The sequence below is a fragment of the Gouania willdenowi genome, chromosome 22 (assembly GCF_900634775.1).
Source record: "Gouania willdenowi chromosome 22, fGouWil2.1, whole genome shotgun sequence".
NCBI classification, from domain to species: domain Eukaryota; kingdom Metazoa; phylum Chordata; class Actinopteri; order Blenniiformes; family Gobiesocidae; genus Gouania; species Gouania willdenowi.
The window spans coordinates 2,898,501-2,970,589 of record NC_041065.1 but is presented as its reverse complement, the minus strand read 5'-3'; the positions used below and the strand labels follow the sequence as shown (position 1 = coordinate 2,970,589).

Genomic DNA, 72,089 nt, shown 5'->3' with positions numbered 1-72,089 from the left:
TGGATTGTTTTTGGTTCATAGAACTTTTTAAAGTAGGATTTTCTTAACATGAGTGTGTTACCTCAAAAACAAACGGAAATCACTAGATTGATATGCTGCCTTGTTATGTAGCAAGTGTAGCTAATGCTAATGCTACACCACTTTAGTTAAACAAAGTAAAAAGACTGTGACTAAAATAACTTGTCTGCCTTTTTGTTTGATGTGAATTGTACTTGGAACCAGTTTGATAAATTGCTTACATGCAATTAAAAAAAATGCTTGAAAACGTGTCTGTTGCATGCTGCTTGTGTGTGTTGAGTTATATATTCATACAGAGGTGTGTTTACTTAGATAGGCTTGTGAACGTTAGCCTTGTGTTTACCACAGAATGTTGTGGAGCGCACATGTGCGTAGGGAACCCTTAATTTCACCGGAAAGTTAAGAAACCCCACAGCACCTGAAATAGAAAATGTCTGGTGTGCAAGAGACCCAGTGGATTGATTTACATAATCCATGTTCTTGTGCAGAAAAAAGAATGTTTCAATGGTCGATGCCTTCATAATTTACTGCTCCATCCTCCTGGCCTGCAGCGCTGATCCTGCAGCTGCTGCTTTAGCAGGAATGGAAGAACAAACTCGATTATGGAAGCTATTGATAATATCAAACTAATTTTACCAAGGTTTGACTTCTTTGTCCGTGCATTCCTTTCAGTTAAAAACTCTTGTGTGTTCATATAAAACCAAAGGGAACGTAGCAGTTGCAAGCTTTGAAAAACCAGCAGGTTGTTGATTTCATGTTCAACTGCTGACATCTGCTCTTACTTTGGTTACAAGTTGTCAATAACTGTCAACCCTTGTTCTTTAGCAATTTTATTTAGCTGCTGCATTTCCCACTTCTCAGTGTTTGAAGTCATCAATAGTTTGTATTTCTCGCGTCCATTTACCATGCACGTATTTTGGTTACTGTGATCCCACAATGCAGACTTTGGATTGGCCTATAGGTCTGTTGTAAAACTCTGTATCATAGCGCCATCTGGTGGCTGTTGACAGCTGTATAAACAATGTTCCTGTCTGTTTTGTGGTTGTTTTACATGTCTGTGTTTCTCTCAAAGATTTCCAAGAGATATTTGGTCGTTTGTTTGCTGCTTCATTACAGAAAAGGCTCTAACAGAAAGGGCTTGTGTCCATTCTTCAGTATTTAATATTTATACAGCACCAGTAATTATTAAGGAACGTGTTTGTGAGGCAGCTTCATCAGTTGTTTTGTAGCAGAGAAGTTGGAACATCTGCAGCAGAGATGATGATGCAACTAGTGACCCGGTGGACACACAAATGTCTATCCGATCCAGGGGCCACAATACGAGAATTCTCATCAGTTTTTAAAATTGGACCTTAAGTAGAATCTGGTATCTAACAACAGTATTGAAAATCAAACCAATTTGAACATTATTATTGTGTGTTTTTGTAATACTTTTCTGTGTTTTTACTGTCATTTTACGTATTTTTTACTCATTTTGTGTGTTTTTGGTATCATTAGTCATTTTTGTTTCTTATTGTATAATTTAGTACAGTTTTTGGCCAAACACAGAAAACTGAATGAATTGGGGACATTTGTTATTTTCTTCCCTATTTTTTTAAAAAACAAATGTTTATATATTTGATCTAAAAAAAATCAGTTTTAAGAATGACTATAAAACTTATATTTAAATTTTTTTGGTGTGAAAAATAGATCCACCTGGAGGCCAATCCAAACAAATACAACAGAATTATCACAGGCCACCATTCAAAGCCTTTGGATGCTATGGGTATGAGGTCCTGAGGTGGACCAGTACGAGTACATCAGTGTCGTATCAAACCGATCCTTTATTTCACATACAAGCTTAAAGCTGCAGATGGACGAGGCTGCTTTTACTGCCATTACTCCAGTTTTAACTAAACTACACTAAAGACAGACAACTGGTGGCCCAGGATCCACATGTGGCCCTCAGACTAATTTTGTGCGAACCACAAAAAAATGACTCCAAAAACACACAAAACGAGAAAAAAATGCACAAAATGACTACAAAATTCAAAAGATGAAAAACTACAGAAAAGTAACAGAAATATAAAAACAACAATAACAACACAAAATAAGAGAAAAAAATGTGTCCAAAAATCTTTCCAAACGTCCCCATGTTTCACACTGGTTTGTTTCTAGTCTATCTGTACAGCTCTAGATCATTAACTGTGTGATGGAGGATTTTAGATTCTTTGTGCAGAGCAAACCAATTCACAGCTGAGGAAGTAGGTCACCTTTAAGAATCTATTTCTGCCAGCAAAGATGGAAACTGTTGCCAATAGTGACCGTTCACATTACCAATCCTCCAAGCATTAGCATTAGCACGCAGCAGTGTGCTCTGTTACTGAGTGAGTCAGCCACTACACATGAAGAGAAAGAAAATAGTAAAATAAGTTTTGGATGTTAATCTAATGGAAATCAAACCTGCACCATGCAGGTCAGATGTTCACTCCAATAAGTGGTTGAAATGTATTTAACATAAAATGTGTTTACTGTATTACTAATTAACAAAATATGTGCACCGTTAATAAAAACTAAATGAATTCAAACCTTAAAGGACAATCCATGGGGAGCACTGAAGATGCTTGTTTGAAGAGAGTATGGGATGACGATTGTAAAGTTGTGCATGCTAAACTAACATCAACTTATCGCAAAATTTAGCAACAAACCACGTTTAAAAAACATATGTGAATTTGTTTGTTACTTTTAATCAGATTTACAGCAATAATAGTGAAAATATTTACTTTTCACATAGAAATATGCCATTGTTAAATCTAAATGTTAAATATTAAATCTAAATCTAAATGTTACAAATAAATATAAATGTTACAATTAAATATAAATGTTACAATTAAATATAAATGTTAAATCTAAATATTAAATGTTGAATATTAAATGTTGAATCTAAATATTAAGTGTTGAATCTAAATATTAAACGTTAAATCTAAATGTTAAATATTAAATCTAAATGTTATAATTAAATCTAAAAGTAAAATCTAAATGTTAAAAGTTACAATTAAATCTAAATATTAAATGTCAAATCTAAATGTTAAATTTAAATTGTAAATGTTGAATCTAAATGTCAAATCTAAATCTAAATGTTGAATCTCTAAATCTTAATGTTCAATCTCAATGTCACGGGGAAAACTAAATATTTTGCTAATATGCAAATTCAAATTTAAGTACCAAAATAAAAGCTCACTGACACGAATACTAAAAAAAATCACATAGGTTTTTTAAACGTGTTTTGTTGCTAAATGTTGCTGTTTATTTAAGCATGCGCCCCCTTACAATCGTCACCCCATGCACTGAATACGTGGCAGAGACAAAAGGATGAACAGGGAACAAACAATCGTTTGAATTTGAATGAAAATCGTCAGCAGGATGACCCTTCTGGATGATAAAGGGATTTGACAACAAAGGGGTCGTGGGAGAAGGAAGTTAGGAATGAATGTTCAAACCTTACAGAGAATAACAACGCATCTACTATATTGTATTTTACTGTTACGGGGCATATGCAAGGAAATGTCGAGTACTTTTTGATAAAAAATATCAGTGAATGCATTCAAACATCCTTCTACAGTAGGTGGGACACTCAAAATTGGTTTTCGTGGGGTCCGCAGTTTGCTGGTGTCAGCTGAGTCGGCGCTGCTCCGCAGCGGCGGCGTAGGCCTCGTCAAAGTGCTGCATGCCGGCGTCACAAATGCTAAGCCAGCCAGGTCTATCAGCAGCAGTGATTTCGAGGCCAACAGGTGGGATTCTGCTTTTCTTGAGAGTGGCATTCAGGGGGTCTTTGTGTTGCTTTTTCTGTCCACCAGCACTTCTCTTGCCCTCGCTGAGAGGACGCGCTAAGGAAGGAGGTTGGCATCCGGATGACATGGCCAACCCAGCACGGGCCTCTGTGTGAGGTACCTTGTGCCACCATCGCAGGCCAAGGATTCTCTGAAGTCACCTGATGTAGAAGGTCTCCAGACCTTTCACATGCCGATGATAGAGCACCCATGCCTCGCAGCCATATAGCAGGGTGGAGAGACATACGGCCTTGTAGCCAGCTATCTTTGTGCAGATGATCAGGTCGCGGTTGAGGAAGACACGACCCGCCAGTCTGCCGAAGGCCGCCGAGGCGAGGCTTATACGGTGCTCCACATCGTCGCTGATGTCGCAGTCGGTGTTGATGACGAAGCCAAGATAGGTGAAGTGCGTTCTTGAGGTCCGCACCGTTGATGTGGAAGGCGTGCTCTGCGGCAGGAGCAGGTCCAGAATGCTGTGGAAGCACCTATGTCTTCTCAGTGTTGATGAGGAGTCCGGCACACCTGTAGGTGTCAGAGGATGGTGAGGTTTCTCTGCAGTCCGCCACTTCTCCTGCAGCAACCGTGTGACAAAAATAATTTCAGTTGTGATCCTCTCGCGGCGAAACCCGCACTGCGATTCGGGGAAGACGACATCTACCACCTCTTGGAGAAGGCGAAATATCATGATGCGGGTGAGGACTTTGCCCGCCACCGACAGCAGCAAAATTCCTCGACTGTTCCCCCAGTTCGCTTTGTCTCCCTTCCGCTTGTAGATGGTGACAATGCTGGCGTCCTTCACTGTTGTGGGAGGAGGCTGGCTTTCCACTCCCGGAAGATGAAACAGTGAATGCGGTGCAGCAGGCAGACCCCATAGCTTCAAGACTTTGGTCGGGATGCCATCAGCCTTGTTGTTTTTCAGGCCGGCAACAGCCTTCTGAACCTCGGAGAGCGAGGGCGGGGTGTCCAGAGATGGGAGGGCGGGTAGTTCTGGTAGCTGCTGAATGATGGATGTCATTGGCTCTGTTCAGCAGCTCACCGAGATGTTCCAACCAGCGCCTAAGAATTCCAGCACGATCTTTGTGGAGTGCAGTGCTGTACGTGCTTCGGACTGGATGCAGAGATCCCTGCTGTGGTTTATAGATCGTCTTGATTGCCAAGTAGAACTGCTGGGATTTGTTGGTGTCCGGAAAGCTCTGGATCTCAAGAGCATTTTTCATCCAACAGTCGTTCTGCATCGAGTTTGCGTTGGGCATGTGCACAAAGGTCGGTCCAGCGGGACCGAAGGGCAGCTGAGAACAGGTGGCAGAGTACAGCTTTGTGGGCATCGTTCTTCTCTCGCAGAAGTTGGTGTATTTCCTCGGCACTCTCATCAAACCAGTCCTGGTGATGTTTCTGGGTGGTTCCGAGAGCGGACTGTGCTGCTTTACAGACGGCCGTGCTGATGACGTCCCATTCGTTGGTCAGTTGCGCGGTGGTGACCGGGGTTTGCGGTTCGACCGGCGCGATGGGTGCATGGTTCTCTGCTGTGACGCTTCAGTTCTGCCATAACGTTTGGGTCACAGGACGCACAGAGGTTCAGTCGAGGGTTTGGCTTCTTCTTTCGTACAGGTGGTCGGATGTGCAGACGGAGGATACGTTGTATGAGACAATGGTCGGTCCAGCACTCTGCCCCTCTCATGGCTCTCTTGACATGGACATCCTGGAGGTTGGATTTGCGTATGATGACATAATCCAGCAAATGCCAGTGCTTGGACCGCGGATTCATCCACGATGTCTTGTGCATTGTCCAGAGCTGGAACATGAATCAGAGCATTAAGGAAAGAGCAAAGGCTTTGTGTGATTTTTGTGGTTATTTTATCAGAATTTTCTTATTTTGTGTATTTCTATTGTTGTCTTGTGTGTTATTGGAGTCATTTAGTGTTTTTTGTTGCCATTTTGTGTGTTTTGTTGCTATTTTGTGTAGTTTAGGAGTCATTTTTAGCTTTTTAGTCATCGTTTAGTGTGTTTTTGGAGTCATTTTGTGTTTTTTTCTGTTGTTTTGTGAGTTATTGTCTTCATTAAGTGTGTTTTATTGCCATGTTTTGTTGCTTTGGGGTCATTTTTAGCATTTATTGTGTTGTTTTGTGTGCTTTTGGAGTCATTTTGTCTTTTTTTCTATTATTTTATGTTTTTAAAGTAATTTATTGTGCTTCGTTGCTATTTTGTACGGTTATATGTGGGGTTGCTGTGTGCGCTACGTGAGGGAACTGTTCTTGAAAAATAAAGAGAGTAAAACACAATAAACAAAGTCATATAAAAAACGAATTCTGTATTGCAGTTTTTATGTTCATTTTGTGTGTTTCTAGATTTATTTTTTGTGTTTGGCCGCATGTGACCCCTGGGCCACCAGTTTCCCATTTCTGCCTAGTTATAGTGCTGGATCCTGACATCATCTTTTATTTTTGCGCTGTGGGATTCATTTTAGGACAAGTTTATTCATTCATGACTGAGTTAAAAATTGCTTTAATGAACAATTGTGTGATTAACGAAAGATACAAATATTACCCACAAAAAACAGATGAAAACAAGGAGTCATGGGGATTATTTCACCGTGTGTTCATTTAGGTAAAGGAGTTTACAGGTTGATCTGGATACACCGTGTCTTTTTTCATTTGTGACCTGCACTTTGTATGGCATACATCTCAACTGGTGGCCCTGTGGCAGAAATAACCAATCAGGTGCCTCCATGTCTGATCCTGCCCACTATTGGGGTCTGTTTGGTTTTGTTCAGAGCCGTTTAGAGAGTTGCGACAACTCGGTCTCGACAATGGTTTGTTTTTTTACAGCAATGGTTGTTCATGAAGCCTCACATGCCGTTTCATCCAACAATGTGGAATTAGAGAAAACAATTTTAAAATAAAAATGAAATCATTTTAAAACTTGATTTATGTTGTTGTAGTAAATTAAATGAAATAATTAAATATACCAAACGAGGTATGGATTCTGGAGTATGAGCTAACATGATAAAGTTAATGTAAGAAAAACAACAAGAAAAAAAGCCATTTTTGTGATATTGCTATGAATTTATACTGCATATTTGAGATTTATAAACAAAAATGTAACTTATGCACTGAGTGTTTTAAGCTTTATTCTTTTAGCTGTAAATATCATGTAAAAACTCAGCTAATTATGATCATGGCAGAGGGAAAGGGAAGTTAGAAGCCCCCAGTGAGACTGAAAGCACACAGAAGTTTAAAATAGGCCAACAATGTTGAAAACAAATTGTACTAGACTAAATGGGAAACTATACCTAATACTAAGTACTGGTCTGCCGAAAATGTGCCTGCAGTATAACTTGAGTTTACTTCACATGCACAACTCAGTTTTATCTACGCACATAGGTTAAATATCTGATTTTTTTTCTTTTTTTTTTTTTTTAAATCAAACAATAAACTTTTCAATTGTGCTATTTAATGATTTTTTTTTTTTTAGATTGCTCCTGCTGACTTTGGCTAACCATTTCTTTTTACCCTCTCTGGTTCAGTTGGGAAGCCAGACATTATCCATTCTTTTTCCGAAGCGATTGGAGCATCCCCATGCAGTACAGCCAACCATGGTGGAGACTACATGCAAAGACAACACGAAAAGCACAGACAAACTGCATGACAAGCTATTGATTTGTTAGACATTTATTTAATGAATTCATCTTGGTACATAAGTGCATAGTAAAAATCTAATGTCTATTTTCATATATGTATAAACATAATAAATATGATTTCATTGTGTCCTGTCTGGATGTGGTGTTTTTTAATGACCCCTTTTTTTTAAGGAAAATTAATGAAAATTCAAAGCAATACATACTGTAACCACTTGCTTTAAAACTACCAACGATGCTCGGCAATCTTCTCCCGCACTTGCACGCAGCAGCAGGCAACCATAGTTCCTCTACAAGTAGCATGGATACTCACACAAAAGAAACAGTCATTTACCGATGAAAGAATGCATAATTGCCACTGTCGATGAGGCGGTAATGAACAACTAAGTGAAACAACAGGTTATATCTTGATGGATGTTTTAGCCTCGGACGTTTTCAGTTTACTTATTTCTTGCACTATTTAACCAGCAGGTGCTGTGATTATTATTTAATTAAACTTGAAGCTGAAAAGATAATAATTCATTTTTGTTTTCAAAGTGAACAGTGTTTTATTTGGTCAGTAGCACAATGGGGGGATCTCTGAAAATCTCAGAAATGTGGGAATCAAATGTGTTTCCATGATTTTATGAATCAAATGAGCACATGTTGATATTGTACTTGGTCACTTTCTTGTATCAAATCGTCCCTTGTAGGTTCCAAATGCATCTGGGGAAACTTGGAAGTATACTTTAGTGGGAACACTCATTATCCTGATCATACTAATAGTATATAGTAGACAGTATATACTCATTGAGTTTGTAGTGGATAGTACGGCATGTGACATTGTTTGAAATGTCACACTAACATTCTATACACTACAAATTCAATGAGTATATACAGTATATCTATAAAAGCAAGGAATCTCTCTCTCTCTGTGTGTGTGTGTGTGTGTGTGTGTGTGTGTGTGTGTGTGTGTGTGTGTGTGTGTGCGTGTGTGTGTGTGTGTGTGTGTGTGTGTGTGTGTTGATTCTCCACCTTTGAAGTGAGAAAGTGACCAAGTATAATATCAACATGTGCTCATTTGATCCATAAAACTCACGTAGACACATTTTATTCACACATTTCACACAGTTTCAGACTCTCCATTGTGTTACTGACTAAACTTCCTGTTAACTTCAAAACAAGAGCCCTATTTGCAAAAGTCTTAAAAGACTAATAGAAGACAAGAAGAGATGCTTTTATTTTGAAAAAGGATGATTTATTTTTAGCTTGAAACCAGTCCCAGGACTATTTTATGACACAGACTTACTGTCAATGTTTGTGGGGGCGTGGCTTTGGGCGGGGCACTGGTGGGATGGGGAGGAGGGGGTGGAGCTTAGAGGGGGTCACATTCAATTATTGCTAGATCCTCAACATTACCAAAGATAGCGCTACCTTCCTGTTTATAACCGCTGCGGTGAAACCATTTTTCACTCACTTTACGCTCCAAAGATTCAACAGGAGAGCCTTGATCAGCCAATGACTGGTGGGTGGGCGGGCTTTAACTGCACTTACATTGTGACAGTGGGAGGAGACGTGTAGAAGGAAAGTGTAACGCTTGCAGGAATTCATCAGTTTGAACATTCCACAGTGTAAGCAGTGGGGGTGGGAGCATCTGGAAAACTTCTAAAAGCTGAGGGGAGGGAGAGGAGGAGCACCACATGACATCTGGAGTCGTATTTCTAAACATTCTCAGTCATATACGTCAGGGAAGGAGCTTCATTCATGTAGAGCAGTGGTGAACGAGAGAAGTCAAAGGGCTAACAGAGAGGAAGTCTGACCAAAGAGTTCAGCCACTTCCTGCCTGAACAGCAGCTCAGGAAGTGGAGGCAGAAGAAGAAGAAGAAGGCCTGACACACACATGTGTATTTTCCCTTTGCCTTTCACTTTTTCCTTTTTTCAGTCCTGCTTCAATCTAAAGAAGCCAGAAAGAGGGTGGGGGGTTAGACAGGAGGCGGGGTTTTCAATGGAGCTGAGACAGACTGAGCAGTTCAACAGTCAGTCTGTGGAGATATGATGGAAGCCAGCACTCTTTCCCAGGATGCAGGGTGAGTTTTACGGCGTGGAGGGAATGTTGTGGGTATAAAAAGAACAAAGTGTAGTGTGAAGAGGACACGGCGCGTTAGTCCATCATCATCATCATCATCATTAGATCTAGAGCAGGAAGAACAGATGTGATGACTCACTGACTGATATATAGGTCACAGGCTTCTCACAATGTTCCAATATCCTGATGTTGTGTTGTTTCATCCTCACCACAATCTGCAGGAAAAGCAACAGTTGTCCGTCCTGTTTAGTTTAAGACTTTTTTTGTAAACTTGATTGTAATCTTCACTTGTGTTAGTTTTGTGATGTTCTTTATGAAAAGAAGCTCCATGTGTTCCATTTCCAATCCCTCCCACAGACACATCTCAGTGATCGTATGAGCTGATTCCTCGCTTTTTGAACGGTCGTTAAATGTTGATGCATTTTGTCTCTAAAACATGACAGACCCACTCTGTCACAGTGAGGCGTGATGGTAACATCATGGAAAGCTTGAAGCCAAATCAGAACTCTGACATCTGTCTGCCTCTGGAACTACTTACCGTACCTTTAATTACCTTTCATTAGACTAATAGGGACTTATAAGATTATTCCACTTATTTACAAAATACAATTTACAAGATTCTTTTTCAAATGTGTCATATACAATTCAATTCAATTCAACTTTATTTATATAGCTCAAAATACAACAAAGTCATCTCAAAGAGCTTAACAAAATAAAGTCCATAGTAAAAAGAAAGAACCCAACAAGATCCACACGAACAAGCATTTAGCGACAGTGGGAAGAATTTCTATTAAAGGAAGAAATCTCCAGTGGAACCAGGTTCAGAAGTGGCAGCCATCAGCTTTGACTGGTGGGGGTTAGTGAACAGAAGGACAAACAGATTAGGATAGAAGGATAGACCATCAGAGTGTTCCAGACAAATCCATCATTATGTTCTATAGTTGTTTTTTCATAGTATTCTGAGCAAAATCTTGTAGTTAGACAAATGGAGTATTGTCAATATATATGTATATATTGTGTATTATGAAGTTTGCCTCCAATTGGTGGATCTATCACTTGGTACCAGGGGCAGACTGGCAGGGGAAAGTTGCTCGGCAGTCATTGACAGACCGGCCCACTTCATATACGATGTGGGGATCCAGCCAGCCGGCAACACAAGTTGCTGCATTTGATGTTGCTTTGGACCATAATCATATATTCATCATTAACTTGAACCCTTAAGTAGCATACAGTATTATAATTACAGCAGTACAGTGATTTTACAGCATGTAGTGATATTAATGCAAACAAGTCATTAATACAATAAAATGTGTCTGACCCCCCACCCCCAACCAAGCTCCAGTATCCATTATATTTTAAGATAGATGTACAAGAAATCTAAAATACCCACTTGTCAACCACTTACTAAATATAATTATGTGATTATAATCTGGTAGGTCGACCTTTATTAACATTAAAATGCTGTGAACATTCCTACTAGGGCTGGTGATATGGACCAAAACTTATATCTCAATATATTTTCTCAAAATGGTGATTTATGATATAAATCTAGATAATTTTATTTAAAATCAAGTCTGACCAGAAAAACAATTATGGGTTAAATTTGCTGGTGCAAAATGCCACGCATACACATTTATTAACAAACAGCTGATCAATATCTGCCACTTTTGGCTTTTTCTCCTATAAGGGACAGCACGTGTGAGTGAGTTCTGTAGTGTGGCTTGTTATGTTGAAGGTCTGGGTTAGAATGCCCTCATTGATCATCTAACTGAGCTTTACATTCTGTTCTGAGAAGTAAAAGCAGCGACTCTTAGAACAAGTATTTATAGATATACAGTATATCGATATGTGCAATATTGTAGTTTTCTATATCGCCAAAATAGAAAACTCGATACATCTTGAATTTTGATGTATTGCCCAGCCCTAAATTATAAAACGGCCTAAATTAAAACATAAATGTGTATATGAAGCACATGTGTTTATTTAATATACTTACAGTTTATATACAAGTCAACACATTGCATATTTACTGTTAGTTTCATGTTGCTTGTCTTTAAATTAGACATTAATTTATTACATATTTTATTTTAATTTCTCATGCTCACTCGTGTGGTTCTCTGGTATTCACTAATGACTTATTAGACACATTTATTACACACTTTACATTATTTAACACTTTATAAACAGTGTATATTTGTGGAGCTTGTGATTGGCTGATATTTCATGGTGAATCAGTTATTAATTTAACAGAACGTGTAACTGTGTCACATCCTGATGGTCTTTATGAAGATAAACATTTTACAACGTATTTACACCAGTTCTTTGTTTTTTTCATCAGAACGTCTTCATTCATCATCTCTGTTCTGAGTTGTTTCTGGGTTTTTTGCTGCTGTCGGCACTAATCTCACGAGAACTGTCACTCAGGCCATTTCAGGTGGCAGTTCTCGCGAGGCTAGTGACAGCATTCAGTTTAGTAAGGCATCTTTTAATTATTATTACATTAAAATATGGGATATTTATGGAAAAATACTAGTACAGGATTATGGCGGAAAGAGGGGTAAAATACGGGAGTCTCCCAGCTAAAGTTTGGCACTTGACAGGTATATTCCCCTTTCTTTTTCTCTTTCTCGTGGCCCGACCCAGCGGCCCACTGGGGAATTCCCTGGTGTCCTCGTACGCCAGTCCGCCCATGCCTGGTACCAGCGACAACTGGTGGTTTCTAGCGATATTGCACGAGATACAAGTATAAGAAAGTTACAGATCTTATTTGCCAAATGTGTTCCAAAAGTCATTTGTACAGCGACAGCCAATAGAATATTTAATGACACAAGCACACGGATGTCAATACAAACACACAAAATGAATTGCGCATAGACAACTTCTTTTACACACATGGGAACTAGTCTGTTTATTAATGTGCATTGTTTCTTTTAAATAATCAATAAATTAAAATTAAAATGCTGGACTGGGAGCACTAGGAGACTTTCACAGGCAGAGGGACTGTAGATCTGAGAGTCCACATAGGCTGGGCAGGCTCTTGTCACTGTTTTGTAAGTCAGAATAAGAGTTTTGAATTTAATTGGAGCTGAAAGCCAGTGAAGAAAAATGAAAAGTGGGGTGACATCCTGGTTGGGTTGATTGAAGAGCAGACGTGCTGCTGCATTCTGGATCATTTGCAGAGGTTTAAATATTTAAAAATGAGGTACTAAAAAAAAGCAGCACCAGGTACCACAGAGGAGGTACTTTTTCCCAGTGGAAATGCGCAAAAAGAGAGTAGAGCCGATAGCAGGAGTGGAAACGCGCCATTAGGCAAAGCGTATGGGACAAATCCCTGAGAATGTTCTCCCACCATATCATGCACTCTACGTCATCGCTCATACTTCCTGTGTTTGATCCACTATGAGAGCGTTCCTAGTCGCTCTAGACTTCAGGGCTATCAGAGCAAACAATCCTAGAGCGTTTTACCCACTCTAGGATCCATTGGTGTGAACGTACCCTTAGTTACTAATGGTAGCACCAGTGAAGGGCTGAAAGGTAGGAGGAGAGAGTAAGGAGTTGAACACCATAAATACAGGTGCTGGTCATAAAATTAGAATATAATGAAAAAGTGAAACTTGTATAATGTATACATTCATTTCACACAGACTGACATATTTCAAGTGTTTATTTCTTTTAATGTTGATGATTATAACCAGTGTTGTGCTAGTTACAGAAAAAAAGTAACTAGTTACCATTACTAGTTACTTCATTCACAAAGTATCTCAGTTACTATTTTAATTACTTACATCAAAAGTAATGCGTTACTGAAAAAAGTTACTTTTGAGTTACTTAGAATTAAGGAATGTATTATTTATTTTGGGTCATTTGTGTCCATACAGCTTCATATTAGTGCTGTAATAATATAATAATCCACTGTTGATCAACTGCTATAAAACAACCATAAATGATGTGCATATAAAGCATAAAACAGCTGCTCCAAAATTAAAACAGTAATTTTTCAGCTTTAGCACAGTAATGTAAAGTAAGCTGTGCATATTCCAGGTGCACATTCTGCTGTTGAAAATGAATGTGGAAAAACTAATTCACAGCATTTTTCTCAGCTACACAATGCTAAACATATCAGGCTAATGAGCTGCTGTTAGCAGTGACTCAGCAGCAGCGACAGGCTGCATATTTACAACAACATACCGTGCAATAGTTTGGCTGATCTGTCCCTGGATAACAGTCACAGTCTGTTAAAATCCAGTCGCAGTGTTAGCTTAGCTTCACTGATGCATCTTTTGGAGACAAAAATAATGCGCGTATTTCCACTCTGAGAAGCTCGTCCTGCTCTCGCAGTGACTCACCATGATTGGCGCACGTGAAGTAAACAGAAACATGCTGACAATGTTTCTTCTTGTACTGTTTTACCGTGTTTGGCACGGCATCCCGCAAAAATATGTAACGCCACTGTAAACAGGAAATACACTGCAGCTAGCAAAGTAACGGACAAACACACCATATTGTAACGGTAACAGCGTTATTTCTTTAGAAATATATTGCGTTACAGTACTAGTTACTGTCAAAAGTGACACTGATTATAACTGACAACTAATGAAAACTCCAAATTGAGTATCTCAGAAAATTAGAATATTGTGGAGAGGTTCAATATTGAAGACAGCTAATTAACTCAAAACACCTGCAAAGGCCTTTAAATGGTCTCACAGTCTAGTTCTGTAGGTCTACACAATCATGGGGAAGACTGCTGAGCTGACAGTTGTCTAAAAGATGACCATTGACACCTTGGACAAGGAGGAGAAGACACAAAAGGTCATGGCTAAAGAGGCTGGATGTTCACAGAGCTCTGTGTCCAAACACATTAATAGAAAGACAAAGGGAAGGAAAAGATGTGGTAGAAAAAAGTGTAGAAGCAATAGTGATAACCACGCCCCCTGGAGAGGATTGTGAAAAAAACCCATTTAAAAATGTTGGGGAGATTCACAAAGAGCGACTGTAGCTGGAGCCAGTGCTTCAAGAACCACCACGTACAGACGTATGGAAGACATGGTTTCAGCTGTCACATTCCTTGTGTCAAGCCACTCTTGAACTAGAGGCAGCGTCAGAAGCGTCTAGTCTGGGCTAAAGACAAAAAGGACTGGACTGCTGCTGAGTGGTCCAAAATGATGTTCTCTGATGAAAGTACATTTAGTCCTTTGAAGATCAAGGTCCCAAAGTCTGGAGGAAGAGAGGAGAGACACAGAATCCATGTTGGTTGAGGTCGAGTGTAAAGTTTCCACAGTCAGTGATGGTTTGGGGTGCCATGTCATGTGCTGGTGTTGGTCCACTGTGTTTCCTTAGGTCAAAGGTCAACGCAGACGTCTACCAGGAAGTTTTAGAGCACTTCATGCTTCCTGCTGCTGACCAACTTTATGGAGATGCAGATTTCATTTTCCAACAGGACTTGTCACCTGCACACAGTGCCAAAGCTACCAGTACCTGGTTTAAGGACCATGGTATCCCTGTTCTTGATTGGCCAGCAAACTCACCAGACCTTAACCCCATAGAACATCTATGAGGTATTGTGAAGAGGAGGATGTGAGACACCAGACCCAACAATGCAGAAGAGCTGAAGGTCACTATCAGAGCATCCTGGGCTCTCATAACACCTGAGCAGAGCCACAGACTGATCCACTCCATGTCACGCTGCATTGTTGCTGTAAATCAGGCAAAAAGAGCCTCAACTAATTATTGAGTGATGTACATGATCATAGTTTTCATCTTCATACTTTCAGCTGGCCAACATTTCTACAAATTATTATTTTGTAACAGTCTTAAGTAATTCTCTAATTTTCTGAGATACTGAATTTGGGGTTTTCATTAGTTGTCAGTTATAATCATCAACATTAAAAGAAATAAACATTTCAAATATATCAGTCTGTGTGTAATGAATTAATATAATATACAAGTTTCCCTTTATGAATGGAATTACTGAAATAAATCAACTTTTTCATGATATTCTAATTATATGACCAGCACCTGTAGTTTTCTTGTGTCAGAAGCAGCACAGATGTTGTTCTGATAAAAGTCGAGAAGAGCAAACAGAAATGTGTGTCTTTTCTGATTAAGAGGAAGTTGTGAGGAAATGAACAGAAAAATACATCATTCTACTCACGCAACAGCCACAATGTTTACCAAACACTTCTAACTGTTAGCTGTAGACTGTGGGAAGTTACTGAAGGTTTATTAAAGAGGAAGTATGAGGTCATAACGGCCCATTAGGCATTGCTGAAGCTTAGTGTTTTATTGCATTAGTATTTACAGTTTGTGTTTGAAAATAGTATTAAAAAGTGGAAGAAGTTGCAAAACAACATTATCACATGATTCCCCATTGATTACAGCGATCCCTGACCTTTGACTTTTGTCATCTACAGCCACACCAGTCCTGTGACAGGAGCACTCCATAGCACATCTGTGTCATCATCACCTCCTCCTTCACTTCCCTCCAACCCTCCAACGCGACCATGTCGACCCAAACCCCCGCCGCCTTCAGCCAAGCCCTCCCAGCACGCTTCCCGTCCCACTCTCTCTCCATCTCTCCCTCCTCCTCTCTCTCCATCTCTCCCTCCTCCTCTCTCTCCATCTCTCCCTCTATCTCTCTCTCCATCTCTCCCTCCTCCTCTCTCTCCATCTCTCCCTCCTCCTCTCTCTCCATCTCTCCCTCCTCCTCTCTCTCCATCTCTCCCTCTATCTCTCCCTCCTCCTCTCCCTCTTTCTCTTGCTCCATCTCTCCCTCCTCCTCTCCCTCCATCTCTCCCTCCATCTCTCCCTCCTCCTCTCACTCCTACTCCAATCACTCCTCCTATTTCTCCCACGCTTTCCACCCCCTCCTCTGATGTTTCTCCTTCTTTCTCCCCTTCTATTATTCCTCCTCCATCATCTCCAACAATCTCCTCCTCCTCCTCTGCTCAAGTCGACCCATTAAACGTTCCGGCTCCTCAGTCACTGAGTTTGGCTGACAAACTGGTTGGGAGCACATCTGTGTGGCAGCCTAAAGGACTGAGCCAGGACCAGATCACCAGTATAATGGAGAGCGAGTCAGCTGGGGTGAGATCAATGAGACACAATAATAACAATGTTGTAACTACCAATGATTTTTTTCCTTCAAATACATCCTTACCGTCATCACTGTTTGTCTGATGAGAGACCTATCCTCATCTGGACAGTGAACATACATGAAGGTTGTGTTCGAAATGTCACACTACACTGTACTACACACTACAAACTGTCTACTATATACTATTAGTATGATTAGGATGAAGTACGCTTCCAAGTTTCCAGCGTTAAAACCCTTGTTCACACTGAGGCTAAATATCTCTGTTGATTCTCCACCTGAAAGTTGAAAGTTCTGAAAACATTTTAATTGAGAAAGTGACCAAGTAGAATATCAATTTGTGCTCATTTGATCCATAAAACTCATGTTTAAACATTTCATTCTCACATTTCACAGATTTGCAGAGACCCTCCATTGTGCTGCTGACTAAACTTCCTGTTAACTTCAAAATAAGAGCCCTATATACAAAAGAGTTTAAAAAAAACTAATGGAAGACAAGAAGAGATGCTTTTGCTTTAAAAGCCGGTCCCAGGACAATTTTACATTCCGCTCGCATTGCATCATGGGTCGGTTGAGTATGGCTGCATCCGAATAGTCCCTCCTATCTCCTTTCCTATCTAATTTTCCTTAACCCCATGGCGTCATGGGGTATTATTTAAAGTTGTTCAAGGCATATTATTGCATCGGTAACTTGCATGATCTGCGTCTCTTTTCAGTCTTCGTAAGTTTACGTGAACGCTCGGCTTTGGTAAAGGATGCATCAGCGTTTCCTAGGCTAAAATAGGTTATAAAGGAAGCATTGAGCCTCTTTTCCTTAGCTTTAAGAGCATTGGAACACTCTTTATCATGGTCGCCCCTTAAACACTTTCGGGGGAGAAGGAAAAGTAAATAGGACAGGAGATAGGAGGGAATATTCAGACGCACCCATTGACTAGTGTGCCCACCGTGCAAATGTCCCCATACTGTATATTCAAGTATTTCTCACCCACTTCATCTTTTCATACTATCTAATGTCAATGCCCTATAAACGCATTGTGACGTGAATTAGTATGAGTTGTACGTTAGGATGACATTTCCAACACAGGCATAATGTTATTCCAATAATCTTGATACTTACGTGCATAAGTAGGGACTTTGTTTCTGTTTGGTTTCCATTTCATTGTCTTTAATGATTTTTCTTTAAATGACTTTACTGTATTTACAATAAAACTTCCCAGAATTGTACCAAAACATGGGGAATGGGGTTAACTGAGTCAACTATTGTCATCTATGTTATATTTACTGTATGTGATTCAGATGACTTACGTAAGTCGGGAGGTTTATGCTGAAATCACATGTGGTTACGGGCTGAGAAATTTTGAATCACTTGTCAACACTCAGCTTCCCGTTTTACAGGAAAAATAGCATTGAAAATTTGTGATGAGGTCCCAAAACATGGAAGTGAGGGTTTTATGTGTCCAGCTCAAGGCCTGGGGGCCAAAATTTTTCCAAAATCCTAGAAATTCCCTCAAATTATTCCACACAATTTCCCCAAATTAAATCAAAATTGGTCAGAAAATGTAAGATCCTTCAGGGTATATCTGTCGGTGAAGTGGAAGGTGGAAGTGCAGACTATGGCACATGAATGATAAAAGTGCTTGTTTTACCATCAATAATCTGCCCGCCACTTGGGATTAAACTGGTCCGTATTCGGCCCCTGAACTAAAAGTTTGACACCCCTGGTTTTGAGATATTTACATTTCATTTAAAGCCAAATACTACCGACCAGGGTTGGGGTCCATTATAATCAGTGACATGCCGTGACCACTAGGGTTGGGTAGGCACTTTGCAAATCGAGACCACCAATGACAATTTCATATGTTTCTGCTGGCAAGTGTAAATTCAATTCAAATCAACTTTATTTGTATTAAGCAATTTACAACAAAGTCATCTCAATGTGCTTATCAAAATATAAAATTCATAATAAGAAAGAAAAAACCCAACAAGATCCACATGAACAAGCATTTAGCCATCTAACAAAATCAACATCATAAACACCATTAAAGAAACATAAACAATTATTTAATATAGCCTCCATACTCTCCCAACAAGATACATCTCATGACACGACAGCACATCTGTTGTTTGTGTTGGAAACACAGAAACATGGAGAAAATGACAACAACAACAACTCAGAACAGCCTCAGTGAGGAGCATCCACAAAGTCAATCCTTCCTTTTGTTCCATCCACTGTAGAAAGTACCAACAATGTTCTGACCTTATCTTTGCTGAAGCTCTGGTAACTCAGGTGTTGGTCTCCATCTTTTAAAAGCTGTCATTTTTCCTCAAAACAAAGTTTCTCTATCATCTCTAGTGCTGTCATCCTGACTGTAGTGTTATCCCGCCCACTAGCTAGAGAACGTAGCAGCAGTGGTCACATGGGATCAATTCACTAATGTACTGTGAACTTACGTATAGCATTTAGCATAACGTGGTTACGTGCAAAGGGAGCGTAGAGAGCTGCCTTTGGACGTAAATGATTTTCATCGTGGGGACCTGACTATGCATGCGCAAACACATAAAAACACGCTAACGGGAACAGAGGCAGAGCAGCAACGTGCTTTTGGGAGGGGGCGTGGCCTCCTCCTGCCTTACAGCGCTGTTTAGTAATTCGGGCTATGAAAGGCACAAAATGCTGACACTTTCAAACTTATAGGTACTGTAGGCTATTGGAAATGGAAAAATAAATAATTTATAATTATATCATAATTAAAACAAATAATCAAAATATCAATTCACCCTTGGGTAGGCACTGTCTACCTTGCCTACCCTGACTGCACGTCACTGATTATATTGTAATCACGAAATTGATAATTCATTACAATTAAGGCGTAATTATGATTGTAATTGTAAAAATATGTTGCTGTCATAATCATAATTAAATTGTAATTGAGTTTAGATAATTGACTTTGTAATTGTAATTGTCATGAAAATTCCATAAATAATATAAATTATAATTTAAAGCAAAACTGGGCTCGGACACCCACATTAAAAATATTAAAATCTATATTTTCATTGATTAGGAAGCCTATCAAGATAACCAATAGATAGGAAATAAATGAGATGATAGATATTTGTTTTTATTCTATTTTACAGCTGATTTAGGACCCGTTATCATTAGAGATGCTAACAGAAAGCTAACACAAGAGAAAGGTTAACTTTTATTAGGTTATTTATTTCAGGTTCTGTAATTGCGATTAATTGTAATTGTAATTGACTTTCTGAGGATATAAACTAATTGTAATAGAATAGTAATTGGAAAAAATGTTGGTAACTGTAATCGTAATTGAATAATGTTAATTGAAGATGGAATTGTAACTGAAAAATGTAATTGAACCAAACCCTGCTGATGACCAGTGAACCACCCTCAAGTTTTTCATGAAATCCTACGCAGCAAGTGTGATTATGTAGCGCGAGATTGTTAATGAAATTATGAAGAAAATTTGACATTGTTGTCCATTTGCTTCACTTGCTAGACATTGCATGTGAGGTACGGCGTCCCTACATAAGTACTATTGATTCTATTGATTGACTTTTGACATTGTACAGTATCAACAACATGTGGTTTTCCTCATGCTTCAGTGATGTGGTTTAGAGACAGAACAAAAGGTAACGTGGCGTTTCTTTGTATTCCCTATAGCAGCTTTTTGTCGTACCTTACTTAGAAAATTGAATGCAGTGTTTAAATGCACTGGTGACATCTGCAGGCGTTCCTGGTTCAGAGCTCTGAGGAGACGGCTACAGTGATGTCAGTCCGCCAGCCCGATGACCAGGGAGCGCTGCTCACACGCACAGTGGCAGTGAAGCAACACAAAACATGTAGGTCTTGCACACAAGAGGCACTTCTGTTAAAACGATCCTCCACTGTTTTTACAAATGTGGCCTAAAATCTTTGAAATGTACTTATGTGAAGATCTACTCCAAACAAAACACATTATTTTGCACAATATTCATTTTATTAACTTTTAAAAGTGGGACTACTGTACAGTTTTAGAGCCTGTGTTCCTCCATCTTGAAATCACGTGACTGATGATGTCACATGGCCCCACTGCCTGTAAACATCCCATTGTTTTCTATTGGAGTGAAGTATTCAGCCTGATTTTTAGATCATTTAGAAGCTTTTCAGTCACAATGACATCTTGTTCTGCTTTTGGTTGCTCTAAATATTCAGGGAAAGTTAAAGATGTTGGTGTAAACTTCTTTTGTTTACAGAAAGAAGATAAAAACAGTTGTGACCCGAAAAAATCTGTGACCACAGGGGGCAACAGTTCCAACTCTGTGGTATGGTAGTAGACAATGAAGCAGAGAAGAAGAGCTCTCATAAGGAAGTTAGCGAGTATTCAAAGACTGTTGAAGGACTTGTTTGTGTGTCTTCAACACTCCATGATTACTCGCTAACTGCAGCCACCAGAGCATCAGCAGCACACTGTTTAAGGGAGCGTAAAGGTCCCATAGGAGAGCTCTTCTTCTCTGCTTCATTGTCTACTACCAAACCACAGAGTTAAAATCTTGCCGTCACAACTGTTTTTATCGTCTTTCATTAAACGAAAGAGATTTACATTGGCATCTTTAACTTTTCCTGATTATTTAGAGCAATGGTTCCGAAACAGGGGAATGTGTACCCCTAGGGACACAGAAGCACATTGCAAAGGGTACTCGGAAATATTTAACAATTCATTTAAAAACAATCTGGAAATGTTTCTAGTTCTTTTTTAGGCTATTTTTTTTTTAACAAATTCACCACAAATTATCTCTATTGCTCAATAAAATACTATATTTTCTTGTAATTTATTGAAACAGAATGATTTTATGCTGTAGAGGCCATTTTATCACACTTCTGACAATAAGAGACAGCAATTTAAAACATTTCACAAATATGACCGTATTTACTTACTACTGAAGTAATCACAAAAAAATGCACGGTATTTAAAAATGAATAAATGAACTTTAAATTTCACTCATTGTTTTTAATTTGTAGATTAAGCCTTTGGGAACCAATGTTCGAGACACAGTTTGGGGTTTAGGAGAGCCCACTGTTCCACAAATGAAAAAGCATATCATGAAATCATTGAGAGGATACTTAAGAGAGGGTACACATGATTTGACAAAAATGCAAAGGGGGTACACGGGACAAAAACAATTGGTAAATACTGATTTAGAGCAAACACAAGTCATTTTGATCTAAAAAGCTGTTAAATGATCTAAAAATCAGGCTGAATGTTTCACTCCAATAGAACAACAATGGGATGTTTACAGGCAGTGGGGCCGTGTGACATCATCAATCACATGATTTCAAGATGGCGGAAGACAGGCTCTAAAACTGTACAGTAGTCCCATTTTTAAAAGTTACTGAAACACATATTGTGCAAAATAATGTGTTTTGTTTGGCATTGATCTTCTAATAAGTCAATTTCAAAGGTTTTTGGCCACATTTGTAAAAACTGTGGAGGATCCTTTTAACAGATGCAGCTTAAGACAGTGAACGCATCACCGAGCACAGAAGCTAATTCTGTTAATTCTCGAACTGTTTTCCTCTGCAGTTGTTCACTTGAATGGATCGTCTCTGCTTTTTGATGATATCTTCAAATTGATCTCCTTCTATTATGTCAGCAGGTAACAATCACAGTCATAATCACAGTCACAAACTTAAACACGTTTCTGCTGCAACGCACAACGCAAGTCTTTAATGCATTTAAATCAGCAGTGACTGTGTAATTTGTATATCTGTCATTCAATGATTAGTTTAATTCAAATGCTTCTTTTCCACACAACCAGGGACATTCTGGCCGTCCCACTGAGGTTACCCAAGGCCATCACCATGGCAACTAATAAAGAAGAGCTTGATGTGATCTCTGCAAAGGGTGCAGGTACGCACATGTCTATTACATCATTAAAAGACTTATTTTGCAGTTAGGTTTCTGAAGTTAAAAGAACATAGACGCTTCAACTCATCTCTGAAAAAGCGTCCAACAAAATGAGCATCCATTGGTATCAGGGATCTTTAAAGGAACGGGTCCATCTATCCCAGGCATGGTATTGATACGAGGGCAACATGATCAACATTCATGTCAGCATTAGAATAACTACGAACAAACAACAAAGGGTTTTAATGTTTTTGTTGTGGTTTTGTTTATCTTTCTCTCATTTTGTGTGATTTTGTTGTCCTTTTGTGTGTCATGAGTCATTTTGTGCTTTTGGAATTACGTCAGTGTATTTTTGTTCTTGTAATGTATTTTTTTTCTGTACTTTTGTTGTCTTTCTTGTGTAATTTTGGGTGTGTTTTTTTTTTTGAGTAATTACAACTTTTGAGGGCTGCACAAAATTAGACCGTCGATGTCTGCTCAATCCTCAGGACCTGCATGGTAACCCTTTATCCAAAAAAAATCCTTCCATTGCTCTGTGTGTAGTACAAAGTGCACAGTCTCTCTCTTTGTCAACATCAATCAATATGGTTCATTCTGTGACAGTCATGAATGTGCATCCCAAATTTGAAAAGATTTGGAAGAAAGATTTTAAAGATACTATAAAACTGAAAGTATGACCTGATGGTGGCGCTGCAGGAAAGCTCATATCGTCACCACAACCAATAGGGTTCATACTCCCGTGGTCATTAATGTTGTCCGTAAAATTTTAGAAGATTTGGGTGAAAACTATTCCAGATAAATTCATTCTAGTTTAAAAGTGTGTCCTGATGGTGGCGCTAGACAACAGGTCAAGGTGTCATTATCAAGGGGTGATTTCTGTAGTCAACAAATAAACAGTGTGTCTGACACAAACACTTGATAGTAAGTGATATTTGAGGAGAATAGGAGGGTGAAAAGAAACAATTATGAGCTATTTTAGGAACTCTAAAGTCCGCGGCTCATCTTGCTGATGAAGCTAATGCTAGGCTAGGCTAACAGTTTAGAACAACTATTAAATGTCATGTATGACATCTGTTACTGGGTAGTTTGCAGAGGTGAGTGTAACCAGACAACATCATAGCCGACCAATCAGATTAAACGTAATGCACCACATCATAGCCGACCAATCAGATTAAACGTAATGCACCACATCATAGCCGACCAATCAGATTAAACGTAATGCACCACATCATAGCCGACCAATCAGATTAAACGTAATGCACCACATCATAGCCGACCAATCAGATTAAACGTAATGCACCACATCATAGCCGACCAATCAGATTAAACGTAATGCACCACATCATAGCCGACCAATCAGATTAAACGTAATGCACCACATCATTGCTGACCAATCAGATTAAACGTAATGCATCACATCAAAACAGCATTGAATAGAATTTTTTAATAATTGTACATTTAGACAAACTTTTTATTTGATACAGATGCCTTTGTGTGCAAGATTTTGTCTCTTCCTTTTTAATTTAATTGAGCTATTTTTTAATTGTACTTGAGTATTTTATGTAGGACTTATTTGTACTTGTACTTGTGTACAATTTAAATGAAGTAACAGTACTTCTACTTAAGTAGAATACATCAGTACTCTTTACACCTCTGGGACCTTGTGTCAGGGTGTGTAGATGTTTACCTGATTTGTCTTTTTTTAAAATCCATCTCACTATTTCTTTTCTGTTGCAGATTTCTGGATGTCTGATCTTAACCAGAAGTCCCAGAACAAAAACACACATTTTTACCTTTACGTCAACCCTGTAACGGTGGAGGAGAGACCCAACAGTGATGAGAACCCCTCCCCCATCGTTAAAGCTGATATCTGTACACTTTCAAACTCCACCTCCACTGTGCACAATGGAGAAAGTATTACACAGACGCAAGGTTCCACTAAATCTCCCCCTCACCTGGAGACTAAATACAAACGGCCCCCGCCCCGACCCCCTACTCTGGGCTCGGGCTCAGGGATGGGGCTGCTGTTCTCCTCCACTTCCTCAGCTCAAACGTTAGCGCCTGTGGCTCCAGAACCTGAGAGAACAGAGAGAGTGGGTGAAGAAGGCGAAGAAGAGAAGACCACAACATTGATCTCCCCCCCAGTATTGAAGCCTCCTATACCCCCACAGAACAGATCTGCTCCCCCCGTTCCTCCAGCTCCGGTCCGTCGCAACCTATCCAGCAAAAGCTCGGGCAGAGAGAGCGATGTGGAGAAAGCAGCGGATCCTGAAGGTTCCGAGCAGCAGCTGGAAGAAGACGGGAAGGAGAAAGAAAAGAAAGGAAAGGAAAAAGAGAATGAAACAACTGGTTCCCAGTGTCCCCCACCAGTAAGGAAACCGTCCCGCCCAGTCCCACCACCCAGAACCAAACCAGCTTTCCCAAACACAGCCCTCCACAACAACCGAGCTGTAGGTGGGACGACCAATCAGAAATCTGGGAAGAAAGAAACTCCTCTTTCACCTGGACGGAGGCCGGATGTCTCTCTGTACTCTCCACAGGGGGGCGCTGTCCTGGGAACCGACCCTGACTCCTGTTCTACCAGCAGCACAGAGGAAGATGGAGAAGCAAACCACGAGCCGGAGCAGAACAGGCAAGTCCCTCCCCATCAATATACCAAAATAACAATAATATATTGGTTTTACACTGATTTAATGTTAAACTGGTTTGAACTAGCTAGACTGCATTCAGGAGATATATGCATTGGACAGCAACGAGCAAAAATGTATTTTGGACGTGTAGCCTAAATCCAACAGGAAGTCTGCAATTTTGAATTTAGCGTGCCAAATTTAGCAATTTTTCCCAATTTTTGGCCAAACCACATCATCTATAAAAGCGAACTCCTGCCATACGGAATTAAGTTTGACTTTGAACGCGACCGGTAGGAAGGAGTTGCCTCGCGCCTCAATGGGCACAGCGGGTGCAAGGGCCCGTCATCACTGCTTGCAGTTTTAATTTGACATGTTTTTCTTTAATAAATGGACACAAATACAAAATGTAGTAACTGTGAGTAAAGTGGGCACTCAGTATTTGTCAAACTATGACTCTAGCGAAAGTACTTTAGTATTTGAATAGAAATATACTTCAGCACTGAAAGCAATTGAAAAATGTAAACTTCAAAGTAAAACTTGAATCATCCATCCATCATTTTTTGACCCGCTTGCTACTTTTTTCAGGGGTGCGGGGGTCTGTAGGTGTGTATCTCTAGCTCTTATTAGGCGCTAGACTGGGGTACACCATAGACAGGGTGCCAGACCATCGCAAATAATAAATACTCATAAATGCAATTATCTTCCTCCAAGAAAGAGAAATTGTGTGATCAAACAAGATCTAACAACTTGATCTAATGCTGCATTCAAAGCAACTCAGGATTTTCCTACTTGAAAAAGGGACTTTAAACGCCACCTGAAGTAAAGTTGGAAAACCTAGTCCTACTGCTACTACTTTCAGTTCTTGAAAGTAATAAGTATTTCCTCAAAACAATACTCTAGTAAAGTACAGATACTGTGAAATAGTACTGAAGTAAATGATCTTTGCTACTATCCACCACTGAGTAAACGAATAACAGAAAAATGTCCTAAGATGCATTCAAAGCCCCTACGTTAAACAGGGAGTCTTTAACTGTTATTATTATGATACTATTGCAGCCGCATTGTAGAGAGTCGCAGCCCCAAAGCAGAGGTGAAGAGAACCCCCACCAATGCGATGTTGGATCGCGCTCGCTCTCGACTGTCCACCGTACTCGCTGGACTCATCAGCCACGAGCGCCGCCTTACGCGGCGCATTGTAGAGCTAGCCAGGGACCCGTCCAGCTACTTTGGTAACCTTGTGAGTATAAAAGCTTTATTATCATCATTAGTTTCATCTGAACAACTCATCAACTATGAGTTCTGTTTAACCTCAGGTGAAAGAGCACCAAGCTTTCACCCTGGAGACCATGTCCAACCACTCCACGTCCACTGAGCTCCTCCAGGAGATCCGGCAGATGATGACTCAGCTGAAAAGTTACCTGCTGCAGAGCAGCGAGCTGCAGGCTATGATCGAGCCCCAGCATCAGTACACACAAGACAAACTGGGTAACCGCATTCAACAAAAGCATCAGGTTTCCTCCCACAATCTCAGAACCAGTGGCTATGTTTGATGGTCCATGCCAAGTACCATTAATGAAATCAATGGATCAGAGATAATGTGATTGTACCTGATCTGAGGGCTGATAATCACTGATCTGATCTTTTTAGATTCATTTTAACACAGTGTCATATCAGTGAAAAGTAGATAAATGAAGGCAGTTCTTGTTTACAAAATCCCTTGTTTTGTAAAGAAAATAAATTAATTTATATATTGCAGTTGTACATACTCCATGTGAGGCTTCCAACTAAATTTATCATCTATTATAAATACTCCCAAAAGCTTAGTTTTATAAACTCTTTCAATTTTAACATTATTTAAATTCAGTTCTATTTCATAATATTTTATGAGATGTCTCACTATAGGATGTCGCCTCTGCTACATTCGTCAGAATACCTATTTCACTTTGCCAATCCTGATTGGCAAAGTGTTTTGTCTTTGGGTTACTCGAGTTGATGGCTTCTGCCATCCTCGTGATCCATCTGGGCCGCCTACACATGAGGGAATTCCAGCTGTGGGCGGCCTCACTTGGGCTCAATCCCGTGCGTCATGGCGCACAGAGAGTTTTGGTCACGCCAGAGTGCACCTCGGCACTGCATCACTGAGGGGCCCCCGGCTTCCTGACGAATGGAGTGCCCTTAGGCGCTGTCACAGACCGGAAGGTGATCTCCACCGACGCCAGCCTGTCAGGCTGGGCTGGGATTCACGAGGGCAGATCTCTGTGAGGGGCCGCTGGAAGCAGCCCTCCAGCGCTCTCACATAAATTACTTGGATCTGTCAGAGGTGTTAATCACACTGATCAACTTCCTCCCGTCTCTCAAGAGACATCATGTCCTGGTGAGGACGAACAACACCACGGCTGTGGTGTACATCAACCGACAGGGCGGGTTGTGCTCTCGTCGGTTGCACCCTGCACAAGGTGAGGGAATGCAGCCATTTTCTGATCCTGGTGGGTCCCCACTGGCCGGCGATGCACTGGTCGGTAAAGGGTTACCAGCTACTCTGTGCTCCCCCCTGGCAGCTCCTGCTGCACAGGGATCTGCTGTCACAGGCGGGAGGCACGGTTTTCCATCCATGCCCAGAGTGTCTAGTGTTGTGGGCCTGCCCCCTAAGTGGCGCAATCTGTCGGCCGTAGGGTTATTACAGGACGTGATCTCTACGATACAGTGCCCTCGGGCCCCCTCCACTAGATCTCTTCATGACTCTAAGGGGATGGTGTTTGAGAACCACATTCCTTTTCAGTGCCCGGTGGTCGTGATTCTGTCATTCCTGCAGGGCCTGAGTGACAAGCGCAAGGCCTTTTCCACTATGAGTGTATTTGGCGGCGATTGCCACCAGTTACATGGGCTTTACGGACAAACCAGCGAATCAGCATCCGTTGATATGCTGATTTTTGAAGGGTGCACACAGGCTCCGCCCCATGTCCAGATTGGTGGTTCCACCATGGAATCTGGCGGTGGTTCTGGAGGGTGTGGAGGAACCCCCGTTCGAACCAATGGGTGACGGACCTGAAGTTTGCCTCCCTTAAAGCTGTTTTGTTGCTGGCTCTGGCTTCGACATTCATGCGCTCTCGGTTCACTCGTCGTGTGCTCAGTTTTCACCAGGTGATGCAAGGATCATTCTGAGACCCAATGTACCGAAGGTGGTGGGCTAATTTTTGTCCATTGATCTGCTGACCTTTTCTGCCTCACAGAGTGAGCAGCGCCCTCATTTCTTGTGTCCTGTTCATGCGATCTGCACTTACATGGACAGGACAAGGGGCCTCAGGAGGAGCGATCAGCTGTTCATCTCCTGGGCCAACCTTGGTAAGGGGAAGCCTGTAACCAAGCAACACCTGTTACACTGGGTAGTGGAGGCTATTGCTTTGGCTTACTCACGTCAGGGTCTGCAGCCGCCTATGGGTCTGCATGCACACTCGACTCGAGTCTGTTCAGGACATCTGTGCAGTGGCGAGCTGGTCCACGCCCCTCACGTTTGTCCGCCTTTACATGCTGGACGTGTCCGCCCCTTGCGTGGCACGGGCGGTCTTCCTGTCCTGATGTAAGCAGATTCCTGCCCCTTGGGCTGGTGACGCTCGGTAAGCATGTCTGCGCTACGGGAGTTTCCATATCCCACAGTGAGACATCTGACAAAATATTATGAAATAGAACTATAGGTTACTTTCGTAACCCCGGCTCTATGAGTAATATGAGTGAGATGTCTCACCAGACTGCCCTTCTTTTTCGAACAAGGAGAAGAGGTTTGCAAACCTGTTCGTCCCCTCCTTTTATAGGAGGTGAGAGGTTCTCCCATCAAACTGATGCGCTTCACCGGCCAATCAGGATTGGCAAAGTGAAATAGGTATTCTGAGGAATGTAGCAAAGGCGACATCCCATAGTGAGACATCTCGCTCATATTACTCATAGAATCGGGGTTACGAAAGTAACCTATAGTTTTACCTGAACGTCTGCCCTTTTACCATCAAACAACATCAGTTTTGTATTACTTTCGTTCGGTGAGAGCTTTTTTTTGTTAAAGCAAACCATTTGTTTCACTTCATTATTAAAGAACTAAAGCTTAATAGTAAAAAGTCAATAAATGATCTGTGCTGTAGGTTCAGTGGCACCATCACTGAAGGAGAAGATGGGACAATATTTAAGAAACAATGTGACTTTGATTTAGATTTGCAAGCCCAACATTTTCATTGATTGGTACTTCTGATTCCTGTCTTTATACGTGAAAATGCATGGCTGTGTTCATGGCTTTTTATACTTTTTTTTATTGATGCAGAAAGCCTTGTTGAAGCTGCACTGTGTAAGAGCGTACTGAAACCACTGAGGGAACCCATTTACCAGAATCTGGAGAAAGTGCACGGTGACGACAACAGCCTGAAACAGCTGGCAGAGAAGCAGGTAGGACTCAACACGAGATTAATACAGCAACAATCTGTGCTATTAATGTGTGTGTGTGTGTGTGTGAGTGTGTATGGGGGGTAGATTGCTTCTAAATTAATGCGCACCAGTCTAACACGCGTACCTGCATGTCTAACTTTCATTAAACTTACCTAATGTCAGTAGTTAGGTGTAGTGGCAGGTGTGGTGTTAGTGAAGCTATAGCGATCTGGTAACCTTCACTATGTAGCATCGTCTGCGTGACATGTCAACATAAAAACGTGTGACTGTTATATTTATGTTTGTTGTAAGGTGCACATCCAGGTGTGGCGTAGGTGTGCATATGCTTTAATGTGTATGCACACAGCCGCGGGTGAAAAGGTGTATTTAATTGCAGGTGTTTTTAACGTGATGTACTGTATGTGTGTGTCAGTCTGTGGTTCTAGGCAGTACCACCACATCTTTAGGAATAACCACTGCCATCCCAGAGGCCTCTGCTATGGAGAAGATCAGCATTAAGCTAAACAATCTGCACCAGGAGTATTCTCCACAGAAAAAGATTGAGCTGCTACTGAAAACCTGCAAGATCATCTATGACTGCATGTCTGTGAGCTCTCCAGGTGAGAACTACAAAAAAACACACACAAAAACTACAGGAAACCTTTAAAAACATTGTCCTGCTTTGATGACCAGGCTGGAAACACTGTGGCAAGGCAGTGAATGGATGACGTGTAGTGTTTGTTTGACACCAGATATGGCCCGCATTCCTCTGGCCTAACTCTCCATGGGTGCACTCGTGGGGGATGCGCTGGCGACCGTGGGGGTGCGCGGGCACCGCCCTCAGCCAGGATGCAGCTCATTTGCCCTCGCTCGCTTATAACCAAAACCACTTAAACTTTAGTTTAACTTAACTTTAGTTTAGGTGATGATACCGCTTAAACTTTGTCATTGCGCAAACTCAAATATCGCAAAAACCTTTTTTTGGTGGTTCCCGATTTCCCCTAAGCTTTCATTTGATGCCAAAATTAAGTGGAAAGTACAACATGATGCTGAATACTTGCTCACATTCATGTTTTGAAGGTGGTCAGAAACATCAAAAACATCCATTATTGCACAAAATCTAAGGTAATGTGATGAGATAAGACAGACGTCACCTCCTACGTTATGACACGGACCAAACCCTCGCCCTAATTTTAGAATAATATCACACATTTAGACAGATTTTTCCACTGGTGGTCTAATGTGTAGCAGCTTTAGTTTTTTATCATTACAGTGCGTGCATTCAGCACACTTCTACGGCTGATCTAAGATACTGTAAGTGCAGCAGGTAGAGGTAGAGAGCGGTCATGGCCATGGAGGGCACAGAGGACCCAGAGGATGAGTCCAGCCACAAAATGGTTGGCACTACCATCACAGATCGGTCACCCATCAACCTGGAGCTGGACCTTTGGTCTCCAGGGAACAAGTGAAGAAGATGATCACTCCTCCAAACGTCTCCTCTCAGTAAACCCCAATATAGACCAGACATAACTGTGTGGGTTCTCGACCGATAGTATGAGAGCTACAACCTCAGGAGATCTTACTGATACTAAGGGTGCATTCACACAGACGGACCCTAGAGTGGTTATAAAACGCTCGAGGATTTGTTTGTTCGGATAGTCCTCCTCATTTGGTCGGTGTGAAGACGCAAACGAAGTCGAGAATGGATCCAACAGAAGAGCGATTGTTTCTGTCAGTCTCGGAGCGTTTCCAATCAAAGCCTAGAGTGATTAGGAGCACAGCATTGTGGGTAATCGGTAAACGGCAATGGCACAAAACGGCTTTAAAACCACCAAAAGCACAACAACTTGTTGCTGCTTCATTGTTGAATGTTGGTAAAGAAGAAACGGAGAAGGAATTGAGCTGGCTTTGACCCATAGATGAGAGCCTCTTCTTCAAGTCTCTACTCTAGTAACAGCCCCTCAACTGGTTAGCTCATGGAACTGCACCAGACTCTGTTTGGAGCAGGTTAGAAGTTGTTCTCTGAGCCAAATCAAGGTCCTCCACTCATTCAGACCCAGTCTACCACTAAACCAGTGTGAAACCAGCCTTATTTAGCAAACCTCCCTCTCATTAGAAATGAGATTTTAAGTGGATTGTTATCCGGGTGCTAAACTGGTGCACGCAAATCACATTCTTAAGGGAAAGACAAAGTCCAATGAATTCTCAACCAGTATGTACCACCATGGTGGATTTACACCCCTAAATCATCAATACCATATAATGTAAAAATAATGTATACTTTATTAAATGAAATTCTTCTCTGCATTTTGCCAACTTTCCCTGAGTGGTAGCAGTGGGCTGCCAACTGCCAACAGGGAGCAGTTGGATTGGGGTTAAGGGATTTGCTCAACATCCCAGTGATGGCCTGGTTGAGACAAAGAAACCCTCTGATTACAAGCCATCTTCAACCGTCTTCAATAGAAAGAGGAAGATGATGATCACTGCTGCTGCTGAAGAGCAGGTGAACTAGAGGGAGGAGCATCAGATAAAAACACGCCTCTTAAAAGATGCCTCACTCACTGGATAGAGGAAACAATGGGCAGGGAGTCTTTGACGTTGAGATCCAGACCTTAATTTGGACTGAATCCTGCTGTAGCAAGATCCGGCACCTCCAAGATTTTGACTGGCGCTTATTCGATTGGATCCAGGACCTCATTTGTTTTTAGGTGTGTTGATTAAATGTTGAAGCATTATATTTGGACAGCTGTGTCTTTTATTGAGTTAAAATCACTGGGAATTTCATTGTACACACAAAACTGAATGTAAAAACTGAGCGCGACTGAGGAAGAGAGAGGAAAGGCAGGCCACGCCCCCACGCTATGTCTAAATTATGATTTTCCACAAAAATTGTGTCTTGTCAGCTTGAAAAATGGGAGAAAATTGCTTGACATAAAGAGGTTTTTTTAAGCCAATAAGTGAAGCTAAGCCTGAGGTAAAGGTTGTTTCTGTGGAAATGGCGGAAAAGAGCAGCAGCAGAGCCGCAGTTAGCGTAGCGAGTAGCAGCAGTTAGCGTAGCTTGTAGCAGCACCTGTAGTGATGATGCTAATGCAAGAGAACCTAAAGCCTCCATCAGACAGGACACAGGAGGAGAACTGAGGACACAGGAGGAGGACTCAGGGACAGAGTGAAGAGAAGGAGACAACGGTTAAAGTTCTGATATGGACATTAAGACCAGGGAAGTTCACCGCTGAGCTGCTGCTCTAGGTTTATGAAAGACAAGGCTGTGAAATATTTAAACAAGTTGCAAAGTGCTTCTTTAACGCTGATTCATCATTCATTTATTAAACGTGTGTGTGTTCATGTGCGTGCGCGTGTGTGTGCGTGTGCGTGTGCGTGTGCGTGTGCGTGTGTGTGTGTGTGTGTGTGTGTGTGTGTGTGTGTGTGTGTGTGTGTGTGTGTGTGTTTGCATGTCACCTGAAATTAAGAATAAATTGGGTGACACAAGATGATCCTATTTTCTCTGGCACAAAAAAAGGAGGAGTTTCATTAGTAATATGATATTCTGCAAATGACACAGACCTAATCCACACTGGCACGGAAAATGCCAGAGGTGGATTTAGAGTGCATGGATTTTTGTAGTTTTAGGAATGACATTGGAACATATTTTAGAAATGTAACATTTCTAACTTTTCCTTGTGCTGCTGTTGGCTGCAATATTCATTTTAATCTATAAGTACTGTAATTTTGGAAATACAAGACCATCTGGAACATTCATAAGGTATTTAGTTGAGGTCGTACACCGGTTTTCATGTAGCACAGGTTACACAAAGAGATTTTGGGTTCATTTACATTTTTCTTTTAATACACAAAATAGAAATGGAGAATCAAAGTAAAACTTCACTCTATTTTGCTTGTGGTTTGCTGTGTTTTTGGATTTGTTTTTGAGTATTTTTTTGTATTATTTTATATTCTCTAATTTTGGTGTTTTTGTTTTGTATATTTTGTTGTCATTTTTGTGTCGCTTTCCCATCATTTGGTGAATTTTTCCGTTTTTTGTTTGTAGACGTCTTGTGTTTATTGTGTAATTTTGTGTATATTTGTTGCCATTTTTGTCTGTTTGATTTTATGATTGTGCTTTTTCGTATTTACTATATTTATTCTGTGATATTTATAATTTTTTGGAGTCAATTTGTGTATATTCTGCTTTTCTGTGCATTTGTGCCATTTTCGTGCGTTTACTTTGAGGGCCGCCAGTTGCCCACGTCTGCTCTAAACTGCAATTTTGCGAATATATCTTAGATTTGCTTTTCACATAATTTTAGTTAATTAAACAAATTAATTAGTTATTCTAATCAGTCTACCAGTTATTAATCAGTTTTTCAGTGTATATTTGATATCCAGATGGATTTAATTTTTTCATCTCTTTTTTTGAAAGAGTGACATTTTCACTTGGTTTGATAAGCAGATGTTAATCATGCTGACCTGGCCAATCACAACAATGTTATTTAAGTGTGTGTATTTCTCCGGTCCTGCCTAAAGGTCATTGACTGTAATTGACTTTGATTTTGCAATAAAAAAAATTAAAAAAAACTGGCAACATGCTGAATGTTTGCCCTGCTTTGCCTTCATACGATAGGATAGTATCCAGGTACTTGATGAATATATGTATCTAATTAATTCATTTCAAAGATAACCAATTGAAAAATCCTAAACATAAAATAATCAAAAAAAAAAAAAAACAAGTGTTGTGTAGTCTCAATATGTTCAGTACCAGTGACGTGCCGTCAGGGTAGGCAAGGTAGGCACTACCTACCCAAGGGTGAATTAATATTTTTGTTCATTTGTTTTAATTATAATATGATTATAAATTAATTATTTTTCCATTTCCGAGTGAGTGAGTGAGTGAGTGAGTGAGTGAGTGAGTGAGTGAGTGAGCGACTGTTATAGAAAAATTGTGTTTTTTGACTGACTATGTTATAGAAGAGCAATTTTGAAGTTTTTGTTGCAACTTCTAAATTATAGGACTAAATAATTAGGCAAGATGTGGAAACAAATGGAGGGTTCATGACTGAAAGTGTGTGTGTGTGTGTGTGTGTGTGTGTGTGTGTGTGTGTGTGTGTGTGTGTGTGTGTGTGTGTGTGTGCGTGTGTGTGTGAGTGTGTGTGTGTGTGTGTGTGTGTGTGTGTGTGTGTGTGTGTGTGTGTGTGTGTGTGTGTGTGTGTGTGTGTGTGTGTGTGTGTGTACAGTATACATATATAAGATACTAGTGTTTTCCCCTCCCTACCCTCACATATGTCAGCCCACAGTGACTGAACAAAGCTGCAGGCTGAGATCTTCAGTAGTTGTTTTCTTTTCTTTTTTTTTTTTTTTTTCTTTTTTTTTACAAAGCAGCTACAGCCTCCAAAAAACACAATAAGCATAATATGCACAACTACAACTTCATATCTCACTCTCACTTTAAAATAATCAACTATTCTCCACCCTTCCGTTTTCTACCTTCTGAATCTTTGAAAATTTAAGAAGCACTTTAATGTTATGGTTTTGCAGCATTGAATCTACAGTCGTAAAGCACCCAAAGGACCCCATTGACCTGGATTGATAAGGTGATTGATTGTGTAACATGATAGCAGTGTAGTAATAATAATATTAATACATAATAATAATAATTGTTTGGTTCGAGGTCCCTAATAAAATGAGCAGGTTTAGACAATTAATAATTAATAATATTATTTCCGAATCTGAATTCAAATGGAAATAACTGATGTTGACAGGTAGTCATGGCAACTCAAAAGGTGAAGTCACTATGTTCTAAAAGTCCCACGGGTAGACATCAAAGCCTTATTGTGGAACTACAAGCACTGCACTAGTTACTTTGACCATAGTACGTTGGACCATCTTCAAAAGCAGACATCCAGTTGACTTTAGCTGATCAAAGAAATAATGATGGAGAAGCCAAGTGCGCAGGTGGTCGGGCGAGCGTTTGTCCGAAACTATTACACCGTACTGTACAAGGAGCCAGAGAACCTGCACAGCTTCTATGGGAAGGACTCATTGTACGTTCACGGAGGTTTGGTCTCCAACGGACGGTCGGAGATCCAGAAGCGGGTGACGGAGCTCAGCCTCAGGGACTGTAACACCAGGATTCGTCACATGGACGCCCGCTTCACGTTGAGCGAGGGCATAGTGGTGCAGGTGATGGGGGAGCAGTCCAATAACATGCAGCCCATGAGGAGGTTCATGCAGACCTTCTTTCTGGCTCCTGAGGGAACAGCTGCAAACCAATTTTATATTCACAACAATGTGTTCACGTACCAGGACGAGGTGTACGGGGACTCGCTCCCAACATCAAAAATCCCCCCCCACAACACAACCCAGAGTGGAGGTAAAGTGTGAGTCTCAGAACTCCACAGAGAGACCTCAGAGACAGCAGAAAGATGGAGAACCAAGGCCCAACAATCCAACGGTGGTGCACCGCGGCCCCCGACCAATACGTGAGGGGCAGAGCGGTAAGTCTGAGGGTCCAAGGATGGTTCGTTATCCTGACGCTCATCAGCTGTTCGTAGGAAATATTCCTCACGACGTGAAAAAGACAGAACTGATGGAGTTCTTTGAATGGTTCGGCACAGTCCTGGATTTGAAGATCATCAGCGGAGGAAAACATCCACACTTTGGTTTTGTGGTGTTTGACAATTCTGAACCGGTCCAGAAGATCCTCAGCGGCAGACCAATTTGGCTGTTTGACGACGTGCGTCTGAATGTCGAGAAGAAAAAGACGCGCGGAGTCAAGCGCAGAGATGCTCGTCCTCGCCCTAGAGCACCCTGAGGGGGCGGAGTCAGAGGCCCCCTGACCCGAACCAACAAACCCAGCTTTGGCTCTGGGCATGCGGTGGTGGCCTAGTGAGCGTTTCTCTGCCCCCAAGCATTGAAACCACGCCCTTTCCCAAAGCCCCACCCACTGTGTATCTGGACGTTTGCCTCACGCTGAACTCGAATCAACCTAAAGATTCAAATATTGGTTGAAAACTACTTGAACTGTGGTCTGTGGTCAATGAACTTTGAATAAAAACTAACAAAAACAAACACGACTCGTAACATTGTGTGCTGCCTGGAAAGCCTTTTCAGAGGGCTTGAATCAAAGATTTGAACAATAATAATAATAATAATAATCATAATAGTAGGGCTCATGTCATTGTTAAACACAGCTCTTTGTGCTGCTCAGGTCACATTTTTCAACTTGCGACTGACACTTAACGACATCCTTCATGACACCTTATTCATGCTAATGACAGATATTAACAGCCCACTGTCAGCCTTATGTAGAAAACTTCAAGTAAAGTGTTACAAACAATCCAACGTTGAAATCAAATACAGAAAAATGTAGCTTTTTTAATAAACTGTTTAACTTTTTTCTTTACTACTGCTCATTTTCTACCATTACTTGCAAAATTTAAACATAGGGCTGTTTCTTTATTAGTACACAACTTAAAATACAGATTTCAACAGCTTATCAGTCAGTTTTGTTTTTCTTTTGTGTTTTTGTTCTTTTACAGTAAATTGAAATATCAGGATGCACTTGAAGCTCACATGAGAAGCATCAAATAGAGCAGGTCATCTGGAGTGGGAGGTTTTGGACATCAACTGCTTTGTAGCAAATTTTGTAGTACAAGTGCATTTACTGCACTTTAATGCACGGTATATGAAATGAGATACATACCTGTTTGAAAATATTCTTCCAGGGATTTGCTATGCACCTAAAAAAACAACATAACAAAAACAGTATATAAATAATAACTTGATTTCCATTGAATGACTTTATATTCTGATTGCATATAGTGTACACATTTGAAGAATCAAAACAACCTCTTTTATGATACAAAGACTTTTCCTCTCTAGAAAACCATGTCAATCAAAAACGTACAGTTATACAGATACTTCCAAGTTTGAATAATCAGAGAAATTGATCAAATGAGGCTTCAAATTTATGAAAATCTGCTCTGAAGTGTGTGTGTGTGTGTGTGTGTGTGTGTGCAGGGCGGGCCCATGGTGCTGATGACTTCCTGCCTGTAATGATGTATGTGTTAGCTCGCTGTAATCTGGCTGCCCTGCAGCTGGATGTTGAATACATGATGGAGCTGATGGACCCCTCGCTAACACTAGGAGAAGGTACGTACTGCATGGAACCTGTTTGAGTTGGGCTCAACTATCATTGTGATTGTGTAATTGATAATTAATTACAATTATGACGTAATTATAATTGTATACTGTATATTGTTGTTGTAATCATAATTTAATTGTAACTGACTTTGTAATTTTAATTGTCATATAAATTCTATAAAAATGTTAAATATTACATTTTAATCAAACGTAAACCTGTGGAACCATGTTACAGTTCTATGTCTTACACATATGAAAAATAATCAAATATGTTTCATATGAACTTTTCCCACCACCTCGTTAGGAACGCTCACACTCCACCACCCAAAATATTAATACCAATATTTTCATTGATTAGGAAACAAGTTAAGAGTTGAAAAACTAATTAGATGTTAGATAATATTTTTAGTGTATTTTACAGCTGATTTAATACATGGGTCAAACTGACACGTTAGCATTAGAGATGCTAACAGAAAGCTAACACAAGAAGAAGGTTTTATTGGGTTATTTATTAAAGGGTCCGTAATTGTAATTGTATTTGAAAATCGTATTTGTGTGGAGTGAAAGAATAATCTCTTGATTCTGTAAAGCGTCTCTGAGTGTCCAAAAAAGCGCTATATAAAATTGATGTATGATTATTGTTGTTATATTATTATTTAAAGGCAGGGTAGGTAATTTTCAAACACGAGCATGATTCTTTTTTTCTTTTTTTTTTCTCTCTTTGTCTGCACGAAGATCAACACCGCAAGAAGTACAATCTTTTATAGACAGCAACGCATGTTTTGTTATTGTAATTAAATACATGAATTTATTTTATTGCATAATTGTGACCATCACCAGCCCTGCCTAAGGAAGGGTAAGAAACACTTTATTAAAGGGAGGATATAAAAACAGAGGGCAGTGTTACACCTAAGTGAGGGGGGAGGGAACAGGAAAGAGGAAGTCAGGGTAGGAAATGGAAAGGGTGGGGAAGAGTTAACTGCTTCAAAGTGAGAGTGAGATGTGATGTTATAGTATAGTGTACTTATAATCCATTCAGCCAGTCTGGTGCCCAGTGTGAAGCTTTGCTATATTGGTGGTAGCTGTGACTAGAGGGAAGTAGTGAGTGGTAATACCTAGAACATGTATTTGGGATCAACGTGTCTAAGGTAAAGCCCAGTACGAGTTTATCCCACAGCACAAGACATGCCAGTGCGTCCATGACCAAAGTTTGTGCAAGATCCGCTTCTGTGAACCCAGGCGCCACCCCGGGCCCGAAGAGGCCACCAGGCCAGCAGAAAGAGCAGGGGCCAAGGAGCCCCAGTTCACCCCCTCACGACCGAGCACCCCCCCAGACGCCCCAGCAACCACAGGCCGAGAGGCAGTAACCGGCCCCTACACGCACCCGAGAAAGCCCCAAAGGGGCGAGGGCCCAGCGCACCCCGCCACCGACCCCAACCCCCAACCCCGAGTGTATATAAGTGTATGTGGTGCACTAGCTCCGGAGGGTGGAGGCGGCAGTCGCACCCTCCGGAGGGGTGGTGTGTTAAGGTGTGATTAAAATTGGGGGGATTGGTAGGGCGAATCATGGCGTGGTAGAACAGGTGGCAGTTCCTCCCACCCTCGGCCCTGCCATCCACCCCACCAACGGTTGGATAGGGGTGTGGTGCATAGAGTGAGAGAGCCAGACCAGCTGGGAGTGAAGTGTCCATGTTGGAGGCCTGTCTGGTGAGAGCAGCACAGCGGAAGCCCACCCCGCAGTATTTATCGTTATATTGTATATGTTACAAAACGTGACTAAAAACTCTGTTTTAATTCTGTCATGGTGATGTGAATTGAGTGTGGGCTCGTGCACACAAGGGGTGAAGAACAAGCAGGGAGACGTCAAAGTTTTTACAGGTTTACAGCTGCTACAGATGACGGATTTTCTTCGTTCCTTTTCCAGAGCACATACGATCTTAATTTCTGCCAGGACATAAAGACAATTTCAACCAAAAACTTAAAAAGTGTATCTGGAGAAAATTACCTACCCTAGCTTTAAGTCACGATCTTTACATGCATTTTAATCTGCAGTGTGTGTGTGTGTGTGTGTGTGTGTGTGTGTGTGTGTGTGTGTGTGTGTGTGTGTGTGTGTGTGTGTGTGTGTGTGTGTGTGTGTGTGTAGGTTCCTACTATCTGACCACCACATATGGAGCCCTGGAACACATTAAGACTTTTGATCTTAAGGGCTCTGCCTCCCGCCAGCTGAGCAGAGAAGTGCAGGACTCCATCCATCGCTGGGAGCGGCGTCGCACCCTCAACCAGGAGTGTGTGGCTCAGGGATCTGTTCGGGTACCCTCACTCACAAACACAGAACACATGAGGAAAGATCCCACACACTCACTGTGAGGAACATCACAACAATAACCCTTAAAGATCTGGATTTTTCCTTTGCATCATTATTTTAACTTTCAGTTTAGATTAAAAATGAGCTGCAATTCTTGGGCCAACTGTTATCATTAAAACAAGGATGTAACCAAATAACCTTCACTGACGTATTAATACCTTTAGTTCAGTCTACAGCACACATAAGCAACTGGTGGTCCGGGGGCCACATACGGCCTGTAGTCTAGTTTTTTGTGGCTTCCAAAGTAAATGCTCATAAAGACAACAAATACCCACAAAAACACATACAAATGATACATCAAAAAAAAAAAAATGTACAAAATGACTCAAAAACAACTACAAAAATACCCAAAATGAAAACACAAAACAATGAAAATGTGAAGAATGACAATAATGTAAACAAAATGACTCCAAAAACACACAAGACGGCGACAAAAACTGACCCCACACAAAACAAAAACATAAAGAATAACTGAAAAATGTATTTTAAAAAACAAACCTACACAGGAAATAACGATGAGTTTGTGTATTTTCAGTGTTCATGCTCTGATTGGTTTTCATTCTAATGCTGACATGAATGTTGATCATGTGACCCTCAGTTCAAACCATCACACACACAAAATGCTTTATTATAGAATTGTAATAGTATATATATATATATATATATATATATATATATATATATATATATATATATATATATAGTGTTGTAGTAGTCGAGACCGGTCTTGAGACCAAATTTTAAAGGTCTCAGTCTTGTCTCGGGCTCGGGCTCGGGATTTTCCGTCAAGACCGTTGGAGACCAGCACTAATTCCTGCTGTTTTTAAACTTTTTTATAATGTGATAATAACAAGGAGAAGAACAGGATAAAACAATCTTTTATTCATTCTTTAATCCACTCTGTATAATGACCACAACCTTCCTTAATGTGACTGAGTGATGTATGTGACACACACACACACACACACAAGTAGGAGAGAGAGGCGGAGCTAAACATGTCCGCTAACTTGTTGGTTGTGTAATTTGGTTTCACGAACCACAAAGAATACATTTGTAAAAGCACAACAAAGAGGAAACTCTGTGGTGTGTACGTGACCAGACATGTTATTTCTTGGTAGAAATACTTTTAAACACTTGCTGTACATTCAGCTGACATAAAAATCTTGTTTTCAAATATGTAGAATAATTGTGACTTTATCAGTAGCAGTTTTAATATTTTAGTTCATTTTCTGCAGGCACCTTTTTGTCTGTCAAATGTATTTAAAATAAACAAAATCTAAAGAGAGAATGTTATTTAACTGTTGAACCTTGTCATAATTTGATTTATTCATAAATGTTTTTGAATTTAAAAAAAAAAAATGTTTATGATCTTGGTCTTGGACTTGACTCGGTCTCGGCTCCCGAAAGTCTTGGTCTTGTCTTGGTCTCGGTGCATTCTGGTCTCGGTCAAGTCTTGGTCTTGGATAGTGTGGTCTTGAACACAACACTATATATTGAATATATATATGTTGAAAATATAAGGGATGTACACATTATATGTCTCAGTTCTCCTAGGCCAGGGGGTGGGGCATCACAGTATAACAAAATTACATTTGAACTTGGATCATTTCAGTGAAAGACCATAAAATATATGCAAAAATATACAATCAGAATCAGAGAACGCTTTATTATCCCAGAGGAGTATTTAGAATGACAAAGAGCGGCATATTAAAAACAGCAATAATACTCATACGCAGAAAACAATAAGCAGACATCACAAAGAGGTTGTAAGGTAAACTAGATGACAAATGAATGATAAGTACAACGTTGGCCATGAGAGGGTCAAATGCAAAATTAAACAGAAAAAAAAGTGAAAGGAAATAACTGCTCCCTTTTTACAAAGTTATAAATATAGGATGACATGAAAAGAATGAAATGTTGCACATTTAAGTTTCTATTGGGTTCATACATTTTTAAATCTAACTCCAGATCAGTCAGAACCTCATGAACCTCAGTGCACGTCTCTGATCCAAACATCGAAGCATTAGTGACAATCAGTGACGTGCCGTGACCACTAGGGTTGGGTAGGCACGTTGCAAATCGAGACCACCAATGACAATTTCATATGTTTCTGCTGGCAAGTGTAAATTCAATTCAAATCAATTTTATTTGTATTAAGCAATTTACAACAAAGTCATCTCAATGCGCCTATCAAAATATAAAATTCATAATAAGAAAGAAAAAACCAGATCACACATGAACAAACATTTAGCCATTTAACAAAATCAAATATCATAAACACCATTAAAGAAACATAAACAGTTATTTAATATAGCCTCCATACTCTCCCAACAAGATACATCTCATGACACGACAGCACATCTGTTGTTTGTGTTGGAAACACAGAAACACAGAGAAAATGACAACAACAACAACTCAGAACAGCCTCAGTGAGGAGCATCCACAAAGTCAATCCTTCCTTTTGTTCCATTCACTGTAGAAAGTACGAACAATGTTCTGACCTTATCTTTGCTGAAGGTCTGGTATCTCAGGTGTTGGTCTCCATCTTTTAAAAGCTGTCGTTTTTTCTCAAAAAAAAGTTTCTCTATCGTCTCTAACGCTGTCATCCTGACTGTAGTGTTATCCCGCCCACTAGCTAGAGAACGTAGCAGCAGTGGTCACATGGGATCAATTCACTAATGCACTAGGAACTTACGTATAGCATTTAGCATAGCGCGGTTACGTCCAAAAGCAGCTCTCTACGCTGCCTTTGGACGTAAATGGTTGTCATCTTGGGGACCTGACTGCGCATGCGCAAACACATAAAAACACGCTAACGGGAACAGAGGCAGAGCAGCAATGTGCTTTTGGGAGGGGGCGTGGCCTCCTCCTGCTTTACAGCTATGGCAGCCGTTCCAGGAAATAGCGCTGTTTGGTAATTTGGGCTATGAAACGCACAAAATGCGTACACTTTCAAACTTATAGGTACTGTAGGCTATTATAATATTATATATATATATATTATAATTAAAACAAATAATCAAAATATCAATTCACCCTTGGGTAGGCACTGCCTACCTTGCCTACCCGTACTGCACGTCACTGGTGACAATGAACTCATACAGGGTTCTGAATGTGTCCTTCGTGTTCTTATAGTTTCATTGTGTGTTTCTAGGACTTCCTGACGGTGTGTTGTCCTGAAATGGGAAGTGACCCAAAGACTCTGGGTGTCCTCCCCAACACCACCATCCAGCAGCTCACTGAGCAGTGCGCTGCACGCTTTGAACAAGGTGAGCACAATACTAGAGTTTCAACTCAGACTGTGGGATTTTGAGCAACTCCTTTAACCCAAACTTTTGGTGTTGTACGTTACTTTGAATAAAAGCGTCTGATAAATGAAACTGTAGCATTGTAATCTTGATGCCATCCCATCTCAACCTTTTTAGCCCGCAACCCCCCAAATAAAGGTTCCAGAGAGCGGGGACCTCCACTGTAGCTGAAGGTGGTTGAACACAAACATGAACATTCATGTGGAGACAGGGCCTTCTATAAGGGGGAATACAGGGGAGAGCATGATGGTCTATTGTTCTATGAATCTGTGATGACAACATTTATTTATTCATCTGAATAATATCCACTGTTATCCATGAACGTGTATTATTATCATAGTCATCTTAAAGATGGAAATCCTTGTTTTAATCACAGATAAAATGTGTTAAAAGTGACCAAAAAATGGTGGAAAAGGTGGTGAAATGGGATTTTAAAAACCACAGAAAAGTTGCAAATTAGTTCCCAAAAAACGAACAGAAAAAGTGGTAAAAAGAGTTAAAAGTGTCAATATTGGAACAATTAGTAGGAGCTATTAGTTTAAACTGGCAAATAATGGCCATAGCAAAATGTGAATGTGGTTAAATTGGCAAAAATAAGCATGAAATATGGTGAAAAGAGGTTAAAAGTGACAATAATGGGTCAACATATGTGACATAAGGTAGAAAAATGGTGGAAAGGGTTTAAAAGTGCTGAAAATGTCTTGAAAGTGGAAAAAATGTGCAGAAAAGGCATTAATATTTAATTGAGAATTGGCAGTAATGTAGCAAAAGTGCATTAAAAGGAGAAAAAATATGGCAAGAAAAATAGGTAAAAATTTGGCAAGTTTGGTGTAGTTGCAGCAAAATGGTAAAAAAAAAATAAGCAAAAATGGGCTGAAATTGTTGAGAATAGTATTCTTAGTTACTTGAAGGCATCTGGTGACCCCCTCCCAGTGTCTCCCAACTCCAAATGGTTGAGCAGGTTGAGAACCCCTACTTTAGATGATCGCTCTAAAGCTGAGAAATAAAACTTTACTATTTGTGTCAGAAAAGTCATTTATATCATTAAACACCCGTAATATTCAAATGTCCCTTTAAAAAACGTTTTTTGTCATTAATGGTATTTCTTCTGTTTCCTCAGACTCGTACACGCTCAGTGTGTACATGGATGGCGTTGAGCAGAGCTTAGCGCCCACAGAGCTGGCCCTGGCTGTGAAGAAAAGGTGCCACCCAGGCTCCTATTGCTTCATCTTCCACCCTGAGGGTCAACCCATCCCCCCAGCAGCTAGGAGCTGCCCCTCCGTCCCACCTCCTCCTGCTCCGCCCCCTGTTGGAAGCATCCTTCCTCTGGACACAGCGCAACTGGGGGAGGAGGAGAGTCTGATTAGCTTATAGCGCCATCACTCTCTTGAATGTATTATTCGGGGGCCAATACATACTCAGTCCCCAGGACCAGCGGTGCTGGGAACCCTATTGTTTTAGTTCAGATTTTTATTTTTTTTATTTTTCTCTGGTAAAGGTGGTGCTGCAGGCTAAACCGTGCAAGGGGGGGTTATGCAATTTGGAGGGTTGGTCCAGACGCCTCCAGTACCTCGGACGCAAAAACTCACATATGTCCACCAGCAGGTGGCACTATAACCAAGGTCAACGCAGGCTAAATCATGCAAGGGGGGGTTATCCATGGTCAACGCAGGCTAAACCGTGCAAGGGGGGGTTATGCATTTTGGAGGGTTGGTCCAGACGCCTCCACGTACCACGGACGCAAAAACTCACATATGTCCACCGGCAGGTGGTGCTATAACCAAGGTCAACGTGTTTTGGCCTATAACTCCCACACCGTATGTCGCACATTCATAAACCTCATATTCACAGATTCCCTGAATAGCACTGAATCACCTTTTGTGCCTTTAATTGTTTAGTTGCAAAAATTGTTAAAACTGGAAAACCTACTTTTTCAAACTCCTCCTTGGAATTTTGTCCAATCAGCATGAAACTTGGCACATTGAGGCTTCAGTTGGACCTGATCTAAAGTTATGAAAATTATTTTGTTCGGTTAAAATATGCGAGTAAAATTCTCTAGCTAGCACCAAACCAACACCAAATTTGAGATCCTTGGTTGACATGTGACTGTGAGGGTATGAGCCAAATTTGAATAATGTAGGCCACTAGGGGGCGCTGCAAATATGGGAAATGACCGGTTTTTACCTAATTTGTTGGGTATGACCTTGGGTCGCTGCTGAGGCCAGTTAATCATGATTGGTCAAAGTAGGCGGGGCTTATTACAACATAAACAACAAACATTTATTTCAGCTGATTTGATGTGTTATGTTTAGTGGTTGTAAAATGTACATAAAGAAGAGCACACTGACCATTCATAACAAAAAGTTAAGCCCATCCACAAGAATGATATAAAGTCCCTTAACCCTAACTGCTCCCCTGGTGCTATACACTGCTCACTGCTCCACATGAATGAGTGATGAGTCAAATGCAGAGAACACATTTTGTGTATGTTCCTGTACAGATATGACAAAAAGACTTAATTATTATGTTTTACTATGGAGCTGTGAGTGACCAAGTACGCTTCTGTCCACACACCCAGCTTGTCTTAAAATGGCTTCATACACCCTCCCAATTTCTTACCTGTGTCTCAAGTCCATTACTATTACAACCAGTGGGCGGGCACCGTAGCTGTTCCCACTCAACGTTCTTGAAGCCAAAATACAGCGCTTAGGGGCGTTTCCATCTTGTAAATTTGACATAATTTGGAACCAGAGTCTGTGCAGTAGGGTCCGGCGGGAGGAGCCCTGGTAACACGCTCCGCCCATATAACGTACTGTCCTGATGACTTACGTAGCCCAGCTACGCCAAGAACATGAGTATCTTTCCCACTGGAAATTCTACTTGTTCAGATCATAGAGGTTAGTACAAAACCACCATATATTTACACTCACATATCTAGTTAAATGGCGTCTCTGCTTTCCTTCACGACTTCACTGCTATTCACAGAGAGAGCTACGCAAGACCCGCGGCTGTCAATCATCATCATATATGATGTAAAATCCTGTTTATCAACCTCCAATAACTTATTTAAGACAAACTTCATAGAAAAATGAGCACTTAAACACAATGTAGGGTGATTATAACTAATGATCACAGCAGAGTTTAGGTTTGTTAATTAACCTCCTATTATCCTCAAATATTACTAACACATTTCACCCTTGTGAAATGTCTCTGTTGTTTATGTGTTAATGCTCTGATTGGTCAGTGTTAAAATGACAACATGTTCCATTCAGCAGCTTTGTCTTGTACATAAAACTTGGTGAAAAATAGAAGCAGTGTTACTTTATTATTATTATATCATTGCAATTTGTAAAATGCACAGTTTGCATCTTTTCAGCATTTTTAACTTAAAAGCACACCATGGTCTTTGTGACCTAAAGAGTTGACCAAGATGAGTTATTTTAAATGATTCCTCAGGCCAATAAACAGCGCTGACAGTATCAATGCTCCGAGCGAGGCTTCCCTCTTGAAATACCGACTAAGTAAGTTTGGAGAGACGGACCGTCATTCTCCAGGTCATGTGACCTGGAGAATGCCTGGAGAACGTTTCACTTTACGGCAGTCACGTGACCACAGGCTTGGATATACATAGTTTCCACGTGACGTCACAACATACGGGCATTTCCCGACCCGACAACATTGTTGTGGGCAGCTGAAACGAGTTTAGCCTCTGTTTACAGCCAAAAGAGCACAATATGGTAGCTTAGTGTTGGGTTAATGGTGAACTAATCGCCGTGATAGTTGAATTAAATGTGGATTCTTTAGTAAGGGAAGTCGGCAAATCAGATTCGTAACTTGGGGATAAGGATTGGCTCTCAGTGCTGGGTGGGTAGGGCTAGAGTGCGAAGCAGGGCTCGGCTCATGCTGTGGCTACAGTCTATGGGCTGGAGGAGTAGCTGCCACCACTGTATTCTTCTCCCCGCCGCCGGAGACCCGGTGCTTGGCCCACCCACGCCCCTTACTCCCTGGCTTTTCCGCCGTTGTCGGCCCAACCTTGCCGAAGGGGGCCGACAAAGGCGGCGAGGCCAGGGAGTGGAGGGGGGGAGTGGAGGGGGGGAGTGCCAACGACGCGACAAGGCAGGCCGAGCACCGGGTCTCCGAAGGTGGGAAGAGGAGGGTGGTGGGGAGAGGAGGGCGGTGGCGGCTGCTCCTCCAGCCCATAGACTGTAGACGTGGCATGAGCCGAGCCCCGATTCACACTCTAGCCCTACCGACCCAGTCCTTAGAGCCAATCCTTATTCCACAGTTACAGGTCAACTACTGTCTGCATACACAATCAAAAGACAAGGGAGGCTGGCCCGACTGACTGTTTGTTGATTTTTGCGACAGTGCTGCGGCGCTAGGGGCGCTTGCATTAAAGTTACTGGTCTAGCGCCCCTAGTGGCCAAAAGTTACACAGTGTGCCTTTAATGTATGATCAAATGTCTGGCCTTTTACAGGCGTCAGTAATGTGGAATTCTCTTGAATCCAAACCACAGTGAATTGTTGTTTATATATATATATATATATATATACACTTATTAAACTGATTATACAGATGCTATTGTTAATAAATTGCTTTGTGATAGACATGGCCTCTCTTGCTTTTATCTGTGTTTTTTTGTCAACTGTCATTGAACAAAGTTTTGAATGAGTGGGAAATATTCTGCTAGCTAAGGTTGGATACATTTATTTCTCCTCAAAATAAAATATGAAACCAGTTTTAATAAAGTAGAATTTAAGTCTCTTTAAGCAAATATTATCTGTTGCTCCCTAGTGGCTGGGATTGTACAGGTAATGTTATTAACCCACATTATTACAAAAATACACAAACTGGCTCAAAAAGCTAAAATTACAGAAAAATAAAAGTACACAAGATGGTTATAAACACACACACACACACAAAAGAAACAAAGATGTACATAATGACAACAAAAACACACACAGCAAGAGTCACCAGCAGCTGATGCTGTAAAACCAGCCAAACCTCCACATTATGTTCCAAAATGTGTTCTTGATACTGTGTCCACAGAACGTTCCAGATCATCTCCAAAATCTAATTCATTGTTCACTAGCTCACCAATTTCATTTAAATCTGTTCAGAGCATTTTCAGATGACCTGCTAACAAACATCCACATTAACAGATGTCAGTGAAAACATACAATAATTCAATTATTGCAAAAACATACAAAACACAAAGACATTTAAACACAAATTACAGTTTTTTACGATTGAATAAACACTAAAATCTAAAGTGTTGCCCAATTATCAAAACCTTACACTCAAGGAGCAAAACTTGGCCCCAGATTTGCACCACTGTAAGCACAATGAGTCCGTTCACACTTTGTGCAAAACAATACACACCGTGATTTGAAACACTAACACACACGTCTATGCATTAGACACAGAAGTATATCAAGATGTCACTTCCTTGCAATTCCAAAGCACTGACTGTCAAATGACCACACCTATGAGCCAGTTGATTGAACACTGCCATCAGGTGTGCAAACACAAGATTTCTTAATTGTAGACACACCAATCAGGTTTAAGCACTATAACAAATGCAGCAGGTGAGTTCACCAAGCTTAACCAAAATGGAAGGAGGAGGAAGAGGAAGAGTGAGGATGAGAGGGGGAATCGGAGAAGGAGGAGAAGAAGGAGGCAGAGGCCGTGCCAGAGGCCGTGGCTGAGGAAGAGGAAGAGGAAGAGGAAGAGGAAGAGGAAGAGGAAGACCTCAAGCAGGAGTAGGTGAAGCTCAAAGGAGAAGAGGTCCAACTTTAAGCAATGAAATTTGCGCAACTCTTGTGGACCATGTTGTGAACCATGGATTGACGCTGAGATTTGGCTGGACTGAGAGTCCAGCCAAATCTCAGCAGATTCACCGTGGCATCTGTCATAAGGGCATTCAGACTGGAAAACAGTTAAAAAAAATTACCTGTTTACAGCTTCTTACTGTATGCACCCCATATCAGCACTTTTACAGTAGGTTACATGTATTTTGTTCTACATAGGATTGATGGTCGAGTACAACGAGGAGGAAGGGCTCCCATTTTCACACCACTGCAGGAGAGGGAGATTGTGAATATGGTTTTGGCAAATATTGCCATTAGGCTTTGTGAAATCCAGGCCAATATTATTGAAGACCAAATCATCTTTTCTAATGTGAATCAGGTCTCTGTCCACCATAGCTCGTATCCTGAAGGCTCATCAGGTACAAATGAAACAGTTGTACCGAGTGCCTTTTGAGAGGAACTCAGAGAGGGTCAAACAGCTGCGGCATGAGTATGTGGAGGTATGTATTGTTCACTTTAGCACTCTGATGTTGCATACTGCACACATAACCTTTTTTTACATGTAAATGTACTGTACACTAAATCTATGCTGAACTACACAATCTTTTCTTTCACTGTATTTTAGAGAGTTTTACAAATGGATGCTGAGGCCATTCAGCATGAGTTCATCTACGTAGACGAGGCGGGTTCAACCTCTCAAAGGTCAGAAAATGTAATTGGCCAGAGGGCAATTATTAGTGTCCCGGGGCAACGTGGGGGTAACATCACCCTTTGCGCGGCAATCACCCAGAATGGGGTCCTCCACCGCCATGCCAACATGGGTCCGTATAAAACACCTCACATCCTTACATTTTTGGACAGAGTATACAACCTCACAATCATAAATAACATGCAGATCCAATACATTGTCACCTGGGACAATGTTTCATTCCACCGCTCTGCTCTGGTTCAGAACTGGTTTACGCAGCACCCACATTTCACAGTCCTTTTCCTGCCACCATATTCTCCATTTCTTAACCCAATTGAAGAATTCTTCTCGGCATGGCGGTGGAAGGTTTACGATCTGCACCCCCTGGCTCGGGTAGCCCTCATTCAGGCCATGGAGGAGGCCTGTGACCAGATTCAGGCCACAGCCATACAGGGGTGGATACGGCATGCACGGCGATTCTTTCCCCGCTGTCTTGCAAATGAGGATATCGCCTGTGATGTGGATGAAATTCTCTGGCCAGATCCAGCTAGGAGAAGAGACCAACAGTAGCAATTTATGTGCTGTGTTTTCTTTTTTGGGGGGGTTCTTTTTTTGTACAGGATAAAATGTTATGTTCATGAAAACTGGGAAATGTTTTCTTTTTTCGCCATGTTGGCTTGAGTATATGGAAAAAAATAAATAACATTGTCAACAGCATTAGTCTTGTGTCCTGTGTGGTGTCTACAGTAATGCATACAAGTGTTCACTGTGTGTATTGTTTTGCAAAAAGTGTGAGCAGACATTGTGTTGACAGTTGTGCAAATCCGAGCGATTCTTTGCAAATTCACTGTGTGCTTCACCCATACTACTCTATGCACTTAGAAGCAGAATTAGCCCAAAGTGTTTAAGGTTTTCAACAGCAGAGTGTAACTGGTGCAAACAGAGTTAAGTCATATGCAACGTGTGTGTTTCATTTGGTAAAAAAATATGGTTTTGATTAGTTAGTGTATAGTTTTTACAAGAGTGGTTCATTATACAAAGGAGTTAAGGTGTTTTGCTAATTGGGTATGTGGTTGGGCTATTCGTGTGTTGGGTTTTGCTAAACAAAACAAAACAATCAAAATTGTGTTTATTCAATCGTAAAAAACTGTAATAGACTTGTAGTCACATCGGTTAGTTGTCACATTGCAATTATCTTGTCCACCAGATGGCGCAACTGAAAAGTGCAATACTAGTTTTCTTCCTTTACATGGTCCCATGTCATGTCATGTCCTGTCTGGGAAAAGAACAGCACAAAGGCGAGATGAACCAATAGTATCCAGCTGCAGCCCCTGACGTGACACAAGCCTCTGGCTGGACTGAAGTGCCCCTGACGTGACAGTGGAAGCTGTGATCAAAAGAGTTCCCAAGTTCATTTGAAAAAATGAAATTCTTAATATAATGTATATAATATACACATATGTTAAGTGCCAAAAACACAGTGACTAGGATAATCCATGTCTTTCTAATTGTCCTCCTCTGCTCCATCCTCCCTCCACTGGGATCCTGTTCTCACTGTTACAGTTAAAGCTGCATTATTCAGGGCTACAGCAGCTGCAGTAGGAAATGAAGAACGCTGCACACAAACAATGTGACCGAACCCAAAATATCTGTCTGAACCTAACACGTCAGGTCCCGTCAGGGTTTGGTGGAGTATCATCCTCTAGTCTCAGTATCAGCTGTGCTCCGGGGATTTCTAGATTCAGCCTAATGCTCCTTTAACAGGAGGTATTTCTTAAAAAAAAACATTGTTCAGTGTTTTAATAGGACTTTGTAACATTTGAATTTTCATAAGCTTTCAAAGGGATGAAATGATGGCACCGTTTATTTATGGTTTTGGTAATTCTGCATCACTTTAGACTTCATTCAATAAATGATTCTTAACAGCAGGATGTCAGTATCCTCTGGTTTACACACACACACACACACACACACACACACACACACACACACACACACACACACACACACACACACACACACACACACACACACACACACACACACATCTACTCATAATATAAACACCAGAGACTCCTGACCAATGTTGGTACGACTAAACTAGGGATGAACAGTGAACGTGTGGAAGGTAATTGGACCAATACTTTTATATCTCTGTATACACTGTAATGGAGCAGTGACAGTATTCCCTCAGCTGCCTAATCAACACTGACATGTGCACAGAAACACTGTCAGACTCAATGGAATCATACTGGAAACCAGTGAGTCAATGGGAACACCACTTTATAAAGATCTACTGCCAGATCAGCCTACTCTAACAGAGAGTAATAAAGTGTTTCAGACAAACCCTTTATGTCTCTGAACTTTTGTGTCCTAAAGTTTTTTTAGGGATCCAATGAGAGTAAGTAATTAAGGTGAGTTTACAGATTTTGTGGATTGCTTCCACACTAAAATTAAAAGTAGTACACTATTAGCAAAACCTTACACTCAAGAAGCAAAACATCAGCTCACATTTGCACAACTATAAGCACATTGTCAACCTCACACTTGTTGCTAGACTCTACACACACTAAACACACTTAACATACATTACACACAAAAATCCATCATGAAGTCACTTCCTTGCCATACCTAAGCACTGACTGTCACATGACCACACCGTCCAACCAATTGGTTCAACACAGTCATCAGGTGTGAAAAACACTCGTTTGCTTAGTTGTAGACACACCAATCAGGTGTGTAAGCCCTATAAAAAGCAGCAGGTGAGTTCATTGGTCTTCAAGCACAATGGAAAGAGTCAGAGAAAGAGTAAGATGATGATGATGATGAGGAGGAGGAGGAGGAGGAGGATGATGAGGACGAGGAGAAGAGGAGGACGAGGAGGAGAAAGAGGAAGAGAAGGAGGCCATGCTGGAGGTAGAGGTAGAGGAAGACAAGAAGGTTCTCAAAGAGGACCGAATCTGACAAATGAGAGCCGCGCGACACTGGTTGACCACGTTGTCAACCACAGCCTGACGCTGAGGGCGGCTGAACTGTGAGTACAGTCAAATCTAAGCCGATTCACAGTGTCAAGTGTGATAAGAACATTTTGACTGGAAAAAAGGTATTGTAAAAATATCAAAAACATCTGCACGGTTTCAGTAACTGCTTACAGTACTGTAATCTATGCACTATCAGCACTTCTGTTACTGTTTCCTGTGAAATTACTTGTATTGTAAACTGTTCTTTTTTTTCTACATAGGATTGAGGGTTGGGAACGACAAGGGGGAGGGGCCTCCCATGTTCACAGAACAGCAAGAGAGGGAGATAGTAAACATGGTTTTAGCTAACAATGCAATACAGTTTTTCTCAATTGCTAAAACACTAAACCCTATTGTCTGAACCAAATGCTCAGTTGCCTGAACCCACTGATTGAAACAATCACTCTTTTGGCAAAACCATAAACACTTTTCACCTGTTTAGACACAACTTGCCAACACATTTTCATTGTGATGCACCCGTGCTGCATAATGGTGAGCACAGGTGACAAAAGTCAAACACAATTAAAGCACTGGTGTCACCACTTGAACACAACAACTCAAAACTGATCACACTTGTGGCTATTGATGTAAGGGAAGAGCACTGGTTTGTGAGGCCCTACAATGGATAGAAATCTGAGAGGAAGAGTTCGTGTGAGAGGAGGGCGAGGTGGTCAGCGAAGACAAAGAACAGTAATATCTGATGAAATCAGAGCTACTGTGATTGACCATGTTCTTGTCCATGGTATGAGCATGAGGGAGGCTGGACAAAGGGTACAACCAAACATCAGTAGATTCACTGTGTCCACCATAATCCGAAGATTTAGAGACGAGAACAGGTAATTACCTTTTTTTTTTTTACATTATAGTACAGTATGTAAACGTTGACAGCAATTACTGTATGACATACTATAGAGCTGGTAAGTCCCGCCCATCCGTAAAACCCCACTGGACCTCTAGATTGAAAAACGTCAATCTGGCAAGCCTGGATACAGCATGCCAGGGGTTTTTTCCCCCGTTGCCTGGCCAGACAAAATGTGGCCTGTGATGTGGATGAAGTCCTGTGGCCTGACCCAGTACGGAGACATGATGCTGTGGCTGAGTAATGCATATTTTTGTACTTTTTTACATGGGCTTACTGTACACAAGTGGCAACTGCATAAGATACGTGTAAATGCATAAGATTTCTGTTTTGTCTTTTTGTACAAGTGCTATGCACAGGTTCTTTGTTTTGCAACATGCATTTAGCCTACAGTGAATAAACATTTATTTCTCCAGTTTCATGTCCTGAGCATTGTGTTTTCTATTTTTCTACGTAGTGTTTAGTGACTGTTCAGTAGTGTTTTTAATTCTGATTGACTTGGGGCATGATTTGACAACACAGTTCAGTTTTGAGCACAGATTGAACTGTTTTGAGGTGAAAGTTTGGTTTTGCAAGAAGAGTCTGACGTTTTGTGAATATAGCTTGGAAATTGTGTTTTGTGTTCACAGTTTAGAGAAAAGGAGAGCAGGTTTCAAGAAATGTGTCTTAGCAATTGAGAAAAACTGTAACACTCAATCAGCTCCAAGCTAACATAATCAATAATCACGCCATATTCAACAATGTCCATCAGGTCTCGACATCAACACTGGCATGCATCCTAAAAAAGAACCATATTCAAATGAAGCAAATTTTTCGAGCGCAATTCTGAAATTCTATTCAGAGGTATTTATTCACTTTAGCAGTGTGATTATCCATACTGGAAGGTATACGACCTCTGTTTCCTGGCTGAGGTACCTCTCATCCAATCCATGGAGGAGGCCTGTGACCAGATGGAGGTAGCAGCAATGCAAGGGTGGATTCGTCATTCAAGACGTTTCTTTCCAAGGTGTCTTGCTAATGACGACATTGCCTGCGATGTATATTAAATTCTCTGGCCAGATCCAGCTAGACGAAGAGACCATGTCTAGTTTTTTTTTTTTTTTTGTCAGTTTGTTTCAGTATTATGAATCTCCATGTCAACATTTTGGGCGTGTTGAGAAATAAATGAGTTTCTTCAGTTTGCAACATTGGTCTTGTGTAGTGTTTGGTGAATTTACATTATATTTGTACATTGTTGATAGTAGCCTACTCTCGTGTAACTCATGTAAACAGAGTACAGTAATGTGAAACGTGTGTTTCATATGGTAACAAAGTGTGGTTTTTAAAAAGAAGTGTATAGTTTTTACGAGAGTGTTTAATTATGCAAAGGATCTGTAGTGTTTTGCTAATTGTGTGTAGTGTTTTGAAAACATGGGCTCTGTTTTGAAAATCGTGCTTAAGCAATCCAAAAAAAACTGTAAAACAACAGGTCTGGGGGCTACAGCCTGGAACGCCAGGTCTCCCCGGGTTTCAAAATGAGTTTTAGGGATCTTTAGGAGACCCTAGCCTGAAGACCAAAGGCTGCGACCTGAAGTGTAGGGGCAGGTGCCCTGTACCCCGCATAAAGCTTAATTGAAACAAGTTCAGCTGTACGCTGAATAGCACGTACTACGTTCCAGAGAATTCAGTCAAATGACTCGGTTCCATTGGTCTCTTGAGAGGCTCTAGAGAATCCGCTCATAGAATTATCCATGTCAAATTAGAACCCGATTCAACGAGCATTAACGGAGTCGTCATTTGGAAAATGGGGCCCCCTGGTACCCCCTTGGCACATACGAAGTAATGGGCCCCATTCATATATTAGTGTGTGTCAATGATTCGGTACCACCAACTGTCGCAATATTTGACTGAAAAATAGATGAGAAAACAAATTTAATGGAAATTGTCGAGAAAAGGGGTCGAATTGTGCGAGGCAGAATCCTAATCTACGTTGAATATCTTCGATATTGTTTTTCCAATGGTCTGTTTGTTCATTTCCTGTTTTTCATATGTGTGTTTTTGTAGTAATTCTGTATTTTTTTGTTGTAATTCTGTATACTTTTGTGTATCTTTGCTGTCATTTTGTGTATGTCGTAGTCATTTTGTATGTTTTGTAGTTATTTTGTGAATATATTTTCTGGATCATTTTGTGCGTTTATTGTGGGGGGAAGAGGTACACAAAATTCATCCGTGGGCCACCAGTTGCCCATGTCCGCTATAGTGGGTGACGTGTAAGTATATTTCGTGCGTGCGTGTGTTGCAAATAACGCTGATAAAAAGGTTTAGTGGAGACATGTGGTGATGGCGCCCCCTTGTGGAGGTTTGAATTCTAGTGAGCAAAACTTACAGCACCTGGTATTCCCAGGCGGTCTCCCATCCAAGTACTAACCAGGCCCGACCCTGCTTAGCTTCCGAGATCAGACGAGATCGGGCGTTTTCAGGGTGGTATGGCCGTAAGCGAGAGAAGCTGCCACTAAAGGCCTACTTCTAGCTCCGTTTAACCCACAGCTGTGCTGTGTGTCTGTGGCACGGCTCACATTGATCCTTTTCAAACACTACCTTTTTCCCTCAAACAAAGTGCGCCTGCGCTCACAATTGCTGCTGCTTCCTCCACCTTCCCTCTGCACTGATCAAACTGTACGCCTGTGTTTTTCAACCTTGGGGTCGTGTCCCTACGTGTGGTGGCCTGGAATGTCTAAGTGATTAAAAAAAATAATAATACTGGTTGAAAACTAATTTTTTTTAATTTTTTTTAGGATATTATTGTTTTTCAAGTTTAATGTCTTTAGAGTCATTTTTGTTGTCCTTTGTATGTAGTTCTTTCATTTTGTGTGTTTTTGGAGTTATTTTGTGCATTTTGGTGTTGTTTTGTTTACTTTTCTGTCATTTTGTCTGTGTATATTTGTAGTTTCTGTGGCTTTTCGTCATCTTTTGTGTATGTTTGTCATTTTGTGTGTCTTTGGAGTCCTTTTTGTGCATTTTTGTTTTCTTTTGAATAGTCTCACTTTTGGGTTCTGACCCACCAGTTGAGAATCGGTACTTAAGAGTACTTTTCTGTTATTTTGTTTGTGTTTTGAGTAGCCACTGCTCTACAGCAGTGGTTCTCACACTTTTTACTTTTTTGGGACATGGAAATACAGGCTCTACTTTTTGTCAGAATATGTGTTAAACTAAAGCTACAGAATACACAAACATTTACACTAATTATAAAGTGCAATTGAATATGCCATAAAACTTAGAAATATACAAAACTTTACTCAATGAAAAATATTTTGGTGTGAATGTGTAGCTACAAGTCCACAGCACTATCAACTACATGGCCAGTATAAAAGCATCAGAATTGAAAAATATATATAATATTTCAATTGCTAAAATTGTCAAACAATGTGTTTTTAAGCAGCATGATTTGTGTTTTATTTTATTTTTTATTTATTTATTTATTTTTATTTTTTTACTTGTCTGCACATGCTGTCAAAGGTCAACACTACAAGAAGTGCAATCATTATGAGACAGCAATGCATGTTTTATTGCAATAAAATAAATTGATTTATGTTATTGCTTAATTGTGACCATCACCAGCCCTCCCTAAGGAAGGGTAAGAAATATTTTATTATAGAGAGGATGTAAAAAGGGAGAGCAGTGTTACACCTAGGTGGAGGGGGACGGGGAGGGGAAAGGGAGCAGGGAGGAGAGAGTCAAGGTAGGAAATAGAAAAGCTGGGGAAGAATAGATTGTTTTACAGTGAGGGTGAGATGTGAAGTTGTAGAATATATTGTGCTTATTATGTTGTGTAATCAAGCCAGTATAGTGACAAGTGTGAAGCTTAGCTATAATGGTGGTGGCTGTGGACAGGGGGAATGAGTGAGTGGTAGTACCTAAAGCAGGTATTTGGGATTAACGTGTCTAAGGTTTAGCCCAGTATGAGTTTTATCCCACATCCCAAGGCATGCCAGTGCATCGTATACCAGTATATGTGCAAAAAACCGTTACCGCAAACCCAGGAACTGCCCCGGGCCCGCAGATGCAGCCAGGCCAGCAGAAAGAGTGGGGGCCAGGGAGCCCCAGGCCACCCCCCCACAGCCGAGCAACCCCCCAGACGCCCCCAAGATCCCAGGCTGAGAGGCAGCCACCGCCCCCCACACACACATCCGAGGAAGCCCCAACAGCCGAGCACCCAGCGCATCCCGCCACCAACCCCAACCCCAAGGCCCTCCGCCAGCATCCCGCCCCCCCAGCCACCCACACCCAAGCACCCAACCCCCGAGGGGAGGGCCCAGAGAGCCCCCCGCCTGAGACCCCAGCAGAGGAGCCAAGGCCCACGCCCAGCAGTGGGCCCAGAGCAAGCAGGGACCGGACCCCAGGCCAGAAGGACCTGGAACGGAAGCAGCACCGAGAGCAGCGCCCCCACGGACGGGGAACACGCCCATAGTCGCAGAGGGCACCAAGAGGATGCTGCATGTTGCCCCGCCGGCCCCCAGGCGCACCGACCAAGCACCCCAAAGCGCGCCAGATCGCCTTTCCCCCCCACCGAAGGGCCCAGCCACACCGCAGAGCCCTGCTCACAGGGCGCCACCCAACATCCCATAAATTTGGAAATTACAGGAAATGGGGGCCCTATTTAAAAAGAAAAGGGCTCCGAGCGTCTCATCATATTCATTCATAAAGTATCCATTCCAAACTGCATTCTGATCCAATGAGAACTAACGGAGGAGTAGTCATTTGAAAAATGGGGCCTCCTGGCACCCCCGTGACACGTACGGGGTAATGGACCCCATTTATATATTTGTATTCAATTCAACTTTATTTGTGTGGGCCAATGATTAGGTGTCACCAACCGTTGCATTAAGTCAAGGCTTCGATTCCAATTTGGATCATCTTTCTTATGCAGTCTGCTTGTGATATCTAGAAGACTTTCACTCTGCACTTGCCAGAGACGTCTTCTGAACTTCGGGCCATCACGTTATTTGCTCAGTGGGAAGGATCAAAAAGTGACGTCGCTATGAACGCATGGCCACCACAAACCATTTATCCCTGGGGAAACTTTTCTGACACCTCCTGCTTAAAAGCCAAGAAGTCAGAAGGATCTTCAGGCCCCGTTTTCACGGTATGCGGTCAAACTGAAAATCAAGATCAAGCAAGCGAGGTTTCTGTCCTCCCTGAGCTCACCTTTGGACACTAGGGTTATCGTTTGACAGGTGCACCGCCCCAGTCAAACTCCCCGCCTGCCACTGTCCCTGGAGCGGACCATGCCTGGGCAACGCTGGGCACTTGATGATAGAAACGAGAGCCCACTGGGGGCTCGCCTCCCCACCTGACTTCAGTATGAAAAAACAATAAGGTTTTAAGGTTTATACTGTTGACGTTGTCGATGTGTGCAGTAGTGTCTTGAAACCAGCAGGCAAAGTTTACACAAAAGCATAATTTTACATAATTAAAGTAGCAGTATTATGAAAAATTCACTTTATAATGGTTTTGTTACAGTGATATATATTATCTTCTTTCAGAGGGACAAAGTTGAAAAAGTTCTGTTTCCTCCGTCCCTTGTTTTTCACATTCTGTAAAAAGCTCTAAACGACCAGTTGTATTTTTCTCGCTGTGACATCGCGGAGACTCCTCCTGACAATCCAGGCTCCTCACAAGTAAAACAATAATAAAGAATATACGTTATAGTTTATTGTCATATATGTAAAGCTACATACACTAAATGTGTTCTCTGCATTTAACCCCTCCCTGAGGAGCAGTGGGCAGCCACAGTATAGTCCATTTTATCTCCTCGTATCACCTTTGACATGATCTGATGGTTTGTGACCCAGTGCGACGCAGAGGTTGGACAAAACTAATGAACCCTAACCTTAAATGAAGTATTCATGTCATTAGAAGAGGAGAGAATGACAACAAAGTGACTTAGCAGCTTAACATTGGTGAGTGTTTGGAACAGATGACTGACTCCACTGCTGCCACACACACACACACACACACACACACCCTGAAACGGGGTTTGTTGGACTCACAATAACAATAGACGCTTAAATATCCATGTGTTTTACCATAATGTGCAGTTTTTTGTCTGGAACCAATAACAGAAGTGTATGGATAGCTAAAGAAAATCGCTATGGTAATAAAGCTGTGGCATAGAGTCTTCATGCAGACACACCCACATATGCATGAAAGCCCCAAAACAGCCTGTTTTTAGAAGCATGAATGAAAGTGACTTTTCAGAGGCTAAAACTCTAAAACAGGTGAGTTTGGGAAAATACATTTCAAATACTATGTTTTTGGGGTTGTTAGAACAAATTGAGATGGGTGAAAATAACATAATACTGGACTTTTAAAAGCTGTTCACGCTGTTTCTATAGAAATCTGTTGCTCTGCTGAACCAAGTTCAGCGCGTTGTCTACAAGCATCAGAACGATAATGTTCATCAGGCAGAAATATGGGACGCTGAAGTTCACGCTCAGCCAAAGTGAATGAACGAGTTGAACGATGGTTGACGTTCAGGCCCTAACAGTCATTTGCTGCTGTGAGCAGAGCCTTCTGGGAGCTGTGCTACGCGGTGACTCAGGCTCATTATCCAGGGTAAAGTCAGACGCCCTTGTTAAGGCCAGCTGCTTCCTGTCGGTCGGCATTATTTCCAACAATAGCCATAACGAAGTCCTTAAATGGAAACCAGCTTCCTGTTATTTTAACTCAGCGCTGTCTTGTCTTCTCACTCAGAATGTTTGTGAGTCCGGGGAGAGCATTAAAGGTTTTTTTGTTCAAGGAGTTTTTCTGCTGCACTGACGTACTAACAAGGTGCTTCAGTGCCGTGAGAAGAATAACTAACGTGACAACAGTTTCCCTCCGTGTTCAGCCTGGTAAAGTTCAGCTAGAGAACATTTACAGGGACTCTGATTTTCCTCTTCAACATTTCCTCTTTTCTGTTTCAGAGTTCATCCATTTCCACATCATGTCAACATCAGTTTACTTTTTCCATTCAGTTTGTTCCATATCTTAATTTCCCTGTTTATATTACTTTACTGTCCATTAAACTTAATGAAATCATACTAAACATGTTAGGTGGTTTAATAGAGTCAACTACAGCTATTCATTTCATGATTTACAGCAGCTGGTAAGGTTCTGAGAAACCCCACATGTCTGTTTGCTACACTTGATGTACACAAATGTAAAATGAGTGTAAAATAGTCCAAAAAATGTCATAGAGATATTTACATTTCATTTACAGTGAAATCTCATTAACCAGTGATTCACCTTTAAAGGTGTAGTCCCCAATGTTGGAAAGCTGGCATGATCTGACCTGGCAAGACCTCCTCTAAGCTCCGCCCACTCCCGTATGCTACTGTCAGTGCTCCTTGCAAAGCCACGCCCCCACAAGCTTGAACTTGCATCTGATATGAAAATAACAAATCAAACACTGATCTGTCTAACACAAAGGCTGTGTTGTAAATGTTCCACTAACGTACTACAGCACCAGGCAGCATTAACTGGGGGGGCATTAAGAAAACTGTGGGGGGTACAAAAACACTCCGTTCCGAGTATCAATATCGTTCCCCCCCACACCCGGAAAAATTTAAATAACGGGTTGTTTTTTTGGTTTAAAAACCAAACAAGCAGTGTTTTTTTTTTGTTTTAAATTAAATGTGGTTCTGTTTGTGTGATATGTGGAAATTTAAGGGAAACTAGAACGACAGCTTCATGTTTTAATCTCACCACACAGAACGACCGACAAACGGACTTTTATTCTGCTGCGTTTGATAGAAAATGATCTTGTATGATGTTGTCCACCTCACACTGATGGTAGAGGTGTTATTTGTGTGTCAATGACGTTTGATTAAAGAGTTATTGATGCTGGAAGTCCGAATCTGTGAATATCTGACAACTTTACCGAACAGTGTTACGGTCCAAATAGTATCCAGATAAACTGGTGACTTTTGCTCCCGGTCCGGACATAAAAAGAAGCAACGTTATTAATACATAAATAAATCAAAACCAAAGAATGGATGTTACATAAAACATGCACATATGTGGTGTAATAAATCTACTGGTGCGTCTCATTTCTTATGATCAACTTCCGTGTGTGTTGACGGCTGCTGTTAGCGTTATTTATATTTACCCTACAAAAAGCTGCAATTTTTTTTTTTTTGCAAAATTGTCAAATGGTAGAAGTTCTAATATTGTTCATCACACCAGCCTCACAGTTAATAGCCAGTCACCAGTTTATTTATATTTGGACCGTAACAAACAAAACTACAGCATGAGTAGCTTTATACGAGCTAAAACATCCACAGACTGAATGAAAACATGAGCAGGACCAGAAAACTGCTGAAATCAATCCTAAACAGACCTGGTCCAGGACCTGGGGAGGGAAACCAGGTGCAGCAGACTTCAGTTCTCACTCTAATTTCACCATAAATATCACATAAACAGAACAAATAATAAAAAAAAACCGCTGTTTATCTGTTTTTTGTTTTTTCTGTATTTCTGTTTTGGTTTCAAATCAGAAAAACAAAATAACCACACTTTTTATTTGTTATTTTGATTTGGTTTTAAAACAGAATAACAAAGAACGAAGGGTACACGGATTCCTAATGCTATATAAACACAGCCAAAAAAACAAAGTTAGCTCGCTAACATACCTTATGAAGTGGTCGCTACAACATCAGCAGACTCTGCTCCTCCTGACCACTTGTTCTGTGAGCTTTATACATTTCTCACTCTATAAAATCTTTTCCTTTTCTCTGTTAGAACGATTGGAGCATCCGTAAACTACACACAATATGGGCATTTTAATGATTTCAGACGACAGATTCTCAAGTTTCCTGCTCTTCATCAGAATTTAGCGCTCTAGCTTTGTCGCAATGCAGTAATGTGAGTGACATCACGTGAATCAACAGAGCAGGCCATAACAAACGTTATGTTAATATATTTATAAACAGTATATTATATCTATGCAGCACATTCCTGTCCACTGTCAGTGAATGGACACAATCACATATCTTTGATTAATAAAAAGCTCCCCTGTAGTGGGAAGAGTGTGTGTGTGTGTGTGTGTGTGTGTGTGTGTGTGTGTGTGTGTGTGTGTGTGTGTGTGTGTGTGTGTGTGTGTGTGTGTGTGTGTGTGTGTGTGTGTGTGTGTGTGTGTCTGGGGACAGACAGACAGACAGACAGACAGACAGACAGACAGACAGACAGACAGACAGACAGGCAGGCAGACAGACAGACAGACGGACAGACAGACAGGCAAACGCAGGGTAAAATATAACCTTCCGCTCCTTGCTCCGCGCTTGGCGGAGGTAATAAGTAATTTTACTTGTACTTAAGTACGTTTTAAAAGAAGTAATTTGTTACATTTCTACACCAAACTGTTACTGAGTAATTTTTTTTCTTTGTTTTAAAATGATCAACAGACATTGTGAAACTATAAAAATTGAAAGGTCCAGACAACAATCAAATGCATCACATCATAGCCGACCAATCAGATTAAACGTAATGCATGGCGCCAAAACAGCATTGAATGTCGGTTATTTTCTCAGTTTTGGAGTTCATAAATGTAACTATACTTAGAGACTGAGAATTTTTTATTTTCAATTGAATTCATTGGTGTTATTGTTATCATTATTATTATTATTATTATTATTATTATTATTATTATTATTATTATTATTATTATTATTATTATTATTTATTTATTTATTTTATTTATTATTTTTTTAATTGTACACTTTGACCTTTTATTTCATACAGATGCCTTTGTGGAAATTAAATTCCAATGTGCAAGATTTAATCTCTTCCTTTTTATACATGAGATGTTTACTGTATGTAAGGGAACCATGGCAACGATTTATTACCAACAATAAACACGGGGGGTGAAAATAACTAATAACATTTACTTTGAGTACTATTTACTATTGAGCTACTTTTTACTTGTACTTGAGTATTTTATGTATCACTTACTTGTACTTGCACTTGAGTATAATTTCAATCAAGTAACAGCAGTTCTACTTGAGTAGAATATATCAGTACTCTTTATACCTCAGCCCTCATTGTACTCACATTGCCACATTATTGTACAGTAATGTATTACATTACACATGATCCTATTTTCCTGATTATTAAGTGCTATGTTGGCTATAATATTGCATAATGCCCATAACACAGATGCACATGCAGAAGTGTGGGTATATATTGCACTAGAAAGCATACATAGATGTTTTATGTAAGCACTAATTAACAAAAAATAGCATACATAGATGTGTTTATCAACACAGTAGTGTTAAACTTGTCCGTGTATTAACCCTCACCCTATGGGAGAGAGCAGTGGGAAAGCAGCTCCAGCGTCAATAGTGCTTCTCCCATTGGTTTTCCACAGATCGGGCCAAGCAAGGCGTCATTGGAAAGGTCTGCTCTGAATATGTGCATCTCTCCCGTGTAGAGTTAGAACTGCGCCCACTAGAGGCAAAAACACACAATCACGGTGCAAAAAAAGTGTCACCAGCGGATGCAAATATGTGGTTTGTTTTCGGCTAGGGGTTGAATTGAGTTTGGTGTGCTAGTGATAGCTCTGTTACGTAACGGAAATTTGAAACACATTTTGTGAAGCCTAGCTCCACAATTACATTATAAATGGTTGAATGGATTTGTACATGTTTTAAGGAATACATTTTTAACATATTTAATGTGTTTAGAAGAAAATGGTTGAATTTGACTTTAACCTTTAAGAATAAATAGAAAATAACAGCTTTCAACTTTACTCTTGTATTAGAAGCAGCTCATATTGATGATGACGCATGTATTTCTGGTTTCTTCAAAATAAAAATGAATGTTGTGTTTTACATCTGACAACTTACATTTTAAAGCCTGAGGCCATTTCATTTGACGGAGGTTTTGCTGAGTCATGAGTCCGTTTGGTCTGACCAATGAAAGAGGTTTTCCAGATGACTGACACCTCACTCTGAGACCTGAGGATGTCCTAAAATGTACATCGTACACATGGGCCAGGCATAGTTGAGAATAAAAGAACACATATTGTATTGTCATTTGTACTGTGTATATTTTGATGATAATGACTTTTTATTGGGTGTATGATATTGGGTAAAAATCACCCGGCGGTAGTGATGGTGTTACTAATTATAGCGATAGTGTCCTATAGGGGTTAACGACTCTTGTCCAGATGATGCTCATTCACTCACAGCTGTGTGCAATGACTCTGAAGAGTGCTTAAATACTCAAACAAAGAGAAATCCACAACCTTTAACTATTACACCCTCAACAGAAGGCCATCAGGACGAAAGACAATCAGTGAATTATCGATTGACTCCAGTCGTTTCCCATCAGCAGCAAACAGAACCACGTGTCAGTAGTGTTTGGTCAGTTTTTAGATGATGAAGAAGCCAACCCTCCCCCAGGGTCTGCGTATCCACAGCAGCTTCCTAATGATTTTCAGTGCGACGAAGCCGAGCTCTGAGACGCCAACCCTGAGTGTTTGAAAAACAACACTAACAAGCAAACTATGACTTCCACCAGGATTGGCCTCCTGCAGAAGAACCTGACGGTGGATTGATCTGCTGAGGGGTGGATACACTCGAGTATAAGTGAGGGTGAGGGGGTCAGGAGGGGGTGGGCCCTTCAAACACATACATATGTATATAAGACACTGATGGTGTGTAGACCAACACTCATTCCTGCGGAAACACAACAACACCAGACAAACTATATCATCTCTCAAAGCAGACGACACGGGAGACAAAGAACCTTCTGGGAACCATTTTCTTCTCTTTTTGGAAAATTATCTGATCCAACTCCACCAATCCCTGAGCTGCCTTCAGCTTTTTACAGATTTACAGACAGGTGAGACAACTCTGATCCCAGGCCTCTGAACACACTAAAAACAGCAACAATGTTGGTTTAAAAAGGGACGATTTTAAAAAGGCGTAAAAGATTTGACTTCAGAATTTAGGGAAATCAAGGTTTTGACTTTCTGTGCACAGGCAGAAGAGATGAGGGGAGGTGTTTATGTTTGTACGTTTAATTTGGATCACAAGGTATTTATCATTTTATTTCACAACTGATGAACTGTTACATTCATCTTTAAGTTTAGTTTTATTAAATATTAAAGAGACTTTAAAGAACTCAACATTTGTTCTCATTCATTCCAACTCCAGTGCTGGTGTTGGACACTGGGAAGAAGCTTAATGATGTAAATAAAAACCACCTCCACCCACAGCCGACCAAAGAAGAGCTGGATTAACTGTAACTGAAGAAGATTCAACTTCAACAATGACTGTTTTTTTTTGTTTGTTTTTTTTAGAAGAAAAAAAATCCTCCATAGACAGATTAATAGGAGTCAAACCTGGAAAATATTTATATTTAGTGATAATAATAGTGCAATGCTCACAGATGAGACTCTTTATTGATTAAACAATGAGGATCTTTGTTCTAATGTTCTAACGTTCTAATGTTCTTACGTTCTCCTAGGATGTCTGAAATGACTGCTGTCCCCCAACTGTCCTATCGGTTGCTTTGCATTCTGGGTATGACCTTGGTGACATCAGGCTTTCCTCAGCCTCGGCTGCCTCTGGGGTGTGTGTGTGAGTGTGTATGTGTGTGTTGGAGGGGCGGGGCTAATAGGGCTTTTTAAAAATGTATTATTAATACAAACATAAACATGACATCATGCACATTAGCAGGGTTAGGGTTAGGGTTAGCAAAAAATGCAAACAGTGCTGGAAAACTGTACAGAGCACAGATTTGTCAAGTTTCATGTTTATTTTATTTCCTCTACAGGGGCCACATACTGTTTTAGTTTAAAAAAAATAAAAGAAGAACAAAAAAGTAAGACATCTGAGCGCCCTCTGCTGGCAACAGTGGGGATTGGTAGGACCGAATGTGGGGCCCGCCCCCAGCTTTCATTCAAAGAAGATTGAAACTATTACAAATCGTTAGTGTTTTCACAGCTTTTTATGCTATAGTAGCAAAATATTTTTGCTAAAAATATTTTTTTAGAAAAAAATATTTTTCTAAATGTTACAAAGCTAGGTTTTGAGTTTGTGTATTTTGCCTTATGAATATGAAGGTTAATGATAAAAGGTCTCTTCTGAGATATTTTATCAGCTTGAAAACCACAGATCATTTATTTATAATAAAGTGTGAAGGAAGGATTGACATGAGACAAGATAATATTGTTAATATCTTTCCAGAGCAGCTTGGTGGCAGAACAAGACCAAAATAAGTGAGCCATGGTTTCAGGGAACACCTTACAAAATGTGCAGCTGCTTTTTTAAAGTTCACTAAGACATTTTTTAACAGGACTGAATCTGTGTAATATTTAATATGAGATTTCTTTCACTTTATTTGTAAGAAAATATTATTGTGCAAGTACCCATGTATATCCCCATTAAATGTCAGGTACAAGGCAGAAAAACAGATTGTACCAATGTATGTTTTAGTTAGATCCTGGGGGACACAGGAGCTATGAAATCTGAACATTTACACAACATACTGTACGTATTCCGGATGGAATGGCATCAAAAACTTTCCAAAAAGAATTCCAATATCATTAAAAAGCTGACTAATAAGTAAGATTCCTTTTCTACACCAGTTGTCAAAGTATATAGACTTGTTTTTGAATACAATATATTGGTTCTCCCAAATACAACTTTTATGTGGAGAAAAGTTATGTTTGAAAATCAGTGTCCACGAGAGCAGCGCCTGTTTGTGAAATGAGGATACTGCATTTACAAAACAACATGAATTTTAAGTCATTAATTGTGAGAAAATAGGGCTAACAGGGCTTGTTTGTAATGGAAGATGGTCCAATGACGTCTATTTCTCAGCCAATAGCAAAAAATAAAACATTTTACAACTAAATACGACAAATTTAAATATTTTGACTAAAATATTGAGCTTGACCAGGATCAATCAATAGCACTACTTCATACCGAATACATTTGTTTTCAGTAGAAAAAATGAAAAAAAGAGTTTTTTTTCCCTTCATAGTTGTTTTTTTTTTTTCCTTTATAAGTTGAGGCTTTTTTCCTTGTTAAGGGTTTTTTCCTTGTAAGTTAATGTATTTTCTTTCTTGTTTAGTTGTTAGTGAAGGTTTTTTCTTGTCCGTTTGCAGAAGCCCAGATGACTTTGATGATCATCAACGAGTGGAGTGGAGCATCCTCTTCCCCTCTATCTCTTTACAGGATTGGAGCATCCAGATGTCAGCTCCGGCCCTCCGAACCACTGCTGGCAGCAAAGCACGGCTGACGAGGGATTCATGGTTCTTTTCACCAGACAGAGCCGACACCAGGTAATGTCATCATTCACAACCCTCTTTCCATTCATCTTCTGCGCTCTCTCTGGCCACTTCATCCAGCTCTTCCCAGGGGATCCCAAGGCGTTCCCAGACCAGCAGAGAGACATAGTCCAAGGTCTTCCTCGGGGTCTCCTTCCAGAGGGACGTGCCCTGAACGCCTCACCAGGGAGGCGTCCAGGGGGCATCCTAGTTAGATGCCTGAGCCACTTCATCTGGCTCTTCTCAATGCAGAGGAGCAGTGGCTCTACTCTGAGCCCCTCCATCTTTAAGGGAGAACCCAGCCATCCAGCGGAGGAAACTCATTTCTGCTGCTTGTACCCGAGATCTTGTTCTTTCGGTCATGACCCAAAGTTCATAACCATAGGTGAGGGTAGGAACGTAAATCAAGAGCTTCGTCTTTCAACTCAGCTTCATCTTCACTTGGACGGTGTGGTGCAGACTGGTGCAGAGTCTGTCAGAGTCTCTCACTCCATTCGTCCCTCATTCGTGAACAAGACCCCAAGTTACTTCAATTCCTCTAGTTGGGGGAGGTTCTCATCCCCAACCTAGAGAAGGCATTCAACCTTTTTCAGGTCGAGAACCATGGACTCAGATTTAGAGGTGCTCATTCTCATCATGGCCAACAGCACCACATCATCTGCAAAAAGCACTGACCCAATCCTGAGGCCACCAAACTGGATCCCCTCAATGCCCTGGATGCACCTAGAAATTCTGTCTATAAAAGTTATGAACAGAATTGGTGATAAAGGGTTCGCCCTGGTGGAGTCTAACCCTCACTGGAAACCAGTATGCAGACCAAGCTCTGACTGCTTTTGTACAGTGACCGTATCAGTGGGTTCGATACCGCTAACTCTCAAACCCCCCACTGGAATCCCCAAGGTACGTTGTCAAATGCCTTCTCCAAGTCCACAAAACTCAAGTAGACAGGTTGTGCTTGAAAAGGTCTTCAAAGAATTCCTTCCACCGATCCACAACGTCTCGAGTTGAGGTCAGCAGTGCACCATCCCCACCATACACAGTGTTGACAGTGCACTGTTTCCCCCTCCTGAGACATTGGTGCTCATCCAGAACCTTTCTGAAGACGTAGGGAAGTCATTCTCCACTGCTTTAACAAACTCCTCTCATGTTCTGGTTTTTACCCTCGGCGACCGCCGTGGTAAGGTCGTTTTTAATTCTTTGTCTGCACATGCTGTCAAGGGTCAACACGACAGTAAGTGCAATCTTTTTAAGACAGCAATGCTTGTTATTGCAAAGAGAGCCCCCAGCAACACCACCCCATGCCCCCCAGAGACCCACCACCTTGCCACACCCACCCACACCATCCTGATGTATTTGTACTTTACACGGCGATCAACAAAGGGGCCGGGCCCCCTCACGACTGACCCAAATGTGTGAACCTACCCACCACCCTGTTTTGGTATCTCTTGATATCCCAATGGAGAGGCATTTGAATGTATGAGGTACAACTAAAAGAAAGGGGATGAAACTTTTGTGTACATATGTGTACGTGGTGCAATAGATCCACAGGACGGAGGTGGTGGTTGTACTCTCCAGGGGAGTGGTGTGTTGAGATGTGATCAAAATTGGAGGAATTGGTAGGGCAACCTGAGGTGGGAGTGCCACCCCTACGCTACTACTTAGTAGCACAAGCGGCGGCCCCCTCCAGCCCCCCAACGGTTGGGTATGGGTGTGTGGTGCACCAAGTGAGTGAGCCAGACGAGCTGGGAGTGAGGTGACATGTCCATGTAGGAGGCCTGTTTGGTGTGAGCCCGGCCCGTCTACATGGCGGGCCACCAGAGAGGGTAGATGGTTCAGACAAGCATGCGGCATCAAGGGCCCCAGGGACGGGCCAAGCAGCACAGCCGGAGACCTACTCTGCGGCACCCAACGGAGCACCCCCCACCCCCAGGAGCAGCGGGCACCAGCCACATCCCCCAGCGGTCCAGGGGGCGACCCCCGCTGCACGTCGGCCCCGAACGGCCCACCCCACCGCAGCAGGGAGTGGCCGATCAGGAGAGAAGCCCGCCCCCCACACCAGGGCCAGCATGCCACCACGATACAACACCCTCCACAGGGCACCCCTGACGAGAGAGGATGCCATCAACCGCCCAAGCAGGGCCACCCTGCCAGCCACGGACTGATAAGCAGGCGAACTCAAGCACTCCCAGCCAGGCAGCGCCACCCCACACCAAAACAGCCAGAAGTGTATTTTGTTGTAATTTAATATATTTTCATGTTATTTTTGTGTTATTTTGTTGTCGTTTTATACATTTTTTTAGTTTTTTTGTGTATTTCAAATCAAATAATCAAATCAAATGAAAGAACCTACTGCAGTTCTTTGGGTCTATTTTCTCATTCCATAATATTCTCATCGAATCGTTATCCTGACCCAATTATGGGTTATTGTATCGTAAAGTCAGTGTATCGTCCCACCACTATAGTTTATGCGTTTACATTGGGGTCGCACACAATAAGACCAATGGCCACATGTGGCCCCCGGGCCACCAGTTTCTGATATATGACACAGTACAGTAAGTACTGTTGGCAATGCTAAAAAATTATTTGAATTAAAATTTTCTGCATGTTTGAACTGATGAAGAATCCTGTGACTTGTCTCCTTTGGTGCAGCGTGGACGCAGCGTGGTCCACGCACGGCGCTGGGATGGTGAAGAGGAACATGGTGGTCGCTGATGACGCCGCCTTCAGAGAGAAAAGTAAACTCCTCACATCCATGGAGCGACAGAAGTGGCTCAACACGTACATGCAGAAACTGCTGGTTGTTAATTCCTCTTGATGATTTTCTCATTTCTGGCAAAACTCTTTCCATTTAAACATGTAGTGACAATTTTTTCAGAGCACTGTTCAACGATTAAAGGTAGGGTACGTAATTTTCTCCACATACACTGTTCAAGTTTTTGGTTGAAAATTTCTTTATGTCCTGACAGAAATCTGTCATCTGTAGCAGCTGTAAGCCTGTAAAAACTTCAACCAATGAAAAAAGACGGTTTGTTTTTCATTAACCAATCACGTCTCCCTGCTCGTACTCGACCCCTCGCGTGTATGAGCCCACACACAAAGTGTGTCACCGTTTTTGTTCACGTTTTTTAACATATATAATGATAAAGTTTAGTGTTTACTTACTACTGAATGAGACAACATAGTTTCTACACAATACAAGCGATGAGCTGAGGTCTGCTATTGGAGCACGGCACTTGTGCATGTGAGTGAGGGGCGTGGCTTTAGAAGGAGCACAAGGTGGGGGGGTGAAGGCGGAGCCCTCGGATGGTGCTACATTCAAAATCATGCTAGCTTTTGAAAATTACCTACCCTGCCTTTAAGCGTTGTATGCGTTAATTTCTTGTATTTTCTTTATCTTTTCTTCAGTAGAGTTGAAGTTTTTACGCTTTTTATGTAGTTTGTGGACAAATTCTCCCTCAGATTACTTGAAGTGAACTTTTTTTATATAATTATTAGATACTAGAGGATGGGAGCAAAGATTATAGAGCTGCACTTATCGTAGACATATAAGCAGGAGAATAAACATGACCTCGGCTCATACCCACACACAGTAACCAGCTTCTGTACGTGTAAATAAACAGGACCACTATCACAGCGATCACATTAAAGAAGCATTTTATACGTTTAACAATAATATGCAAGACTTTCAGAATGGCAGTCGATGAAAAACCAGAAAACAGAGTGATTCTAATTTTTATTTACATATTAGTGTAATATTTATGTTGATTTTATATTGCAAAAACTGGTATTAAAAGCAGTGACTTGTCTATATAGTCAGTTATATAACCATGTTATTATGTATTTATTAATGATAAAATGAAAATTCAGCAACTGAAAATTTTCAGCCAAAAATGGCCCAAAACGGCGTGTTTGGTTTACAGCAGAAACACTTTTCATCGCAACAATCCGACCAAAATAGGATGTTGTAAAGACGAGAGCAAAAGTCTAGAAGTGTTCAATGTGCTTCATAAACTGCTGACCACCACTTACTGTAAAATAAGTCAATTACAG

General features: G+C 41.1%; 2 protein-coding genes, 1 non-coding gene and 1 pseudogene across 3 annotated transcripts; 3 read left to right on the top strand and 1 right to left on the bottom strand.

The window, feature by feature from the left end:
- Positions 1–16,267: 16,267 nt before the first annotated feature.
- On the top strand, positions 16,268–46,890 carry LOC114456274 (ras and Rab interactor 3-like; the record flags this gene model as incomplete). The annotated part of the gene is made up of 13 exons (XM_028437923.1): positions 16,268–16,609; positions 20,363–20,474; positions 22,196–22,268; positions 22,431–22,522; positions 24,257–25,151; positions 26,206–26,386; positions 26,463–26,634; positions 29,456–29,577; positions 29,990–30,176; positions 37,570–37,701; positions 39,836–40,002; positions 43,212–43,326; positions 44,486–46,890. Coding segments are annotated over 13 exons (2,844 nt in total), but the record flags the coding sequence as incomplete, so codon positions are not given.
- Positions 35,453–36,071, top strand: LOC114456864 (ras GTPase-activating protein-binding protein 1 pseudogene; annotated as a pseudogene).
- Positions 46,891–56,101: 9,211 nt separating the features above from the next.
- On the bottom strand, positions 56,102–56,220 carry LOC114456959 (5S ribosomal RNA). The gene has a single exon (XR_003672904.1). It is a non-coding gene; the product is annotated as a 5S ribosomal RNA (ribosomal RNA).
- A 9,270-nt stretch (positions 56,221–65,490) lies between these two features.
- Positions 65,491–70,854, top strand: LOC114456273 (tuberoinfundibular peptide of 39 residues-like). The gene is made up of 4 exons (XM_028437922.1): positions 65,491–65,605; positions 66,233–66,337; positions 67,878–68,054; positions 70,689–70,854. Exons 2-4 carry the CDS (start codon positions 66,234–66,236, stop codon positions 70,852–70,854), a joined length of 447 nt encoding a protein of 148 aa, XP_028293723.1. The 5' UTR covers positions 65,491–65,605; position 66,233.
- The last annotated feature ends 1,235 nt before the right edge of the window (positions 70,855–72,089 follow it).

What these genes read in the sequence shown, in the direction of transcription:
- LOC114456273 (XM_028437922.1), top strand. Translation starts at nt 66,234, where the DNA reads ATGTCTGAAATGACTGCTGTCCCCCAACTGTCCTATCGGTTGCTTTGC. An exon ending in CAGCCTCGGCTGCCTCTGGG is followed by an intron (nt 66,338 to 67,877) that starts GTGTGTGTGTGA and finishes GTCCGTTTGCAG; the next exon opens with AAGCCCAGATGACTTTGATG. An exon ending in CCAGACAGAGCCGACACCAG is followed by an intron (nt 68,055 to 70,688) that starts GTAATGTCATCA and finishes CCTTTGGTGCAG; the next exon opens with CGTGGACGCAGCGTGGTCCA.